The sequence below is a fragment of the Miscanthus floridulus genome, chromosome 11, assembly GCF_019320115.1.
Source record: "Miscanthus floridulus cultivar M001 chromosome 11, ASM1932011v1, whole genome shotgun sequence".
Taxonomy (NCBI): domain Eukaryota; kingdom Viridiplantae; phylum Streptophyta; class Magnoliopsida; order Poales; family Poaceae; genus Miscanthus; species Miscanthus floridulus.
The window spans coordinates 66,702,159-66,774,247 of record NC_089590.1 but is presented as its reverse complement, the minus strand read 5'-3'; the positions used below and the strand labels follow the sequence as shown (position 1 = coordinate 66,774,247).

Sequence of the window (72,089 nt, the reverse complement as noted above, 5' to 3'; positions counted from 1 at the left end):
TCGTGGATTTGTGAGGGAGGAAGGTGTTCGAGCCAGGCTCACGCTGAGTCTGACAAGAGTAGGGGGGGTTGCGGATGATGAGCAGGTCATCGTCCATGCCGCCTAGCTGACAAGCCAGGCGGTAATCGGCCAGCCAAAGCTCGGGGTTGGTTTCGCCGTTGTATTTCGTGAGGTTGGCCAGTTGGTGAAACTGGGCCAGAAACTGAGCGCCATGGATGGCCCTGCTAAAGACTCGAGGGCCAGGCGGTTCAGGAGAAGGACTACGGTCCTCCCCACTGTCATAGCTGCTGCCTCGGTGTGGATGGTAGCCGCAGGCGGGCCCCTCATCGTCGTGGCATCGTCGCCTACTGACCACCTCGTGGTCACCCTACGCCTCGCATCGGTTGCCGAGGCGGTCGTGCAGTAAAGGGACCCTGTTGATTATCGGTGCCTGAGCGAGCTTGGGACAAACTGAGGCCTCCCTATCCTCCTGAGGTGGTGCCATGGGAAGGTCTGAGGTGCTCCCGCGCCGTCGAGAGGCGGAACTCTTGGCCTGTTGCACCATGGCGGTCTCGAGGAGATCCTAGAGCTCGCCATGGCCCCATCGCCCCTCCATGGTAGAGGGCTTGGGCATCGTACGGACTAGCATCACTGCTGCCGCGACATTCTTGCTAGCATGATTAAATATTGGGGGTTGCTCACTCCCTTCGTCATCGTTGATGCGGTGGTGGATATCGCGGGCCCTCCGTCGGGCTCCTCCGCCATCGCCGCGACCTTGCTGCTCCTGCTCAAGAGTGTCTCAAAGCTACTGTAGAAGGAGTCGGTCTTGTTTGACCTTGGCCTAAAGCTCACAGAGCTGTTCTAGGTCCGGGTGCTGAGGTTGTGCGGGGGCAAGGTTCCCGTTCTGCGTTGACGGTGGGACAACGCGCGGAGGTGTGGCATCGCCTGCTCCCTAGTGAAGCGGGGAATGGTTGCCTACCCCCTCGTCCTCCTCACCTGCTCTCGGCATCCCGAGCCCGATGTGGAAACACTCGCGAGTGGGGTCGTAAGTGCCTTCGTCGTCGGAGTCGGAGTAGCCGAAGCAGTAGTTGCTTGTGGCCAAGAAGCGGCGCATGGCTTCAGGGTCATGGAGTCTGGAGAAATCCGCTCTGGCCCACGCCTCGTCCTCCTCCAAGGAGTCAGCGTGGGTGTGGGTCAAAGTTGTGGGGTCGAAGTCGAGGGTGAAGCGTTGGTGGCGTCCTGAGGGATCCGTGTGAGCGAAAGCATAGGCATAAGCGTAGGAGGCGGCGGCATTTCTCAACCCGAAGGGGTACGTGGATGGTGCCATCATCGGGTTTTGCTCTGCCGGAGTTGGCTCCTCAGGAGGTGGCGGGGTAGAGCTTGATGATGGGGCGTCGCCGTGCGCCACCGGCGTCTTTCCCTTGGCCAAGCTCAGGCTAGACAGGTCCCCAACCAGGCATCTTGTGCCAACAGCTAGGCATGGGACACCGACGGAGCATGGCGTGCGGCCCTGGGTTTGTGCCGTGTCGGGGTGATCCCGCCTACGTCACGCTTGGTAGGCGTGACGAGGGTGGCGGCCCTAGCTCCACCTGCACCTGGGCTGCTGGTGTGTGATGTCGCCGTCGGTCGGTGGGGCTCGGGGTGTGAGGAGTACCATGTCGTACTCAGTTCCTAGAGACATGAACTCTAGGCTCTCGAACTAGATCACCGTGTCGAGACGTAGCGATCATACGGGGTCTGCCATCCGGAACTTGTTGGGATGACGAAGCTGACACATAGACTTCCCCTACCTAGCGCGCCAACTGTCGGTGTTTTGGACCGGCGAGCCCTCAACCAACTAGTAAATTTGTACTGCGTGTTCCCAATCCCGAATGGTGATGCAAAGAGACACAAGGTTTATACTAGTTCGGGTAATGAGTGCCCTACGTCCAGTCTGAGAGATCGATCTTGTATTCCTTGCACCGAAATGCTCGTAGTAGGGGGTTACAAGCAGGGCGAGAGAGGGAGCTAGTCCCAGGTCTCTGCGTGGAGCGGCGTGGATTGCTTGAGATGTTGATCTCAAGCAGCAAGGAAGCGTGCGCATTACAGAGTGTCCAGTGTGTGTTCGTCTATCTCCTGAGAGCGTGAGCCCGTCTCATGGGCATAGGCCTAATTGTAAACATCTGATTCTATCCCCCCCTTGAAATGGTCCTAGTCCCTCCCTTTTATAGTTGAAGGGGGGACAGGGGTGATACATGTGTTAACTACGCGGCGTCGTGCGAACAGAGGCGACATGTCTGAGCCCTGTAGCCTGTTACTGTGGCAGCGTGGTCGATGGAGTGGTCCTGTCCTTAACACACTGGCGCGATGCGCTGGTCACATCTGATCCTGTGCGACGTGGGAGCTCCAGTGAAAGCTTGAAGCAGGGCGTGGCGGTCGACGCACCGGTCACTGTGTGTTGACCACATGAGAAGCCGAGGCTCAGTTGGTGCCGAGGCCGAGCCATCGTGGGGGGCTCGGCGGGCATGAATCTTGAGGTTGCTGAGACCCTGAAGTAGATTGCCAAGGCTTGGAGGGAGTAATTGGCCCCGTACGCTGATTCCGAGGCTATTGTGACCCGGACTTGATTCCCCACATCGCGTTGTTCCTGAGGTAGGGGTTAGGTAGCACAACGTAGTGCGGGTGCTGGTTGGGGGCACAGCACTAGAGCATAGTGGCCGGTAACCCCTGTCCTGTCCTGTCTTGGACGGTATGGCGTTGACGTGACTTCCCGTCTTGTCAACCGCTCTGCTGTATCGAGCCATCGTCCGGCTGATATCGCGGGAGTGGTTGGCGCATTAATGGGACGCGACGCTCTGTCAGGGAGACCGGTCGAGGCAGAGGCGACGGGTTATTATCGAGCCGGCCTTGAGTGATATGGAGAATCGACATCTCGTCCGAGGCTTTACGCGCGGGGCTTCGGGTGAGACGGAGAATCGGTTCCCTGTCTGAGGCCTTGCGTGCGAGGCCTCGAGCGAGGGGGAGATTCGGTAGGCCTTCCGAGGTCTTTTGTGTGAGGCCTCGGGCGAGGCGAAAAGCCGGCGGCCTCGGACAAGGCCGGGGGTTAGCCAATGGTTCGCCTTTTGGCTTTGATTTTGATGGGGTCTAAGCGATTCTTTTGGTATACGCTTAGGGGACCCCATTTTATGGTACCCGACAAGAAGGGTCACTAAGAACTTGTCTTGATGCTTGCCTTGATATTATTGACTATTTTGCCGAATTCCGAATTTGGCATATTCCAAGGTATGAAAATCAAAAGGCCAACATGTTAGCTCAACAAGCATCTGGCTATGATGTCAGTGGACATAATTTCCATATTCAAGAACAGTCGATGCATGAAGATTTCAATTTTTTCTATAGGTATAGGCCAGTCGGCTAAGCCAACTACTCTTCTGTTGTGGCCAAGTTGGCTAAGCCGACTGCCCTAGTCGGCCAAGCCGATATCTCCAAATCGACTAAGCCTACTGGCCCTGTTGGCTCAGCCGACTCTCCTATGACCAGCCTGGTCAATTCACCCGAGAAGCTATCAAATCGGCCCAATATAACTTCCAGTGATGTTGGGCCGATTTAGAAGATTGGAGGACTCCCTTGTTGAGATATCTACGTGATCCAAGTGCCAAAATGGATAAAAGTTTTCAGCGGAGCGCTTTCAAATATGTATTGCATAATGATGAGCTCTATCAAAGAACCATCGAAGATTTGCTGCTTAAGTGCTTGGGATCAGATTAGGGAAGAGTGGCTATGGGATAAGTCCATGAAGGCATCTGTGGTACGCATCAATCGGCCCTGAAGATGAAGTGGTTATTGCGTAGGGTCAGTTTCTATTGGCCTACTATGATGGCCGATTGTTTTCGCTACTACAAAGGTTACGAAGAGTGCCAGAAGTTTGAAAATATTCAGCTTGTGCCTACTGCTGAGTCTAGTAATAAGACTTTGATCAAGTTCATCAAAAAGAAAATTGAGGAAAATCCAAGGAGATGGCATGAAGTTTTGTCTGAGGCTCTATGGGCACATCGCATTTCAAGGCATGGTGCTACAAAGGTTACTCCTTTTGAGTTAGTATATGGTCAAGAAGCCGTGTTGTCTGTCGAAGTGAATTTGGATGCATATAGGCTCACTAAACAAAATGATTTATTAGCTGTTGTGTATCATGATTTGATGATGGATAACATTGATGAGGTAACTGATGTGAGATTAAAGGCTCTCAAGGAAATGGAGAAAAATAAAGCTCGGGTTGCCAAAGCATATAACAAGAAAGTCAGGAGCAAATCTTTCTAAATGGGAGAATTGATGTGGAAAACCATACTACCAATTGGATCGAAGAGCAATCAGTTTGGCAAGTGGTCACCGAATTATGAAGTTCCTTACAAAGTGGTTAAAGTTATATTTGGAAATTCATATGTGCTAGAGACATTGCAAGGTGAACGTCTCTCGAGAGCATTCAACGGTAGGTACTTGAAAGGGTACTTTCCAAGTGTTTGGCAAGAAGCCTAAGTGCTCTTCAAACAATGGCCGATACATGTATCGCCCTTAGAAAAAATGGCCGATGTATACATCGCCCTTAGTCACTAAGCAGCCGATGAGATGGGTATCGTCGTTGTTTGGTTTCGAATAAGTGTTTTTAGGTTCATGCATCATTCTCTTGAAAATAGGGGGCATATGTTGAAACCAAAATGTCTATTTTGTGAAGTTGTCAAAATGTAAAATGGAGTTTACCATTGTGTTCCTCTCGTCGAGAAGGTCAAAAAACATATATGGAACGTCTAATTCGAAGTCCGGATGAAGAAGTTATGCCCTCAGAAAGATGACTCGTTGTCAGGAGTTCCGACCCAAGTCGGGACTTCCGACTGTCGGAAGTTCCGACTAGTGTTGGGACTTTCGGGAAGCCTAAGGAAATCTGCTCAAGTGTCTAGGGTTATCCCTACGTCGGAAGTTCCGACTGCCAGGAGTTTCGACTCAAGTCGGGACTTCCGACATATCTAACAGAAAATCCTATTCGGATTTGGTCTTTTGGATTTTGATCCGAACTGTTCTAAACTCATGGGAAACTTGGAAAATAAGGCTTGGAGAGGTTTTCTACTGGGATAAGACCACCCCCTCTATATATATGAGAGGATCATGACCGATTGAGTTCACATCTATCCAATCGTCAAACAAATCAATCTACTACCTCTACTCCAACCCTTTTGCCCTCTTCTCCAACCCCCATGTTGTTCATTCCTTGATCCGACGACCAAGGATGGCGCCCTAGGCTTGCCGACTGACCTAGGGCAATCCGGCGACGTCCTTTCCCTGACGGGGTCCCTCCTGGGTGAGAGCTTCGACGGTTTCTTTGCTAGTTTACCTGAAAACTAGCCGGTTCTTCGTCACATAAGCACATTGGTTATCCTTTGGTGGGTTGCTTGTAAATCTCTCCATTCTTCACCACGAAAGAGTGACATCCTCACCGCGTTCTTTGGTCCATAGCGGCCCAGACGTCCAAGGCCCTATTGGTGTTTGATTCAGATCACTTCCGACATCAACACATATCCTTTCCTTACATGATATAAGATATGTGATGTTAACTTCCATCCACTTTTTCTGCTCCATGCCATCCACGACCACGGACCGCATGCCTATACATCTCGTGCTAATCACGAGCACAGCTCCTCCTAGTTCTATCTTTACATGAGCACAATTTGTCCCAATTTTATCTTTATACAAGGATCATACTAAAAGGAAATGTCTAGTCAACAACCGGTTGTTTTAGCCCCTCCTATCAACCAAAATTTTCTCATACACTTACACTGTCTTATACCTATATTTACACTGCCTTATTACTATATTTACAATGATTTCTTCAATGTAATTTATTAGAAAGAGTAATTTTGAGAATAACACAAATATATGTCAAATGTTTTAAAAAGATTTACAAATTATTTCTATAAATTCTAGACATCAAAGAAATATATATCAAATTATTCACAAATTCTTTAGAAATTAAAAAAAACAAAATCCACACAAGAAGGTGAGAGAGGAGAGATTGTCGCAGGGTGTTCCGTGCCCGTGTTCATGTGTCACGCAGGGACACAGGCACCGGCATGATTGCTTGCTTGACGCTGAAGCCGAGCGAACACACGCACAGGGACGCATCGCATGCGCCAGCATGATCGCAGGCAGGGGAGGCCGACGCTTCCTCATCGTATGGTCCAAAAAACAGTTGATAACAACCGGCAAATCAACCGGTTGATCATTAGCCTTTCTATACTAAAAAAACATGTTTGATTAGACTTAGACGGCCACACTGGGTTGTCTACCATGCAGCAGCCCCATACCATTGATTTCGGTCGCTTGGCAGCTAGGATCGATGCCTAGAGGAGCTGCCTGCCAAGCGACCAACCAAACACACCCGGAGCACGCCACCATTAAGCTCATTTCTACATTTGATAGATATCCTAATAAGTAATAAGTGCGGCACTATAACACAAGATACTGTATTAGCTGGGTCACATATATTCTGCATTGCAATGCTTTAACTTCCAATGTCAATGTTTTTGCTCGATGCATACAGCATACAAGGATGTATTCTAATGGTTTCCTTCTGTTCATTCATCTTCTTTTCGAGCGAATACATATTTCAGTTACTTCAGTTCATCCGTCTTCTTTTCGAGCGAATTTCATCATTGCATCCGTCTTACCAGGAAGCCGAAATGGATCTGGCAAGGTAAACTACAACACAAGAACGAACACATCCGAGTGAAGAGTTTTTTTTGTCTGGAATGGCACGGTATTCATTAAGCAGAAGAAGAGTTTTATAAATTAAAGTTGGGATTGTAATTTATAATTACCGAGCCAAACACTAACAAAGATCGCACAGTTGTGATTTACAAAAGAAAATACTTAGCAACCAAGAGAAAGATCAAGCATAGGGACAAAACCCAGCAGGCCCTGAGCTCAGCGGCTAAGGAGCGTCGTGCTCGAAGCCAGTGAGGTACAGCTCCATGGCAACCGGATTGAAGTCTAGAGCGAAGAGCGCCTGAAGGGCCTCTTGTTTGGAGGGCGACAACGGCGCAGCGAAGGTCTCGATACTATACAAAGCCACAGGGTCCAAACCCTGTGGCATATCTGCGATCCCTAGCTTTTGCTTGAGCATATTTTGTGCTTGGACAGTTGGGTTGGAGGCCTTGGTCTTAGCAGCCAGTCTCCCACTCCGACGCACCGACATCACCATTGAAGGTGTCCTGGACCTTCTCAGCCTCGGCTTGCTGAGCAATGGGGCCTCGAGCTAGATGCATAGCCGCGCCTCCAATTGTGCCAATAGGGACACCTCAGCTGATGGAGGTTGAGCGTTGTGGCCTTCATCGTCAATCGATGATCCATGGCTACGCCTCAACAGCTCAAGCTCTGTAACCTCCGAATCCGGTAGAGGCATCTGTGGCCGTTTCCTGCCCTGAGCAGAGTGACACAGGCCCAAGTCAGCTGATGACGGCGAGATCTCAGCAGCGTACACCATAGAGGCCATCGGCTGGTGCACTAGCTCGGCCATCGATACGGGCGGTGCCGCATTGTCGACTCTAGGATGGCCAACCCGCGTTGGTGTAGAAGCGGTCGCCTGATCCACAACGCAGTTGAAAGCTTTAGTTTGGTTTTGGTGAATCGATGAAACCCTAAATGCTAACCTAGTTTATAAAGTGATCATGAGATATGTAGCACATTCCAAGTGATGAAGCAAATGAAGATCATGACATGAGGATGGTGATGCCATAGTGATGATCAAGTGCTTGGACTTGAAAAGAAGAAAGAGAAAAATAAAAGGCTCAAGGCAAAGGTATAAGTGGTAGGAGCCATTTAGGTTTGGTAGCCGTACTATTAAGAGGGGTGAAACTCGTATCGAAATGCGGTTATCAAAGTGCCACTGGATGCTCTAACTCATTGCATATGAATTTAGGATCTAGTGGAGTGCTAACACCCTTGAAAATGTTTGTGAAAATATGCTAACACACATGTGCACAAGGTGATACACTGGATGGTTGGCACATTTGAGCAAGGGTAAGAAGCTTCACCGGCGGAGTGTTCGACGGTGCCATCGGCGCACTGTACAGAAAAGATAGGGTTTCACAGAGCGTAACGGACGTATCCGGTGCCTAAACCCAGGTGAACGGAGGTCACTGTAACTGAACGGATGCTGGTCTCGGTAGGATCGGCACGTCCGGTCAGTGGCACCAGTGAGCGTGTGGTTTCGGTCTCAACACCAGGCTCTAGCATGAGAAATGATCGGACGCTCAGGGCCTGAGTCCGGTCAGTATGACACATGATGACATATGCAGCGCAAAGGGAAGACGTTGAGTGACCGGACGCTGGGTGAGTCCGGTCAGGCATGACTGGACGCGTCCGGTCGTGAGTTTTAGCCTCTGGAACCTTACTAGAAACGACCGAACGCTGGTGTTGGTGCGTCCGATCACTTTGAGCAGCGTGTCCAGTCACTACTTAAATGTACTAATGACCGTTGAGATCGGGCGATCAACATTTGAAGCAGGGGCCACGTGGCACGCTTCGTGCGACTGGACGCTAGGGTCCAGTGTCCGGTCGATCTGATCGGCGTGTCTGGTCGCCCCGTTTTTCGGTGGACTGAGGAGCCAACGGCTCTATTCCATGGAGGCTTCTATTTAAGCCCCATGGCCGGCTCAAGCTCACTCTTTTTTGGCCATTTGCATTGATATAGCAACCTTGTGAGCTTAACCAAAGTCCTCCCACTTATCTCCATCATCATTGTGATATTGGGAGAGAATCCAAGTGCATTGCTTGAGTGATTGCATCTAGAGGTACTTGGTATTCATGTTTTGCTGTGGGATTCACTTGTTTTTCTTGGTGGTTGCCGCCACCTAGACGGCTTGGAGCAGCGAGGATCGTCGAGCGGAGGTTGGTGATTGTCTCCGACTCTGATCGTGGTGATTGTGAGGGGTCTTGTGCCTTCCCCGGGGGAGTGCCGAAAGGTAACTCTAGTGGATTGCTCGTGTCATTGAGTTACCTCACTTGTGGGTAGGTTCTTGCGGTGTCCAATTGTGTGGACGAGATTCGTGCAACACCTCTTAGCCGCCGAACCACCAAGTGTTGGTCGACACAATGGGGACTAGCGTGCTGGTAAGCACGTGAACCTCGAGAGAAAAATTGGTTGTCTCTTGCCCTTTGGTATTCTCCCGGTCATTGATTTAGTATTCATCTTGTGATTGGTTCACTCCTCTACACGGCGGTATAATCACCCTACTCACTCATTTATATTCTTACAAACTAGTTGTAGCAAGCTCTTCAGTGTAGCTAGAATTGAGAGTTTGCTTTGTAGTTTAAGTTCATCTAGTGGAGCTCTTTAGTGTAGCAAGTGTGAGAGCTCTTAGTGAGTAGTGACATAGCAAATTGTGTGTTTAGTGATCATAGCAACTAGAATTGTTGGATAGGTGGCTTGCAACCCTTGTAGAGCTAGAGCAAGTTTGCATTTCGCTATTTGTTATACTAATCAAATTGCTCTAGTTGGTTTGTAGATTTTTAAATAGACTATTCATCCCCCCCCTCTAGCCATATTAGGACCTTTCAAGTTGTATCAGAGCCGTGGTCACCATTTCATTGAAGGCTTAACAACCTCGGTGTCAAATTATGGCTCAAGTTGTGTTCAACCCTATGGGGGGCAAACCACCGTTCTTTGATGGCACAAGCTATGATTATTGAAAAAGAAATATGAGGATGTATCTTGGTTCAATCAATGATCAAGTATGGGATGTGACTGAAAATGACTATGCTATCATTGATCCCGACAATCTCACCAACCAAGACAAGACCAACAAGCAATGCAATACAATGGCTCTCAACACCATATACAATGCCATTGATTCCAAGGTGTTTGAGCAAATCAAGGATTGTGATAGAGCTAATGAGGTGTGGAAGAGATAGGAGGAAACATATGAGGGCACACCAAAGGTGAAGAGTGCCAAGTTGTATATTCTCAAGGACAAGTTGATAAGCTTCAAGATGAAGGAAGATGAGAGCATTGTAGAGATGTTCCATCGATTGCAAGTAATTGTCAATGATTTGAAGGTATTGGGAGAGAAGATCAAGAATGATGATGTCTCTTATCGATTCTTGATGTGCTTACCTCCAAGATTTGAGATGTTGAGATTGCTTATCATAAGAGGAGGATTGAAGGAGACTACCCCTAACCAAGTACTAGGTGAGGTCATGACACAAGAAACATACCATGTGGAAAGGGAAGGGGCTGACAAGGATGACAAGAAGGAAGATGAAGATAAGAAGAAGAAGAGTGTAGTAGCATTCAAGGCTAGCTTATCATCCAAAAACAAGGGCTAGTCCAAGAAAGAATCAAGTGATGATGATGATCTTAGTGATATTGATGATGAAGCCATGGCTCTCTTTGTGCGCAAGATGGGCAAATTCATGAAGAAGAAGGGGTATGGTGCAAGAAAGATAAGAGATCACACCAAAACCAAAGAATATGTGAAAAGATGCTACAATTACAAGAGCCCCGATCATGTTGTAGCGGATTGTCCCTACAATAGTAACAATGATGAGGATGAAAAGAAGAAGCACAAGAAGGACAAGAAAGAAATGAAGGAGAAGAGGATGACCTTCCAAAAGAACAAGAAGGGTGGAGGATATGTGGTCACTTGGGATAGTGATGGCTCTTCGGATAGTGATGACTCTAGTGATGATGGCAAGAAATCTATCAAGAAAGCACTAGCAAGCATCGCCATCAACAACAAGCCCTCCATCTTCGACACTCCATTGACATACCTCATGGCAAAACCTACCAAGGTAAAATATGATGTGAGTGATGATGATGAATGTGAAAGTGATACTTGTAGGAGTGATGATGATGATGTGGAGGAGGAGTATACCAAGGAGGAGCTCTTGGATATGTGTGAGCAAGTGCACACTTGCGTTGAGTTAAAGAGAAAGGAGTGCAAAGAATTATGCAAGACAGTCAAATTTCTTGAGCAATCCTTTGATGAGCTCAATGCCACTCATGAGAGGCTAATAGAAGTCCATGAGAAGCTTGGCAAAGCTCACTCTAAGCTTGAAAAAGCTCACTCCTCTCTCATTGAGTAAGTCAAGAAGGAGGAAGCCAAGAAGGAGCAAGTGATTGTATCTTGTGATGTGGGACTAACATGTGACATTATTAATGAATCTTTTTATAAGCCCATTGTAGTTGCTCCCACTAACCCTTCTTGTAGCACTTCAACTTCACCTTTGAGTGATGGTCTCACTTGTGATGCCTCACTAATGGTGGAAAATGAGACCCTCAAGAAGGAGATGAATGAGCTCACTCGTGCCTTAGGCAATGCCTATGGTGGAGATGCCCGCTTGCTAAAGTGCTTGAGTAGCCAAAGATTTTCCCTCAACAAAGAGGGATTAGGCTATATCCCCAAGAAAGATAAGGCAGCCTTTGTCACAACCAAAGTTAGCTTTGTGAAGAGCAATGGTCGGTTTTGCAATAGATGCAAGCAAGTTGGACATATAGAGCAATATTGCAAGACTAACAAGAACAAGCAATCTATTGTATCCTCAATTAAATTTGATTCTTGTTATATGCTTTTTAAGGGTGCCAATGGTGTGAAGGCCAAGTTCATTGGTACATCAATTGTGGGCCTAAAGAAGAAGGCCATTTGGGTACCAAAAACCTTGATAACTAACCTTCAAGGACCCAAGCAAGTTTGGGTACCTAAAAAGAATTGATCTTTTTTTGTAGGTCAATTATAAAGCCAGAGAAAGGCATTGGGTGCTTGATAGTAGGTGCACACAACACATGACCAATGATCCAAGAATGTTCAATTCAATCAATGAAAACAAGAGCAATGGGATTGATAGTATCATATTTGGTGACAATGGCAAAGGCAAGGTCAAAGGGCTTGGTAAGATTGCAATATCCAATGACTTGAGCATTTCCAATGTGCTACTAGTAGAAAGCTTGAACTTCAACCTATTATCAGTAGCTTAATTGTGTGATCTTGGTTTCAAGTGCATATTTGGTGTGGATGATATAGAGATCATAAGTGTAGATAGCTCAAACTTATATTCAAAGGATTTAGATATGAGAATCTATACTTGGTTGATTTCAATGCTAGAGAAGCTCAATTATCAACATGTTTGATCACTAAGTGTAGCATGGGTTGGTTATAGCATAGAAGGCTTAGTCATGTTGGAATAAAACAATTGAACAAGTTGATCAAGCATAACTTAGTTAGAGCCTTGAAAGATGTCACATTTGAGAAGGATAAGTTATGTAGTGCATGTCAAGCCGGAAAGCAAGTTGGTAACACACATCCTAAGAAAAGCATGATGAGCACATCTAAGGCATTTAAGCTAGTGCACATGGACTTGTTTGGACCAACCACATACACTTACAGATTTGTGATTGTGGATGATTTCACTAGATACACATGGTGTTCTTTCTTGTTGACAAGAGTGATGTGTTTGCAACATTCAAATCATTTGTTAATGACATTCACAATGAGTTTGAAACAACTATCAAGAAAGTTAGAAGTGACAATGGTAGTGAATTCAAGAACACTAGAATTGATGAGTTGTATGATGAATTTGGAATTAGAAATCAATTCTCGGCTAAGTACACTCCACAATCAAATGGTCTTGTTGAGAGAAAGAATAGAACACTCATTGATATGGCAAGATGAATGTTTTATGAGTACAATATGAGTCATTCATTTTGGGCCAAAGCAATCAACATGGCTTGCTATTATAGCAACCGACTCTATTATCACCCCATGATGGAGAAGACACCTTATGAGCTATTGAATGGAAGAAAGCCCAACATAGCATACTTTTGAGTTTTTGGTTGTAAATGCTACATATTGAAGAAAGGCACTAGATTGAGCAAGTTTGAAAAGAAATGTGATGAAGATTTCTTGCTTGGTTACTCCACTACTAGCAATGCATATAGAGTTTGGAATTTGGCTAGTGGTACTCTTGAGGAGGTTCATGATGTGGAATTTGATGAAACAAATGGTTCCCAAGAGGAAGAGGAGAATCTAGATGATGTAAGAGGCACTCAATTGGTCAATGCAATGAAGAACATAGACATTGGTGATATAAGGCCTAGAGAGGTGATTGATGTTGAAGATGGCAAGAATCAAGTGCTCTCTAACTCAAATGTGCAAGCTAGTGGTTCTCATGATCAAGTTCAAGCAAGTACTAGTGATGACAAAGTGTAAGATCAACAACAAGTGGCTAGTTCATCATCTCAACCAAGTGATCAATCAAATGCAAGCAATCAAGTGCAAGTGCTTCAACCAACCAATGTTGTAAGAGATCATCCATTGGACACTATAATTGGTGATATTTTAAGAGGTGTGCAAACTAGATCAAGATTAGCTTTATTTTGTGAGCCCTTCTCATTTATGTCATCCATTGAACCTAAGAAGATAGATGAAGCTTTAAAGGATGTTGATTGGGTCAATGTTATGCATGAAGAGCTAAACAACTTCACAAAAAACTAAGTATAGGAGTTAGTTGAGAGACCTAAGGATCATAATATGATTAGAACCAAGTGGGTCTTTTGGAACAAGGAAGATCAAGATAGAATAGTAATAAGGAACAAAGCAAGATTAGTGGCTCAAGGTTATACTCAAGTTGAAGGTCTTGACTTTGGAGAAACATATGCCCCGGTTGTAAGATTGGAAGCAATTGGGATCTTGTTAGCCTATGCTTGTGCCCACAATATCAAGTTATACCAAATGGATGTGAAGAGTGCATTTCTTAATGGGTACATCAATGAGCTTGTGTATATTGAGCAACCTCTCTGTTTTGAAGATAAAAAGAAACCCAACCATGTTTACAAGTTGAGAAAGACTTTGTATGGATTGAAATAAGCACCAAGAGCATGGTATAAGAGATTGAGGGATTTCCTACTCTCTAAGAGATTCAAAATGGGAAAAGTTGACACTACTCTCTTCACCAAGAAGCTTGGAAATGACTTGTTTGTAATGTAAATCTATGTTGATGATATCATATTTGAGTCAACAAATCAAGATTTTTGTGAGCAGTTTGGCAAGATGATGGCAAATGAGTTTGAGATATCCATGATTGGAGAGCTTAGTTACTTCCTTGGTCTTCAAATCAAGTAAATGAAGAATGGCATATTTGTGAGTCAAGGCAAGTATATCAAGGACATGCTCAAGAAGTTTGGAATGGATAATGCTAAAGCTATTAATGCACCAATGGGGACAAGTGGAAGCTTGGATAGTGATGCTAGTGGCAACATGGTGGATCAAAAGATGTATTGGTCTATGATTGGAAGACTACTCTATGTGACCGCATCAAGGCTGGATGTGATGTTTAGTGTATGTATGTGTGCTAGATTTCAAGCCTCACCAAGAGAAAGTCATTTGAAGGCAATAAAAAGAATATTGAGGTACTTGAAGCATACACAAAATGTTGGATTGTGGTATCCCAAAGGAGCAAGATTTGAGTTGATTGGATATTCGGACTCTGATTATGCGGGATGCAAAGTTGAGAGAAAGAGCACATCGGGCACATGTCAACAAATAGTGTAGCACTTTCAACCGCCGAAGTAGAGTACATTTTGGCCGGTAGTTGTTGTGCTCAATTACTTTGAATGACTTTGGAATCAAATTCAAGCAAGTGCCATTGCTATGTGACAATGAGAGTGCAATCAAGTTAACCAACAATCCGGTTCAACATGCAAGAACAAAGCACATAAATGTCCACCATCATTTCATAAGAGATCACCAACAAAAAGAGAACATTTGCATTGAGAGTGTGGGCACCGAAGATTAACTTGCCGATATCTTCACCAAGCCACTTGATGAGAAGAGGTTTTGCAAGCTAAGGAATGAATTGAACATACTTGACTTCGCCAACATGTGTTGATGCACCCCCCATTATATGACATGCCTCTCCTTCAAGCAAAGCAAGGTAAAGTTGATTGACATGTCATCCATCCATTGCTAAGGACTTGTTTAGTGCATTTAGTCATTCCTATCATGTTCTAGGCTCATTCATGAAAATCAAATGAATTTGATGCTTGTATGGTACCACTATTGCTTGTATGTTTGAAATAATCTAGTGGTAGCATATGGCATGTTTGTGGGCTTGTAAACCTAGTGTTTAATCTAGAAAATGAGCTCTAAGTGTTTAACTCAACATGGTACAAGATAACCCTTATTTGAAGGTGTGAAGAAGCTTGTCCTTGGATCAAATCAAGTTAAATATCTTTGGCAAATGATCTAGATTGAACCAAATTTGGAAAAATGATCCTTACCCCATTGATTGACATTGATAATCTCAACCTATCTATATTTTGAACCTTTGTGGTCATTGATGACAAAGGGGGAGAAAAACAAAAATATAAGTGATATTAGTACTATGGGGGAGAAAAACAAATAGAAATAATGTACTAAGATAGTGAAAAGATAACAAAGGGGGAAGAAATAAAGATATAAGTGATAGTGGGAGAATTTGACATAGGGGGAGAGATATGACAAATGAAGGAGATCAATTAAAATTTTGAGCACACAAGTAGGGGGAGCAAGCTCATAAACTTTTATGGTGCATTTGAATGTGCATTTCATATGTTTGCTTGCATATCACAAGTTTTAAATTTCAATATCCATGCTTGTGTGGTGTATGCTAGTTGTAGGTTTGAATGATGAAATGAAAAACTAGCATGCATAGGTTATCTAGTGATTTCATTTCCAAGTGGTATCGAGCCAACCATGGTGCTAAGGATGGTATATTGGTGCACTCCGATTGGTGTCACGCTTCAAAGGTCCATCTTTTATACCTTAGCATCATTTGGTAGACATTGTCTCCTATATTTCCTATCTAAGCATATATGCAAGCTATAATCCAAACTCTTAGCACATATGTAGGGGGAGAAATTGCTACCATTTAGAATTCATGAAACTTGTCCATATCCTTTTACACTTGGTAAATACGCTTGGGCAAGCAACATGAATTCAATTGAATTTCAATTCATATCTTTTGTGTAAGGGTTGTCATCAATTACCAAAAAGGGCAAGATTAAAAGCTCTAGTTTGATTTTGGTGAATTAATGAAACCCTAAGTGCTAACCTAGTTTATCAAGTGATCATGAGATATGTAGCATATTCCAAGTAATGAAGCAAATGAAGATCATGATATGATGATGGTGATGCCATAGTGATGATCAAGTGCTTGGACTTGAAAAGAAGAAAGAGAAAAACAAAAGGCTCAAGGCAAAGGTATAAGTGGTAGGAGCCATTTTGTTTTGGTAATCAAGACACTTAGTGAGTATGATCACATTTAGGTTCGATAGTCATACTATTAAGAGGAGTGAAACTCGTATCGAAATGCGGTTATCAAAGTGCCACTAGATGCTCTAACTCATTGCATATGAATTTAGGATCTAGTGGAGTGCTAACACCCTTGAAAATGTTTGTGAAAATATGCTAACACATATGTGCACAAGGTGATACACTAGGTGGTTGGCACATTTGAGCAAGGGTAAGAAGCTTCACCTCTGGAACCTTACTGGAAACGACCGGACGCTGGTGTTGGTGCGTCCGGTCACTTTGAGCAGCGTGTCCGGTCACTACTTAAATGTACTGATGACCTTTGAGATCGAGCGATCAACGTTTGAAGCAGGGGCCACGTGACACGCATCGCGCGACTGGACGCTGGGGTCCAACGTCCGGTCGATCTGACCGGTGCGTCCGGTCGTCCTGTTTTTCAGTGGACTGAGGAGCCAACGGCTCTATTCCATGGGGGCTTCTATTTAAGCCCCATGGCCGGCTCAAGCTCACTCTTTTTTGGCCATTTGCATTGATATAGCAACCTTGTGAGCTTAGTCAAAGTCCTCCCACTCATCTCCATCATTGATCCATCATCATTGTGAGATTGGGAGAGAATCCAAGTGCATTGCTTGAGTGATTGCATCTAGAGGCACTTGGTATTCGGGTTTCGCTGCGGGATTTACTTGTTTTTCTTGGTGGTTGCCGCCATCTAGATGGCTTGGAGCAGCGAGGATCGTCGAGTGGAGGTTGGTGATTGTCTCCGGCTCCGATTGTGGTGATTGTGAGGGGTCTTGTGCCTTCCCCGATGGAGCGTCGAAAGGTAACTCTAGTGGATTGCTTGTGTCATTGAGTTACCTCACTTGTGGGTAGGTTCTTGAGGTATCCAATTGTGTGGATGAGGTTCATGCAACATCTCTTAGCCGCCGAACCACCAAGTGTTGATCAACACAACAGGGACTAGCATGTCGGCAAGCATGTGAACCTCAAGAGAAAAATTGGTTGTCTCTTGCCCTTTGGTATTCTCCCGGTGATTGATTTAGTATTCATCTTGTGATTGGTTCACTCCTCTACACGGCGGTATAATCACCCTACTCACTCATTTATATTCTTGCAAACTAGTTGTAGCAAGCTCTTTAGTGTAGCTAGAATTAAGAGTTTGCTTTGTAGTTTAAGTTCATCTAGTGGAGCTCTTTAGTGTAGCAAGTGTGAGAGCTCTTAGTGAGTAGTGACATAGCAAATTGTGTGTTTAGTGATCATAGCAACTAGAATTGTTGGATAGGTGGCTTGCAACCCTTGTAGAGCTAGAGCAAGTTTGCATTTTGCTATTTGTTATACTGATCAAATCGCTCTAGTTGGTTTGTAGATTTTTAAATAGGCTATTCACCCCCCTCTAGCCATATTAGGACCTTTCAGTCGTGCTGTCCCACCCGTGGTGGCGTTACTTGCGGCATCTCCAGCTTAGGCGACAACGGGGGCGAATCCGTCGTTAGGGAGGTGCCCGCCGAAGTAGTGGGGCACCAAGGTGTTGTTGGTCCCGCTGGCCGGCTTGCGACAAGCGAGGCGGTGAGCTCCTCCAGCATCGGGTCAACCCACACGGGAGGCCCCGCACCCGCGTAGGGCTCCAAGACCAGCGGGTCCGGCTCAGGAAAGCAGGAAGCAGCGGCGGCAGAGGCTTCGCTCGGTGCCGTCGGAGCAGCCCATGCTGACCTCCCGAGACGCCTTCGTCGTTGGTGTTGCTGGCCGCTGTTGGCAGGAACGACGTTGTCCAGCACGGTCTCACAAGCGCCACGCGAAGCACCGTGGTCCGCCCGCCGAGCATCGAAGTTGCTGGTGGGCTCATTGTGACCCTCCCTGGTAGCACAGTCGGCTACGGCAGTGGTTTCCGGCGCCGCAGCGGAGCTGGTGGCCTCGCCGCGGTCGGCTGCAGCATCGCCGAGGAAGTCGGTGTTGTGTAGCACCGGCTGTCTCCGGCGTCTTGTCCGTCGTCGCCTCGTTCGCCGCCTTCGACCGACAGACGTAGGAGTAGTCGACGCAGGCGCAGCTCCACCCGCCTCCACCAGACCACCATGGTCGGGTGGTCGGGGTAAGGTCCTGGGCAAGCGGTCATGGCCGACCGTATGTACCGGTAGCGCTATAGGAGGCTTCCGCCGTCGCTGACCGCCACCGTCCGCTGGCCGAGCATCAGAGTTGCTGGTATGAACCGGGCGCGGCCGTCGACCCACAACGCCGACATCACTCGAGCTCCCAGAGCCGACGTGCTGTGGCCACTTGTTGCCGTCGTTCACCGGCGAACGAGGCCGCTTGCAGTCCCTGGCCACGTGCCAGAACTCATGGCAGTGCAGGCATCTCACGCGACAGACGATAGGTGGCAACCTTGTGGGTGTATGATAGGCAGTTGAGGCACCTGTCGCGTAGCACGTCTGGGAGGCGGCGATGTCGATGTGCCCGAGGTGCTCTCATGGCGGCGACGTTCCGCTAGCCAACAAGATTACGAGATAGGACCTCCTGCCATCCGTTGGCGTCAGGTGCTGAGATCCGACGACGGACGCGAGGTGGCACACGGTGGCCAAGCCTGAGGTAGGTGGGGATGCGCTCATCGCCGGACTGAGAGCCGTTGTCGACCTGATTCCCCAACCTCAAGTGCACAGGGACGCGCTCCTGGTTAGCACGCGGTGCAGTGTTCGCCCCACGGCCGTAGCCAATAGCGCTTCGTGCCGGGTGCCAGGGTGGGAGCTAGGCCCGCCCTATTTGCGACGACCCACCTAGTCGGGGAGCCCCAGCGGACGGCGTCGAGGTAGATGGCTGCGGCACCGGAGAGGAGATGGACTTGCAGTCTGAGTCGGAGCAGTCTGATAGCTCCGTCCAACGCATGGATTTGGAGCGACCGGGGGTTCCGCCGGGGTAGAAAGGCGGGGCATCTGACGAGAGCGCGGGCCCCTTGTTTGCTGAGGCCCGGCGGGGGGCTTTGGGAGGCCGCCGGTGCCGGGCTAGGTGGCGGGGGCCGCCCTAGCGCCGATGTACGCCGCGTGCGGCTGTGTCCCAGGGCCTGCTGCAGGTGAGCCACCAGATCCGCCGCCTGCCGCCGACGGGCTGCAAGCTGAGGGCCGCGGCGACAAGCGTGGTCGGGTTCGGCCCCCGCGTAGATGCATGTGGCCTGGGACTGACGCCCACATCTGCAGTGTCCTCGATGGTGTGCAGGGGAGGGGGAGGGGAGAGGAGGGGGAGGTGGGGGTGGTGGAGGAGGAGGATGAGGTGGGGGCGCCGGCGCCTGGATGGCGGTCAGCGCCACCGGCGGGGAGTCCGTCAGAGCGTTAGGGTGGGCGGGGAGGGGTAACCAAAGATGGGCTTTGGTAGTAGCCCACATCTCACATCCGTGTGAAGAGTATCTACAGCTATCCAGCAAAGGTGTGGCTACAATTTAACAGCTAGCGTTTTTTTTAACAAACGGGCACACGAGGAGTGCGCCTTATTTCATCAATAGAGAAGAGTTTTAACAGCTAGCGTTGATCACAAACAAGCAGGGCACCGGGCTGACATCTAGTGCCAATATGCGTTTTTGGCAGTACCATTTATCAAATGCTCCAACTTTGTACCGCCCTTCAATAACTCTTCAACAGCTTTCTGAAAACAAGGAAAATGTACCGATGATGTCCACACTGTCACAGACGAAGTGAAAACTGAAAGCAGTTCAAGGCTCCAAACTTTTGCGTACCTCGACACATGTCAGTGCATATTGAACATCGCTATCTGAAATTTGGTAATGGATGACGAACCTGACACTGCATGATACGAAGTACATAGCTCAATGTGTGGGATCAAAAAAAAAAAGCTCAATGTGGATAGCTAACTTTGGATGTGCCCATCATTAAAGATACTACTGTAGTTCTTAGATTATGGTCTGACTTGCTAATTGATCATAGAGTTTCTGTAAAATATGGACAATAATCCTTCTTATTCTTTTTTAAATATAGACAGCTCTCTTGGCCATTCCTTTAAAACAAAAAAAGGAATCATAATTCGTGAGCGAGGCGCCGAGGTTATTAGTCAGAAAATGAAGATACGATAGTGAAAAGGAGACAATGCTAGGGGGTTTACATTATCACCAATAGATTTTGGATAAATGTTATATTTATTTTTTTTATCAGTGAAGCACGATATAATTAGTTTATCGCCCAAAAATATCAGTGATATGAATTGCCCGCCAACCGAGCAACACAATAACTTGGAATATTTGAAACTATGTTTGTTGTAATATTTGGGACTGTGTTTGCTACTTAACCAATGGAGTTTGATATTCACTCATTGTTTTGTGTAGTTTTTTTGTGTTAACTTGTTTGGAGAGAATCTATATGGGTTTCTGTGCAAATTGACAGTTTTTTTCCCCAAATTTTTGGTCAAAAGAAACGCTAGCACCAATAGAATTCGGATCCCATTTATCAGTCACGTCCAGTATTTTCTATAATAAAAAATAGGAGACTGAACATACAAGGCCATATACGCTTCATATGTAGAGGCAGGGATATTGTCTTTTTAATTCCATTATCTAAGAAAGGAGACTGATCATGTTACTCAGAATGGAGCTTCACCATGTAAACGGGTAAAAAGAATGGAATTTCACCTTTTTGAACTTGCTGGCATTGCAAGCACATTGCGCTGTTCCAAGACTTCGCATAGCTTGTTCGGTGAAATGCGTGGATCCACGATATCAAAGAACACCTTATACAAAGTAAAGGTATGTCATATACTGGACCTTTTCAGTTCACATTGTGGAAAATAAGAAAATATAGCGCTTCATCTTTTACACTGACCATATTTGTCTCGACCGAAGATGAATCCACTGTAAACTGTTTAATTTTCTTCAGGCCCTCTAAGAAAACGAAATAGAGTCACAAGTTCAGGAATTCAAGCGCTAACACAAGGACTTGGTTTCTTTTCTAGAAGTACCATGAAAAGAGCAGTGTTTTGTTTTCCTTGTATGTATTAGATAGGATGAAAATCCTGGGTACCAACAATAGAAGTTTTTGTGTGTGTGTGTGTGTGTTGGGTGTGTGTCAAAGCAGAGGGGCTGTTCAGGGCTTGTGAACTGTGAATAACAAAATGAAGTGAAGTTGGACTGAAAATAAAAAATATAAATAAATGAAACCTGCCAAGGCCTTGGCCTTCCTGTGATCATCCGCAAGCTTTCCCACAGTGTCACGAACAGCAACATAAGCAGCAGCACAAAGAACTCCAACCTGTCTCATTCCACCACCTAGGGTCTTCCTAAGAATTTTAGCCTGAAGGTAATGTTTCAGATTTCCACTATAACATGACATCTGCAGTTTTAACTTAAAACAGAGAAGTTGATCAAACCTTGTCAATGAAGGCCTTTGAACCAACAATAACTGATCCGATGGGTGCGCCTAACCCTTTAGATAGGCATACCTGAAATTTAAATTTCAAAGAGAAATAGAATCACCACTCATATGTAATATGTTACCTGAAGCTCATTCATATGCATATGTTGTAAATTGACCGCACAACCCAGGAAACTAATGACATACCGAAACTGAGTCAGCAGCTTTTACAAGTCTATGTACAGGAACTCCCAGTGCCTGGCACAGTAAAGCACACAGAGATAGATGCTTATTAGCATTTTTAAGTGAAACATGGAAATGTATCTCGTAATTAGGTGTATGGTTTTATTTTTTAAGATGTCAATCCTCTATTACCTATGTCTGAAAAGTGAAAACAGAACAATGCTTGGTTTATACAGCTCCCTGCGACTGCGAGTATAGTATGTTCAAGTGCTTACCACAGAGGCATTGAAAATACGAGCTCCATCAATGTGAAGCTTCAAGCCGTGATTGACGGCAATTTCGCCAACCTTGTCTGTGTATTCTACAGACAAACATTTCCCACCAGCACTGCAGAAACAGTAGTAAGAGATGTTATTGCAAAACTAATAAGTAAATATATATATATATATATGAATTTGACCAGCAAGATGAGCAGCAGCAGCAGTTAACCCGTGCGATCGACTCACTTGGCATGTGTGTTCTCCAAGCAGATCAGCCTGGTCGTCGGGTACAGCAGCGCCCCGTCCGGGTTCCTAATGGCGGCGACGATCTTATCGACGTCCATGGTGCCGTCGGGGTTGTTGGCCACGGTCCTGGGGTGCACGCCGCCAATGGTGGAGATGCCGCCGTTCTCGTAGACGTGGATGTGCGAGGTGTCCCCGAGGATGACCTCGCTGCCCCGGACGTCGCAGTGCACGAGGACGGAGATGAGGTTGGCCATGGTGCCCGAGGGCACGAACAGCGCGGCGTCCTTGCCCGTGAGTGCGGCCATCTCGGACTCGAAGCGGCGCGCGGTCGGGTCGGCGCCCAGGACGTCGTCGTCGACGTCGGCGGCCGCCATGGCGGCGCGCATGGCGTCGGAGGGCTTGGTCACCGTGTCCGACCGCAGGTCTACCACCTTGGTCACCATCCTCCTGCTCCGCGCCCGCCGCTGCAACGGCGACGGCGTACGGCGATGACTCCTCCGCTGCAGAGGAGGGAGCGAGAGAGTCTTTAGGACGGATGGATGGATGGATTGAAACGGGCGTGCGGAAGCTCACGAGCCGGGCGCTGAACTGGTGTGGGTGTTTCGTCACATCCTTGGTACTACGTACAGGACTTTCGCTACAGGTACAGCTCTGTCTGGCCTATGGCTTTCCCTCTTAAATTTTACACAGGTATAGAATATTAAATATAGAGTAATTACGAAACTAATTATATAGTTTACGACTAATTTATAAGACGAATCTGTTAAGCTTAATTAGTCCATGATTTGATAATATAGTGCTACAGTAAATACGTGCTAATGACGGATTTATTAAGATTAAAAATCGTCTCGTGGTGTGCTGACAGATTATGTAATTTATTTTTTTATTAGTATCCGAACAACCCATGCAACATTCTTCCGACACACCTCCTAAATTTTAGTCACCGGATCCAACACCACCTTATTATGATTGCTTTCTTTGAAAATTGCCTGGTTTGAAGCTACAGCCTACAGCCTACAGCCTACAGCCTACAGGCATGCTTGGCCCTCATCACTAGCCGGGAACAAAACAGGACGCTTAACTGGCAACTCAACTCCTACACGGCAGAGGTGAAAAAGGAGGTAAAGCAAGAGGGCAACATCGCCGTTCGTTCACTCGTGCAGGGCTGCAGGCGGCCGGAACAAAGAAGGGTCCGGAACCAAAGAGAGAGGAGACGACAGGGACGAGTCGACGTCCACGTTTGCGCGTGCAGGGGTGCAGGCGGCTGCACTGAAAGCGTGGATACACACGACTCTATCCGCCCAGCTACCACGGAGCCTGGCGTCATGTGGCGTGGCCCGTGTCACGCTCACGCATTTCGCCAAGAGCCCATCAAAATGGACGGAGCCACACAAAGCGACAGAGATAAACGCCCGCCCGCTGCGAGCACGCCTCCAAGAACGCGGTGGAAGGAAGTGCTGCGCACGGGAAACGACTCTACCATCAATCGCTCCCAGTCCCCAGGACTGGAGTCGCGACGCCCCCGTGAGAATCGCTCCGGCGGTCACGCGAAAGACGGGGCTCGGCTCACGGAACGCGACCGCCGACCGATCGGCGAGAGAGAAACTAGACCACGGGTCCATTCCGGCGATCCGCCCGTCGACGATATCATCGCGGCACAAAGACGGCAGGGGGTTGTAAGACAGAGAAGGGAGGGTAGGGATTGCAGGGTCGCGCACCGGGATGCGAGGATGAAACGAAGGCGGCCGCCGACCTGCCGGGACGAGCGGAGCGGGGAGGTTAATGCGCGGTCGCGGCCGAGACGCGTGGAGGCGGGTGGTGGTGGGGAGCCTTGGCCTTCGCGGACACGAGGTCCCGCCGTGTTTTATAGAGGACCACGGCGGGGACGAGAACAAGAGGCGCAGGCGGCGGCTCGTCTAGCCCAGGGACGCGAGCCGCGAGCGCAATCTAGACAGCGCACCTGTTTCCTGACCACCCGTTGTCACGTGTGCTTCTGCACCGCCGAGCTGAGGGTTGTTTGGCGTTTTGACTTTTGTTCCTCGGCCTGTTCGTTTGGCTATGGCTTGTCGTAAATGATCGTAAATTTTTAGCTAGAATAGTATTTTTTTCTCACACAAACCAGCCCGCAGTACTTCTTCATGGACCAGCAACAATACGAACCAGCCAACCGAACAGGCCGCGCCTACTCAACGCTTATTGTGCGCCATCACCCTTTCAGTAAAACGTGGAGGTGAGTTCCTTAACTTTGTTTTTGCTTTGCACAATCTCCGTCCGTAGATAAGGAAAATATCGAGGTGTGTATAATGAGTGCATTTAAGATTTTGATAACACAACATTGACGTTATTGGATTTACTCTAAAAACTACTTTTTATCGAAGTTTTTTTTATGAAACTACTTTTATTTCAGATTTTGCTACAAAAAGTTTGGTTTAAGACAAACTGGAATTGACCTATGTTGTTTGCAATGATGAGTACATTTGTGTCACCATCTCTCCATCCGAATGAATTTCGACACGTGATATGAAACAGGAGGCACGAAAACCTAAGGGAAGAAGAATGACGCAGTGTGCTCGGGAGCAGCCACGGCGGCTGTGAGTCGCCATCAGTTTGGATCCACTGTGATAAGCTAGGAATCTTGGGGCGACCAGGCGAGACCCTTTGTGGTCACTAGAACCCAATACGAAATCGTCTGCAACGGACAATTTTCGATCGCATCAAAGATTCCAAGTGCGGGGAACATTCATCCAGATCAAGGTAGCACTACGCCACGAATGCAACTTCTAATTCCGATTTCAAGGTTTCACCTATGCACAACGACGGATCCAGAAAATATTTCTGGGGAAGCTGAACAACGATCTTAAGTCTCAATCCTCCTATACTATTTTTCCTAAAAATTCATGAGAGCTCTACAGGAGTTCCACTGTTGTGAAATGGGTAGGGGGCTTGAGCCCCCGCCCCACCGCTGTGTCCGCCCCTGCCTATGCAAGTGGGAGTGGTCATGTTTAGGTGTATGCAGCAATATATGCTGGGGAAATCCTCCCCGTCTTGGGTGTTTTGTCGGTAGTTTTCAGTACAGAGCAATTCCAACAGGAGAGCTATCCATATTGCGTAATTTATATTTGAGTATTTTGGAAAGAAAATAGAGTCCAACAACTATTGCATTGACTTTGTAAAATAGCAAGCCATCTGTGGGGGTATTAACCCCTATACCCTTACGGCTAAGCTTGAGCCGGCCCGGATCAGGGTCCGGTCCACCAAAAGACGACGCGCGGCCCGACCAACCTATTCGGAGTCCCGCGCAAGGAGTCAAGACAGATTTGGCGATCAAGCAAGATCTTGGTCGGTTAGAATAGGAATTCTTATCCGGCCACCTATGGCAATTGTAACTGACTAGGATTAGTTTCCAGATCTGTAACCCTGCCCCTCGGACTATATAAGGTGGGCAGGGGACCCCTCTAAAAAACATCTCTCATTGCACATACAGCAATACAATCAGACGCAGGACGTAGGTATTACGTCTTCTTGGCGGCCGAACCTGGATAAAACTTCGTGTCTGTCTTGCGTCACCGTCTTGTTTGTGGCTTACGCATCTGTCTGTCGACAATCTACTACCTTGGGCATACCCCTAGGTAGACTGCCGACCATATTTCGTCGACAGTGGCGCGCCAGGTAGGGGTGTGCGTACTGCTCTCCAAGCAAACAAGATGGTCATCATCTCCGGCTCCGTGGCTACACCGAACGGCTTCACGTTCACCGTCGGCCAGATCACCTGGACCACTGGCTCCGACGACTTCATCGCCATGACCACGGAGGAAGCGCAGATTCAATCTGCGTCGACCACTGCTTCACCTGCATCGGCTACGGCTCCGACCACGGTGGACACGACTCCGGCCACGGTGGATACGGCTCCGACCACGGTGGATATAGCTCCGACCACAATGGATCTGGCTCCGACCATGGTACATCCGGCTCCGACCACGCCTGCATCATCTTCAGCCACGTCGACAACCCGTCGTCCGCTTCCCCGCTACAAAGGGAAGCAGATCGACAACACCGACCTGCTCGACTCCATCGATCGGGTCGGCACCAAACTCGCTGAAACCCTAGCTCTGGTAAGTACAATTCAAAGTCAACCTAACGAGCAGGTAACCGCTCCCCACAACAGATCTACCCGACCAGCTCGGGCCAGTCGTCCTGCACGACTTGGTACAGATCTCGTGGTCATATCTTGTAACGTCCAGTCCCGACATACATGGCCCAGGCCCACTCTTCCTAGGAGTGGTCCCACCCGCGTAGCAACCCGCTTGAACTTTTATCCTCGCTTCGTTCAAAATGGTTAACCGAAGGTTACTATGCATCCCTGGCCCTGGTATTTAAGTCGATTCGGCGATCTCAGAGTTTCCAGTATGGTACTAACTGGTTGCGCAGTGTTTTTTCCGCGGTGCTACAGTAACCTGTGTGAACAGTACCCCAAAAAATTGACCTTATCCCATGCACGGAGTATCAGAAACCTACGTTTGCCACCCAACAACTTAGAGGAGCAGCAAGTGCTTGGTGGACAAACTTAGTGGCTATGCAACCAGCTGGCATTCCAATAACTTGGGTTGAGTTCCGTACTGCCTTCAGAGTCCATTTTATCCCTGAAGGAGTGATGGCTATGAAGCTAGATGAATTCCTTGCTTTGAAACAAGGAGATCAAACCGTGATGCAGTATGTGGGAAGATTTAATCATCTGTCCCAATATGCATCCGAACATGTCAATACTGATGCCAAAAAGAAGAGGTGGTTTATGAGAGGCCTGAATACCAAGTTGCAGACTATGATGACCACTTGCACCAATGTCACTTACCATGAGGCAGTAAATATTGCAATTGCTTCAGAATCAAAGTATCGGCAGCATAAGGAGCTCAAAAAGAAAAAGAGTGTGCCGTCTGGATCTTTTGGGGGAAATCAGAAGAGGCAGAGGGTGATTTATCATCCAGTACATCATAATCGTCCTCCTTATCGTCCGCCGCAGTTCCAAGCCGGGCAACAGTCAAATGTCCGTCCTGCTATAACCTATCCAAACTCACAATCAACCAATGCTCCTGGTGGCAATGCTCCAACATCCCAGGGTCACAACTATCCGTGCTACAATTGTGGAAGGACTGGTCATTTCTCCAGAGAATGTCCATATCCTAGGCAGGCTAATCAAAATTATCAGAAGGCCCTTGCTAATCAACAACAGGGTCAGGCACCAAACAGGAACCCCAATCAGAATGCTCAGAAGGGCAAAGATGAGAGGAAGACAAGACGGGTGTTCTATATTCAAGCTGGAGAAATTCCAGAAGGGGAGCTAGTGATGATGGGTATGTTTCCTATTGCCAATCACCCTGTAGTTATGCTTTTTGATTCCGGCGCATCGCATTCATTCATCAATAGAACATTTGTCGTGAAGCATGAAATTTCAATTGGGGCAACAAAGGAAAGTTTCTTTATACAGTCACCTGGGGGACGTCTATGTACTAAGGAAATGGTATACCAGGTACCCGTAAACCTGGGTGGGCATATTTTTCCTACTACCATGATTATCCTTAAGGATCAGGATATAGATGTAATTTTGGGAATGAATTGGATGTATCAGCATAAGGATGTTATAGATGCTTTGAATAGGACCTTAAGAGTGAGTTTGCCTGATAGTAATTCTCAACTTCTTATCCAACTTCCAACCCTAAGAAGATCAGTGGGCAAGATTTGTGCAACTGCTGTCAAAGAGATTAGAGATATTCTGGTAGTGTGTGAATTTCCGGATGTATTTCCTGAAGATTTACCCGGTCCACCACCTGATAGGGATGTACAGTTCAATATAGAGTTACAACCTGGAACAGCTCTGATTTCTCGGAGAGCTTATAGGATGCCACCTAAGGAATTGGCCGAGTTGAAAACTCAGTTACAAGAATTGATTGAGAAAGGGTTTATCCAACCTAGTTCTTCACCTTGGGGATGTCCGGCAATTTTTGTGAAAAAGAAAGATGAGACCCTGAGGTTATGTGTTGACTATCGTCCATTGAATGAAGTGACCATCAAAAATAAGTATCCATTACCTCGGATAGATCTGCTTTTTGATCAATTGGCCGGAGCCAAAGTTTTCTCCAAGATAGATTTGAGATCAGGATATCACCAAATCAAGATAAAGCCTGAGGATATTCCCAAAACAGCATTTACCACAAGATATGGGTTATATGAATACTTGGTAATGTCTTTTGGTTTGACAAATGCTTCAGCTCATTTCATGTATCTAATGAACTCAGTATTCATGCCTGAGCTAGACAAGTTTGTAGTAGTGTTTATTGATGACATTTTAGTATATTCCAAGAATAAGAAAGAATATGCAGAATATCTCATAATTATTCTGACCCGTTTGAGAGAACATCAACTATATGCCAAGTTCAGCAAGTGTGATTTTTGGCTTAAGGAAGTGCAATTTCTTGGACATGTCTTATCAGCCGAAGGAGTGGCAGTTGATCCAAGCAAAGTAAAGGATGTGCTTGATTGGAAACCGCCAACCATAGTTCATCAAATTTGGAGTTTTCTGGGTTTGGCGGGATATTACCATCGGTTTATTCTAGATTTCTCAAAGATATCAAAGTCCATAACTGAATTGTTGAAGAACCAAGTTAAGTTTGTCTGGTCATCAGATTGTGAAGAGGCTTTCCAGACTTTGAAGAGACTATTAACCACTGCATCAGTATTAGCCCAACCTGACATCAAGAAGCCATTTGATGTTTATTGTGATGCTTCAGGTATTGGTATTGGATGTGTGTTGATGCAAGAAGGCCGAGTCATTGCTTATGCATCCCGGCAACTTAAGCAACATGAAGAACACTATCCGACTCATGACTTGGAGTTAGCAGTTGTGGTTCATGCTTTGAAGATTTGGCGGCATTACCTGCTTGGTAATACGTGTCATATGTATACAGACCACAAAAGCTTAAAGTATATCTTCACTCAGTCAGAGTTAAACATGCGACAAAGAAGATGGTTAGAATTGATTAAAGATTATGATTTGGAAGTACATTATCACCCTGGTAAAGCAAATGTAGTTGCAGATGCCCTCAGTCGTAAAAGTTATTGCAATTGTCTAACAGTGAGAACAATGGGCTTGAATTTATATCAAGAAATGGAAAAGTTGAATGTAGAAGTAATTCAACAAGGAAGTTTGACCAACATAATTGTTGAAGCCACTATTCGAGATCAAGTTATTGCTGCTCAGAAGGAAAACAAGGGTATAGCCCATATTAAGAAAAGAGTCAAGAATGGAAAAGCGGAATGCTTTAGTATTGACAATGAAGATGTGTTGTGGTTCAAGGATCGCCTAGTGGTACCAAAAGTTTCTGAGTTGCGGCAGTCAATTCTAGATGAGGCACATGCTACTAGGTTATCAATCCATCCGGAAAGTAACAAGATGTACCATGACTTGAAGCAAAGATTCTGGTGGACTAAAATGAAAATAGAGATTGCTAGATATATAGCAAAGTGTGATACTTGTCAAAAGGTAAAAGCTATACATTTGAGGTCTGCTGGTGAATTACAACCATTACCTATTCCATCTTGGAAGTGGGAGGACATAAGTATAGACTTTATTGTTGGTCTACCCAAGACATCAAAGGGATTTGACTCAGTATGGGTTATTGTATATCGACTCACTAAGTCAGCACATTTTCTTCCAGTCAAGACAATATATCCTACGATCCAATATGCCAAGATGTATTTAGCAAGAATCATGAGTCTCCATGGAGTACCCAAGACTATTGTGTCAGATAGAGGTACACAATTTGTCTCCAACTTTTAGAAACAATTGCATTGTTCATTGGGTACCAAACTTCTGTATAGTACAACTTATCATCCATAAACTGATGGATAGACTGAAAGAGTTAATCAAGTACTTGAAGACATGTTAAGGTGTTGTGTCCTTAACTATTCCAATAAGTGGGACGAATGCTTACCTTTGGCTGAGTTTTCATACAACAATAGTTATCAGGAAAGCATTAAAATGGCTCCATTTGAAGCACTCTACGGTCATAGATGTAGGACATCATTGAGTTGGTCTGAGCCTGGAGAAAGAAGATTCTTTGGAGTTGACCTTGTGAAAGAAACAGAAGACAAGGTTAGACAAATACAGAGTAATTTGAAGATAGCTCAATCCCGACAAAAGAGTTATGCGGATAGAAGACGGAGACCATTGGTATTTACCAAAGGAGATTTTGTATATCTGAAAGTATCACCAATGAAGGGAGTTACCCGTTTTGGTGTTAAAGGAAAGTTGGCACCCCGATATATTGGACCATATCAAATTTTGGAAAGGTATGGAAAAGTGGCATATCGTTTGAAGTTACCTGAACATCTTGTAGTTGTGCATGATGTGTTCCGTGTTTCTCAATTGAAGAAGTGTCTCCGAGTGCCTGAACAAAATATTGAAGTTGAAGGAGTAGAACAAGAACCGGATTTAACCTATTCCGAATATCCTGTCCGAGTGTTAGATCAGAAAGATCGTGTTACTCGAAGACGGACAATCAAGTTCTATAAAATACAATGGAATCAACATTCAGAAGAGGAAGCTACTTGGGAATCAGAAGATTACTTGTTAGAAAAGTTTCCAGAGTTTCTAGCGTCAATATAGAATAGAGTAGTGTTAGTTGTGCTCGGTTGCTACATGTTGTGTTTTGTAAAGGAACCTCAGCTATTTTATAGGCAAGTTTTGGATGTTTTTGGACTGACATATTTCCTTTTCCATTACTTACCCTATGGCTTTGAATCTCAGGGCGAGATTTCTTTTAGGGGGAAGGATTGTAACACATCGGGTGTTTAAATATTAAAATCTGACATGTCATCATATGCATTGCAAAGCATTTGGCATTTGGTGAAACTTTGAGATGCATACACTAAAATAAGTTTATATTTATGTGGTACATGTTGCATTGTATTGTTTGACTCAAGTCAATGTTTGTTTGGATTTTGAATTTTTTCAGAAAACCCCGCTTTTCAACATTTAAACCCTACCCCGAAAATCCATTTCAAAATCTAAGCATATTTTGGGGTTGGGCCCAAAAGCAAAAGTGTAGAGCTTGGCAAGTTATGCAAAGTTTGTTTTTGGAGTTTTTCAAGTTGCTTAGAAAATTTTTGAGTAATTCAAAAAGGCGTAATTCGTTAAATATCCCCTATTTGAATTTAAAAGATCATTTCAAAATCTAGATAGAATTAGGGGTTGGTTATAAAAGCAAAGTTGTAGAACTTTTGATTTTAAACAACTTTTATTTTTGGAGATTTTTGAGTTGCTATACAAATTTGGGAGTAATTTGAATTTGAAACCGGATGGGAAATCTGTAAATTCGGTGAACAGTACTCACCGCCCTAGCTACATGGCCGGCGATCTTCGGTTTGCTTCCAAGCACGGTCGTGGCCGTCTTTGACGTTGCGCTGGTGTAGTGAAGGCCACAACGCAGCTTCTTTGTGCTTCTGAGCCGCTCTACTTAGCCTTGGTCGTCGCCGTTTGCCTCCGCTCTCTTGCTCTGTTTTTCCGACGCCACGGCCATAACTTCGGCGAGCTCGTGTGGATGCCGTAGTGCTTCACCGTCACTGATAAGCTTGTCCCAGCTCCGTCTCATCCTTGCGCACCTAAATAACTAGCCCTGGTTGCTTGCCATCGTCGGGAAATGCTGTTCGGCGCTTTTCTTCCTCACGGCCGGCAGCACCACCGTGGAGTGCGCGTCGCCGTGGCTAGTGCGCTACGGTGAGCCTCTGCCCTTACTGAGTCTTGCTTTGGCTTTGCCTCAATGATGTAGTGCTTTGTGAACCTTTGATTTCTCATTTTGACCACCACAGCTACCGGAGCATTGCCGTCGTCGAAGATCACTCCGCCGTGACCGCTGTCAACGTCGACCCATGTCACCGAAGCTTATCCGGTCTCGCTCTTTGCTCCAACGTGTTCGTTGTGAGCTACTGGACCTTTCCATGCCCTCTGTTTCACCGTTTTCGGCTTCATTTCGCCGGCGTAGTGTAGCCGCGCCGTCGTGGCCGCCATGGCCAACGTAGTGCTTGGTTCAGTCCATAGTTAGTCAGGCTTGTGCTCAAAATAGATGCGCCTAGTCTCGGGGAGGGTGTAGGTATCTTGGCCGTCGCCGTTGGGCTCACCGGCGATGAGATATCGCCGGTCAGCGCCGTCATCGCCATAGTCAAAGCGCGAGGTAGCAGATGACAGGTGGGGTCACCATGTCAGTGACTCAACGTTCAAAATGAATTTTCTGTTTTTCAGATTTAAATGAATAGTGTTGTAATTTGTTATTTTTGTGTAGAATTATTTAGAGCTCCAAAAATTATAAAAATTTTTGTGTGAATTCTCTATGATGTATATTATATGACAAAAATTTGAAATATTGATTTTCAGTATTTTTGGAATATGATAAAAATTGCTCAATTAATTAATAAATGACTTTCCATGATTTTTCTAGGCTTATTTATTTATCCAAAAATTATGAAATTTATTTTGCCACTTAGTCCCCAGGTAATGAACATGTACTAAAATTTTGAGCTCAATTAGAATAAGTTGATTTATTTCATAATTTTGAATTAAATAATTAATTCATAAAAGCGAATAGTAACCTTTAATGATTTAGGTTTTTGTTTGGACTTTTGGATTGAGTGATGACCTCGGGTCATTAGTTGATAATGATCCTTGGTAATTGATGTATATGTTACGATAAAGATTTAGTTTGTTTGACTTGCAACTGTATCACGAAGGAAAGTTGTATTCAAATTGTTAATTTTTGTATCCATCATCGAGCATCATATTTAGTATTCCGCATCATGTTGAACATGGCATTGTTATTACATGTAGTGAACGAAGGTGAAAACGTGGTAGTTAATCAAGTCGTGGAAGAGGTTAATCCGTCTGTTGAGGTCGGATCGTGTACTTGTGTAACGTCGCAGGAAACAGACTTTTCCGTCAACGAAGGCAAGCCCCGGATACATACAACCCTACCTTGTGTTTTATAAATTAATTTCGCTTTTGCTTTCCATTACTGCATTAAGTGATTAGGAGTTAAGTAAAAGCCTAAATGTTGCATTACCACCCTTGTTATTCCATGTTTACCATATTACCAGTTTTTAAAACTCGTATATGCCTAGTTTTGCTTAGCTATGCGTAGAACGATGAAAGTCGGGTGACTACCTGCCGCCTGCAAGTAACAAATGGAACATTGGTTAATTATGTTAGCATGTGATATGGGAATGTGGAGTAATAAATCTAGACCGGGCGGACTCGGTGTGTGTGAACCACAAGACATGGAGGTCTTGTGAGCGGGTTATTTCCGCCTGTGTCGATTAAGGCACGTCCATTGTTGAATTGTATGAGGTGAGAATTTGTAGTACTAACCACATACTCTGGTAAGCCTGAACTTGGCAATTCTATTACGAGAATGGCTACTCGTGCACTAGGAGTGGAGAGATGGCGGGAATAGTGTGTACCCATGTGGTCATGGGCTGGAATGGTGGAGTACTGTGTTCTCGGGTGGCGCGGACCCGTTCTTGTTTTAGGGGATCCGAGGGTAGGTTGGTATATGTAGGTCGGGGACCTGCATATGTCGTGTGGTCTGGAATCCCCAGCTGGGCTTAATCGATTCAAATCGTTGTTGCTCCTCGGTTAAGGAGACTCAACTCACTGTTCATCATCGTAGAATTAATAACCGGAACTTGAATAAGGCTTGTGAAGGTGTTGGATATGAAGTTTCATGATCTCAGTACGGATCATGTCAGCTTTGTATATAATTCTTGAGAAGTTTTCTATATAAAGAATGTTGTTAAAAGAGCTTTTACGCAAAAGAACTTTGATCATTGTTAAAGCTATACCTTGAATCCCTGAGCCTGCATTACTAAGTTTATTAGTTAATATTTTGGATAAGTCTTGTTGAGTACTTTCGTACTCAGGGTTCGTTGACCCTTGTTGCAGGTGAGCCTCATGAGCAGATCTGTTTTGGATCGTGCTGTATGACTATCGTTCGTTCTGACGATGAGAAGTAAATGTGTGATCCTTGGGCAGGATGCTTATTTTGTGTGATATGTCTATATTAATTATGCCACTCCACTACTACAATGGTTTGTAATAATTATCGAACTTAGTTTGTAAGGTTTGAAACAACTGGTTTGTAAACTATGTTATCATATGACTTCCGCTGTTTTTACTTTGGTTTTGATATTTGAATAAATGTTGTAATACTGCAATGACTCTGTAACGTGATCCTGTTCGGAAATCGTGGATGATTCGGTGTTCCCCGAGGACACCCGACAGTCTTTTTAAGTTATTGGAAACATATGCATAAATGTCAAAGGTCGTCAGACAGTGACAGATGTATGTGGGCCCTATAACTTAGGAGGTTTTGCCACATATCTACTCTTGAAGGGCGCTCCGCTCGTCGTCGGCTAGCCTCCGCGACAGGTCTCTGGCTCTCCAAGTACGAAGCCTCGACGGAGAACTACTAGGCCCAGCCCTACGGCCTGCGAAACGCTGCCTCCAACGACGCGTATAATATACAACGCTGCTCGGATCTGTATTTTGTACATCGGCCTTGGCCGAGGCCAAGCAACTTTGTCAACATGATCTAGATTGAGGATTATCAAGAAGGATCCATCCACACGGTCCAAGAGGGTGACTCTAGCTCCTCGTCTAGCATCACATCTAACACCTCCGTCCACACCGAGCTCCAGCATCACGACGATGAAGGCATCGAATACGATCTGGATATCCCAGACCACGCCCCGGGGTTCCCACAATTCCCATCTTTCCCGCCAAGGCGAGGGGGTTTAATCAATGTTGTCAGCAATGACAAACCGCCAGCAGTTGGCAAAACAGAACAAGAAAGGATTGCACGCGAGGCACGCAATATTGACCGGTTTAATCGCCGACAAATCGAAGTTGAAGCAGAAGAGGAGGCACGACGCATAAGGGTCCAGCCACACGACCTCAACAATGCTTTCGATAGGGTGGGGGACAAACAGGTCTTTAGGACTCCAAGCGCCAACGTAGCCGTCGCTGTGGCGACAATGCAACGGCTACCCAACACCCCCAAAACCCAGGTAGTTCGCGATGATATACAAGCTTATCTGACGGCTGCTATGGCTCAGACTGCGGAGATGGTGAATCAAGCCCGGGCTCTATCCGTTTCAGTCGAATCAAGCCACAACCGCCAATACTCAAGTCGCTCACAGCCACTCAACCAACGTGGCTCGCGCAACAACGACCCGTCAGACAACCGTTAAGGCAGAAACGGTGGTCCTGATGGTGGTCGGGACGACAACCATCGTTAGGAGGATAATCGCCGCGACGTTCGGGATGACAACCGCCGAGATAACCACGATAATCATCGTGGCTGTAGGGTTAATCAGGATGGTAACCAGGATCGTCATGATGGCAATAACGATCTCCGCCGCTACCTCGAGGAATGCGATCTGCGCGATCGCATCAACCAGAGAGCCAACGATCGAGCATCCCATGAAAGTTATCGCCGTATGGAATATGACACTGCCCACCTTCGCCAAGTCATATGGCGTTCCCCGAGAAACTTTAGAAGTACGACGGCAAGGAAAACCCCGAATTATGGGTCATGCTCTACAAAACTATGTGCAGATCAGCCATGGCTGATGAGCACATCATGTCTAACTACTTCCCAGTCGCTGTTGGCCATGCAGGTCACCAATGGCTGGTCAGCTTGCCGGCGAACTACTTTGATTCTTGGCAAGAGCTCAAGCAAGCCTTCATCGACAACTTTATTGCTACTTGCGAACAACCCAGCAACAAATATGATCTGCAACGGATTCGAGATCGAAAAGATGAGCCACTGCGTGAGTACGTCCGACGTTTCTCGGAGATGCGCATCAAGGTCCCATCAATCTCCGACAACGAGGCAATCGAGGCTTTCATCACTGGCCTCCGCTTCCATGACGCCCTAAGGGACAAGCTCCTGCGCAAGAGGCCTGAATCGGTCACGGCGCTCTTGGCCACCGCTAAGAAATATGCGGACGCCGATGACGCTAAAAAGATAATTATCAAAGAAGCAGCAAGGGTTCCACGCTCCGACCACCCCCCATACCGCAACGACTACCATAGCAACCGTGGTTGGAACGACAATTTTGACCGCCGCAACCAGTGCAACGACTCCTGCGACCACCATGACCAACGTAATCAGCGGCGTAACTGCCATGACGATTACAGGGGCAAGCGTGCTCGGGAAGACGATGGCGAGGTCAATACCGTCAAAAAAGGGGGCGGACGTCGTAACTATGAAGACGACTACGCCAAAGCATTGAAAGGGCCCTGCCAGCTCCATCTCAAGTCAAACCATACTATGGAGAATTGTCACATTCTCAAGTCTATCTACACGCGTCAATAGGCTTCGGACACATCCGACAAGCCTAACGACGCAGGAGAACAGCACAATGAGGACAATGACGATGAAGACATAGATCCCCATCACAAGTACGTCAAGCCAACCGATCGCGTGCACACCATCATCGGAGGCAAAGTGTCCATCGAGACCAAATAAGAACGCAAGCTACTTGCCCGCGCTTGCTTGAACGTGGCCAACACCGATAATCTCCTCGCCGATCCGCGGCTCCCTCCATGGTCTCACCGTGAGATCTCCTTTAGCAGAAAGGACCAATGGACTGCAATACCTGAGCCAGGATGTTTTCCCCTGGTCCTTGATCCTTGCATCAATAAGGTTCAGTTCGATAGAGTGCTAATCGACGGCGGCAGCTCCATCGATATACTATTCAAGAACAGTCTGCCCGCCCTAAAGATAACCTAGGCGGATCTCAAGCCATACGAGGCACAGTTCTAGGGTGTTCTCCTCGGACAGAGCTCTACACCTCTCAGGCAAATCACGCTACCTGTGCAATTCAAGACCCCAGACCACTTCCGCACTGACTACATCAACTTCGTGGTCGCTGACTTCGATGGCACCTACCATGCTATTCTTGGTCGGCCGTCGCTCACCAAGTTCATGGCCATACCTCATTATAGGTATCTGGTGCTCAAGATGCCTATCGAGAAAGGAGTTCTAACCCTTAGGGGCAATGTATACGCAACTTATACTTGTGAGGACGATAGCTTCAAAATAACAGAGGCTCATGACCTCTCTATTCGCATGGCCGAGACCACGCTCGACGCTAAGAAGACCTTCGCCGACCACCTAGAGATCCTAGAGCTCAAGGCTCCACGCAAGAACATCAAGTCCAAGGAGCACAAGGTGATCCAGCTGGTCGACGGCGATCCTAGCAAAACGGCCCTTATCGGGGCCAACCTGGATCCCAAATAGGAAGACGCGCTCGTCAGGTTCTTGAGGAGCAACGTGGATGTGTTCACATGGAAACCTGCTGATATGCCCGGTGTACCTCAGAACTTGATCGAGCACTCCTTGAATATCAACGGCAAGGCCAAACCTATCAAGCAGAAGCTATGACGGTTCGCTCGCGACAAAAAGGAGGCGATTAGGGTAGAAGTTACACGGCTTTTGGCAGCCAGATTTATCAAAGAAGTGTATCACCCGGAGTGGTTAGCCAACCCAGTTCTTGTACACAAAAAGAATAATGAATGGAGAATGTGCGTTGATTACACTGATCTCAACAAACACTACCCTAAGGACTCCTTCGGTTTACCTCGCATAGATGAGGTCGTAGATTCAATCGCCGGTTATGAGTTGCTTTCCTTTCTTGATTGCTACTCTAGTTACCACCAGATCACTCTCAAAAAGGATGACCAGATCAAGACATCTTTTATTACATCTTTCGGCGCCTACTGCTACATGACCATGTCGTTTGGGCTCAAGAACTCCGGGGCTACCTACCAACGCGCTATACAGGCCTACCTCAAAGAAGAGATAAAAGATGACCTCATCGAGGCTTATGTTGATGATATAGTTGTCAAAACCAAGGAAGCACATACCCTTGTTGACAACCTGGAATGCACCTTTGCAGCCCTTAACACATTCCAGTGGAAATTAAACCCAAAAAAGTGCATCTTCGGTGTTCATTCTGGCATACTACTTGGCAACGTCGTCAGTCATGACGGCATACGCCCTAACTCAGAGAAAGTTAAAGCTGTCTTGGATATGAAGCCGTCCAAAAAGGTAAAGGATGTTTAGAAGCTTACCGGATGCATGGCCGCCCTCAGCCATTTCATATCAAGATTAGGCGAAAAAGGATTACCGTTCTTTAAACTGCTCAAAGCATTCGAAAAGTTTGAGTGGTCGGAGGAAGCAGACGCTACCTTCACATAGCTGAAACAAATACCTTACATCACCTCCGGTCCTCACTGCTCCTAGAGAAGATGAAACACTCCTGCTTTACATTGTGGCTACTAATCGAGTGGTCTCCACGGCCATGGTGATCGAGCGCAACGAGCCCGGCCATGTCTATAAGGTACAGCAGCCAATCTATTTCATCAGTGAGGTACTCAATGAGTCCAAGACTAGGTACCCATAGATTCAGAAGTTGATCTATGCCATACTGATAACATCCTAAAAGTTGAAACATTACTTCGACAGATATCGTGTGGTGGTCATGACTGAGTACCCTCTGCGAGACATCATTAGCAACAAGGATGCAAACAGGTGCATCGTTAAATGGGCAATGGAGCTATGCCTCTTCTCCTTGGAATTTGCAAGCCGTACTACAATCAAGTCTCAGGCACTCGTCGATTTCATTGTCGAGTGGACAGACTTAAGCATGCCTGCCTCTCTGGGGTCCGACGAGTATTGGACAATGTACTTTGATGGTTCTCTCAACATTGATGGTGCGGGGGCAGGAGTCCTTTTCGTGTCACCGTCTAAGGAGCAGCTCTGGTACGTCCTCAGGATTTATTTTCTAGCATCTAATAATGCCACCGAGTACGAAACATGCCTACATGGTTTATGCATTACGGTTGAGCTCGGCGTTAAACGTCTCTATGTCTACGGAGACTCTGCTCTGGTCATCAACCAACTCAACAAGGACTAGGACACGACCAACGAAAAGATGGATGCATACTGCAAATCAATCAGAAAGGTGGAAGGCAGGTTCTATGGCATCGAGTACATACACGTGGTCCGGGACAAGAATCAAGCAGCGGATGCGCTATTAAAGTTGGGATCATCCCGAGCCAAAATCCCACATAGCATATTCGTCCAAGACCTGCTCACGCCTTCCATCGAAGAGGAAGATTCCACGACAGACAAGCCTCTAGACCAGCAATTGGTGACTACGGTTCCAGCGTCGAGCACCACCAAAATGCCTCCGACCACTCATGAGCCCGACTGGAGAATACCTTTCATCAAGTACCTAACAGATGGCAGCGGTTACACTGATCAGACAGAAAACGAGCGCCTGATGCGTCGTAGTAAGCAATACCTGCTCGTCGATGGCAAGTTATGGCGCAAGAACGCAAAGGAAGAAATCTTGATGAAGTGTATAACCCAGGAGGATGGCAAACATCTCCTGGACCAAATCCACTCTAGCTCCTATGGCAACCACGTGGCCTCAAGAACGCTGGTCGGTAAGGCTTTTCGAGTAGGGTTCTATTGGCCGTCAGTAGTAGCCGACGCAGAGAAGCTAGTCCGCCACTGTGAGGGTTGTCAGTTCTTCGCCAAGAGAATCCATGTACCAGCACATGAGATCTAGACAATACCTGCCTCTTGACCCTTCGCATGCTGGGGACTGGATATGATCGGGCCCTTCAAACCAGCTCCTGGGAAATTTACATACGTATTTATGCTGATCGACAAATTTTCTAAGTGGATAGAATAGATGCCTCTGGTACAGGCATCCTCAGAAAAGGCTATCACATTCCTCGACCAGATCATCCACCATTTTGGCATACCCAACAGCATCATCACTGATCTGGGTACTCAGTTCACCGGGAACGCTTTTTGGGACTTCTACGATGAAAGGAGCATAACAGTAAAATACATCTTGGTGGCGCACTCTAGAGCTAATGGACAAGTCGAGCAGGCAAATGGCATGATCTTGGATGCATTGAAGAAGAGGATGTACAGAGAAAATGACAAAGCTCCCAAAAGATGGCTTAAAGAGTTACCAGTCGTGGTCTGGGGCCTAAGAACTCAGCGCAGTCGTAACACCGGCGTCTCACCGTACTTTATGGTTTACGACGCTGAGGCAATCCTCCCAGCAGATATAGCTTTTAGATCAGCATGGGTAGAGAACTTCGATGAAGGCAAGGTCAATGAAGTATGGGAGCTAGAAGTGAATAGCGCAGAAGAGAAGCGGCTCGATTCTTGTATACGTACGGCCAAATACCTTGCTATTTTGCGTAGGTACTACAACAAGAATGCTAAAGAGTGATTCTTCATGGTCGGGGACCTGGTCCTGAAGTGGAAGACGAACTAGACTGGTGTCCATAAACTCGCAACCCCATGGGAGGGGCCCTTCATGATCAAGGAAGTCACACGACCAACGTCTTACAAGTTAGCTCACCTGGACGGTACGGACGTACCAAACTCATGGCACATCGACAAGCTTAGATGTTTCTATGCTTAACCACTGAGATATGTACTCCTTTTGTACTTTCAATTTACTTTAATAAAGCTATTATAATTTCTCCGACCACTCTAATGTGTAACTTCGAATTTTATGGTTATTCTAACTTAGCCAGTAAAAGCCGACCACCATTCCTTCTACGGTTTTCGGAGTAGGCCCTGTCTCCGGTTCCTCCCAACGCGTGCATGGGATCCGCTCTCTACGTTACAGGTGATCGGCAGGTCCCCCTTGGTTTGACTTGTCCATGTCTATGTGTGCACAGGTCACGCACCTCACACTCCGACCACATGGCAAACTAGGGCCGCACAAACCTTTTGGGATGACGTGTCGAGCAAAATGGTACAACCAAACAGAACGTTAACATGTTCTCACTTAGTTACACCAACATAAGTTTTAAGCTTAAATATGTTTTATACAAAGCAAACAAGCTTATGATGATATACAGTTACGTTGTTACAAGCTTGCCTGAAGAGGCCCAAGTTTACAATAACACAACTATGTCCTTCTTCTCCATCTCTAAGCCTATTTCATTGGCTGGTCGGGGGGCGCGGCACCTACTGCTCGCTGCTTCCGATATCCTACTCGAGTCTCGAGGACTCTTGTGCTAGTCGAGCTAAAGAGGATGGCCCCGCCGATGCCTGGCTGGTCGAGACCGTAGGCTTCATCGGTTGGCTTGCAACTGATGGTGTTTCTAGCTAACTTATCGATGGCGTACCTTGTACAGGTGCTGTCCCACCTCCACATAGGTTAATGTCGCTAGTGATCTTTGAGGACAGGTCCAGCTAGGTCATTCGAAGCTCCTCAGCCTTGTCTGGGTCTACCTCCTTCGGGTACCTAGCCTCTAGGCGCTTGAGATCGATCAGGGGGTAGTGGGCGCGCACCATGATTAGCACATGCGCACCTGTGTACTCACTCACCTCCTTCACAAACTCTTGGAACCAACTCCATGCCTTTCGGCATCTCTCGACCAGTCTAAGCGGCAGCGTCCTTGGCGCTTCCTCTGTAAGCGCTGGATCGATAAGGTCGAGGACGGGCAAAATGCCAGTTGCCACTTCCTGGCACTGGTTCTTCCATGTGTCCCAATCCTCGGTGGTCTCTAGGCATCGCGCCTTCTAGCTGTCACAATCTTTCATCACAGCTTCTAGATGTTTCTTGGCATTGACTTTTAAAATTGCAAACCGTACAAGACATCAAAATGTAACGGCACGACAAGATAAGGCGGGCAACAGAATGAGAAAGGTGGTCTGGAACACTTACTTTTTAGTTCTTCCTTCATCTTGGTTGTGCGGTCCCGGAGTTGAGACTAGTCACGCGCTAGTTTCTCGTTGTCCTCCTTCAAGCGACCACACTCTACGGTCACACAGCTATTCTCCTCTTAGAGGCGGGTTACTTCAGCTTCTAAGCCTGCACTACAGCTGTCACTACCAACAATGCAACAACATGTGTCATGCACTTGCTGTGATAAAATGACAACTTACTTGTTTTTTCCTGCTCTTTGTTACTGAGCTGGACGACCAGGTTCTGATTCTGTGCCTCTTGCTCCGTCCTCTCCTGGTCGGCAGCTTCAAGTTGGCGGCGTAAGCATTCCACCTCGGCCGCCAGTTCTCTATTGTTTGCCGTGATTCCCTCAATCTGGTCGAAGCACCTCTTTTGGTACTTTGCGGTCTTCATCAAGTCCTGTATATAAACAAGCTAAGTCAGACAGTTTGACTAAATAGCAGGATCAAGTGGTCAAGCCAAATATACCTGGACTTCTGTCACCAAACATTTTGCCGCTCGTTCAACTTTTAGGGTCTCTTCGACCTCTGGGATTTCCTCATGCATAACCCACTCATCGTTCCGCCAGCGCGACACATATGCATGTTGTCATTTGTCTTGGGGACGGCCTAGGATCTCTTCTACTTCGTCCTCTTCGGCCTCTTGTTCAGGAGGTGGCACTGGTCTAGAGTTTATAGTCTCTGCGACCACTATGGCTTTCCCATGAGCCGTAGCATTGGCAAGCGTGCTCTGTGCCACCTCCAGCTACTGCTCCTCGGCTTGGTCTGGTCCCCTTGGCGCCGAAGTATCCCCCTCAATAGGGTTAGTGCTCAGAGCACTTGTACTTGGCTCAGCTCTCTTCTCGACCAGCTGCTCGGGGACTATCATCTGGCTGCTCGTCTGCTAAGGTTCCGGTGGATTTTCTTCTACAGGTTCCTCCACAGCCAGCTGCTGGGCAGTTCTTTCCACCATTGATGGCGAAGCCATGCTGCACCCGGCTAGCTGGTCAGGATTTTTGGTGGACGCTGACCTAATATATTAGATATAAGTTCAAAAGACAATAGTATTCAATACACATGGTAAGCTTACATCAAGGTTATAAATACTTACAGCTTGGAAGCACAGAATGACGTGGCGAAGGAGCATCTCTTCGACCGTGCTTGCTCCACGTGCTCGGCGGGTTCCACCAAGTCTTTTTCCACGACAAGTACCGGCGCCGGGGCCTGGCGCTCGACCCCTTTGCCGCTTGTCCTCTGTGTTGCAGTGGTCGGTGATTCGATCCCTGCTGGCACAGAGGAGCCACCCTGTTCCGTCGACTCCAGTTGTCTCCTCCTCTTTCGAGGGACGAGTCGGAAGATGTCTGCATCCTCTGTTTCATCATCTGACAGTGGGAAGATGGCCTAACGGCGTTTGTTGGCCGCCGGCCGCTTGCCAGCAGCCCTGGCCGTTGCATCCTCCCCAACCCCAAGTATGGCCCAGTCGACGTCTTTGGCCCTAGCACTAGTTTGGGAGGTTGGGCCGGCAACTTGCAGCCAATCCACACCAGGAGGTGGAGACACAAACACTGCTGCCCTGTTATGACCATTACTCTGGGAAACATAAAGGCGACAACACAGTTAATTTTTGTTACAACATAACTCTACAGGTATAAGGAAGCATAATTTACCTTTGGGGGAGGTCGGGCTAGCTTGAAGGCGTGCTCGATGTCGCTTAACCTGACATAATTGGGATCAGCTAAGTTGAATAGCTCCCCAATCCTGGCCTTGACTTCGATCTTGTCAAGCGCCTCTTTTCTGGTCCTCGTTGGATCTGCGCTCCCCTGGTATTCGTAGCCAGGATGTACCCTCCTCTGGCAGGGCTGGATCCTTCGGCTGATGAAGTTTCCGACCATGCTTGGACCATCTAGTTTCTCCCACGGGATCATCCCAAGCAGTTCTGCGATCTGCTCCAAGTGCTCGGGCTTCTCCGACCAGCTATTCTTCTTCTCCGGAATGAACCCCATGTCACATAGGGTGATCATGTTTGGCTCTTCATGGATGTAGAACCACTTCTTGTACCAGTCATCCAGTGATGTGTTCCAAGGGCAGTGTAAGTACTGGGCCTTCATCCCGTCACGTAGATTGAGGTATACGCCTCCAGCTATCTTCGATCTGCCACTCCCTTTCTTCCGTAGACAGAACAGATAGCGAAAGAGGTCGAAATGGGGCTGGAATCCACCATAGGCTTCACAAAGATGGATGAAGGTGGAGACAAGAAGAATCGAGTTGGGATGCAGATTATAAATCCCAATCTCGTAATACAAATAGAGCCCCTGAAGGAAAGGGTGCACTGGAACCCCAAAACCCTATTTGAAGAAATCCTCGAAAACCACAATCTCACCTGGTTGTGGATCAGGGTAGCTTTCTCCTTTTGGTGCGTGCGATCCCATGAGTGCCTTGTTGTGGAGCACTCCCATGGTGACGAGGTCTTCGATGGTCTGCTCGTTGCTCCTTGACTTCCACCACTCCTTCGCCATGACTCCGGTTTTCTTCTAGGTGTCTCTCTTCGCCATTAATCCGTCCTTGCTAAAGGGGTGGATGCGGTGGAGGGGGGATTAGTGATGCTTTCGGAGGTATAGGGTTCGGTAAGAGGAAGAAGAAGGCTGCGGTGGCGAATGATAGTGGGGATCGGTAAAAAGTAACTTACCAGTTCTATATTATAAATAACCAAGAGCTCTATCGTTTTGTCCGCCCAAGATTCTTGGGAGACGTGCGCACGCGCCGCAGATGGTTGTTTTCACAACCTTGAGATCTACGCCAATAAATGCGTCCCTTCGTTACCAGTGTACGCGCCTCTTCGTTGCTAGTGTGGGAGGGTCCACACTAACGCACCTCCTTACAGGTGCCAAGCGACTATTTGCTAGACAGGGCAAGAAGACAGTATGACGTGCTATACCCGTCTACTTTTTTGACCAGGCGTGTACGATTGGACTTGACAGAATAAGAAGATAAATAAATACACCAACAAATAGTACATGTGGCGTCCATTTCTTCGCTGCATGTCTTGTGCTCAAGGATGGTTCAGACCACTGTCGTGCTTGGGGACTGCCCGGACCACTGCCGTGCTCGGGGACTGCCCAGACCACTACCATGCTCGGGGACTGCCCAGACCACTACCGTGCTCGGGGGCTGCCCAGACCACTGTCATGCTCGGGGACTGCTCTGACTACTAATGTGCTCGGGGACTATCCCGACCACTGATCGGAGATCATTTTTCCTCGGCTACATGTGATTTGTACTCACATACAGTTGAGAGACATTTATTTAGACCTTGCTACAAGGCTCATACTTTGCCTTCCAGCAAGCTCGGGGACTACATCGGTACGATGCACCTGTCGATGCATCTCGTATCGCCTGTTCGACGATTGTATTCTTAACTCCAGTGGAAATTCTTTTTAGACCCTGGCACCACGTGCCTATATCACCTACTACCAGGCTCAGGGACTAAGTGGGCACACTTCACCTTACGGTGAATGTGTTTGTTTAATCGACCCCTATGCTTTGATTGATTGTAAGGATTACTATCGTGCTCGGGAACTGTCCCGACCACTGCTTGGAGATCGTTCTCCTTGGCTACATGTGATTTGTACTCATATACAGTTGAGAGACATTTATTTAGACCTTGCTACAAGGTTCATACTTCGCCTTCCAGTAAGCCCGGGGACTACATCGGTACGATGCACCTGCCGGTGCATCTCGTATCGTCTGTACGATGATTAGGTTCTCAACTTAATTGGGAATTCTTTTTAGACTCTGGCACCACGTGCCTACGTCACCTACTACCAGGCTCGAGGACTAAGTGGGCACACTTCACCTTGTGGTGAATGTGTTTGTTTTTCGACCCCTACGCCTCTGATGATCAAGGATGCTACGCTTTAAGATTCACTTACATTTCTTTTCAGAAATACAAGTGGGCACACTTCACAGGATATAAATCTTTTTCTTTTTTCTTAAGAGCACCATACATTCTTTGGACAACCTACTTCTCCGACGACAACGGTGGTCAGAGATGTCAAGGATGTCAAGGACTTAAGCCTTACTATTCGGAGAAGGTTAAAATGGCGTGTCGCAGCATAATACATAGTGCTCGAGGACTAGCTGTGGGGGTATTAACCCCTATACCCTTACGGCTAAGCTTGGGCCGGCCCGGATCAGTGGGTCCGGTCCACCAAAAGACGACGCGCGACCCGACCAACCTATTCAGAGTCCCGCACAAGGAGTCAAGACAGATTTGGCGATCAAGCAAGATCTTGGTTGGTTAGAATAGGAATTCTTATCCGGCCACCTATGGCAATTGTAACTGACTAGGATTAGTTTCCAGATCTGTAACCCTGCCCCCGGATTATATAAGGTGGGCAGGGGACCCCTCTAAAAAAACATCTCTCATTGATATATAGCAATACAATCAGACGCAGGACGTAGGTATTACGCCTTCTTGGCGGCCGAACCTGGATAAAACTTCGTGTCTGTCTTGCGTCACCGTCTTATTTGTGGCTTGCGCATCTGTCTGCCGACAATCTACTACCTTGGGCATACCCCTAGGTAGACTGCCGACCATATTTCATCGACACCATCTATCCCAGAGTTATCGCATTGTAAATATAGCTTGCATATGCCGCCAGCCATCTATCTCACCATACTAGAAATGATGTTGGAGTTTTCTGTTTTTTACGGGGGTTTCTATTTTAGAGATTTGCTAAATCATGAGTTTAGAGCATCTCCAAGAGTACCTAACATTTTCTTTCAAAAAACATGGAGTTTTGCCACTTCTAAAAAAATATTTGAATGAATAAAGAAGGTCATCTCTAAGAGTTTCTAATAATCCACTCCTAAAATATAGAAGATAATTTTATATCAGGAATCCTATTATATTTCTAAATTATCCTAACCACTTTTATATATTCTTTCTCTCTTGTACATTTGTATCAGAAACCATTTCCTACTCTTTATTATTTCAACGTCCTTTCACCTTTAGATTGGCCGACAAATACGCGCAGAGAGAGAAGATACGCACAACTTAAAAGCGCATAACTTTACACGGAACATGGTGATTTTTCCCAAGTTCTAAAAGATCAAGAGGATAGATTAGAAGTTATTGGAGAGAGATTTTTTCTCGTCTTGCTAAAAAGCAAGAATTAGGAAGGGGTTTAGAGAACTTTTGGAGATGCTCTTAGTCACGTAGTTTTGTCCACTCCGAGTTGCTCTTAAGACCTGACATAAAGTACAAATGGTTTCAATCGGCGTCATGCATGGCGTCTCCTAGAAATCCTTAAAGCGGAAGAAACGTGCAAGATCCAACGGTAGCATGAATAAGAACTCAGGTGGTGTTTTGTCCTTCTAAATTTTAGTCGTTGTCCTATCAAATATTTAGACTAATATATAGAGCATTAAATATAGATTAATTACGAAACTAATTGCATAGTTTACGACTAATTTACGAGACGAATCTTTTAAACCTAGTTAGTCCATGATTTGACAACGTGGTGCTACAGTAAACATGTGCTGATGATGGATTAATTAGGCTTAAAAAATTCATCTCGTGGAGTGCTGACGGATTATGTAATTTGTTTTTTATTAGTATCCAAATACCCCATGCAACATCCTCTTAACACACCGTCTAAATTTTAGTCATTAAATCCAAACACTATCTTATTATAGATAGAAGAAGCTAATATAATATATAATTAATTAATGTTTAGGGTGAGCATCACCATCGTCGCGCCTGGTTCTGTCCTGCAGCTGCAGCATGAGGGCAACTCAAGGCAACTTGGTTTTGACGGCCTTGAATGATTGTCACCTGCCAAGTCCAAATCCGCCAGACTATTGCGTTTTTTTTCATAATAAAATAGTATCAGACAGTTTATAAGCCATAGAAACGACCAAGTCAACATAGTGTTTTTTTTTTGAAACGTGGAAAATATAAGCGCGCCGTACCGTATGCTAATCGCTCACAGTCTGGTGTCAGGTACGTAGTACGTACAGGTGTACCATGCACCTGACCCACGGTCTACTAGCTTGGGGAACGCATGCAGGCTCTGCAGCCGACGGGATCAGGATCGACGACGCAGCGCTGCAGCTTTGCTTCGTTGGTGCTGAGTAGCTGCACGGCTGGCGGATAGGGTGGTGGACCTGACCTGCACTGCACGCGCCGTGCCGCCTTGGCCCGTCCAAGTGCGTGCGCGGCCGCGGTGACGAGGATAGCGCGCGGCGGCATAGCATGCGCTTTTTGACTCAGCAAGATTGGTCTTTGGTGGCTTGGTCCCGCGCCCTGCCTCCTGCCATGCTTCATGTGTCATCATGTGGTGCGAAATATATGCCTGGTACGTGTTGGTGTGTGCTTGTGAAATGTGATCCTGCTCCTGCCGCTGGATAAGCGCGGAGGTCCTCGTTCTCGTCCACCATACAATGAGCTCACTCTCTCGTAAAGATGGCAACGGGTCCTGGGTATTTAATCTATTAGAGGATAGGGATGGAATTATATCTTTACTCATAAACATTTAAATGGACAAGAATCCATACCCGACGGGTATAGTGGGTACGAGAACGTTCCCTGTTTACCCGTCCCCGTTACCTGTTGGAGAACCCGACTATTTGAGCTGTCATGCTAGTATTAGGCCCAAAGAAGCTCAACATAGGTATTTTAGTCCAAATCTGAACAATTATATATATAGTTTGTGTGTTCTAGGAACCCTAGTTCAATTTTTCCTCATCATCTCCGCGCAGCAGCACAAGCATGCCTGTCTCACGAGCGCTCGTGCCCCTTGCTTCCTCAGTTCGGTCTCTCTGCCACCTTTGCTCGTCCTCCTCGCAACCTCGCTCCTTCTCCTCGTCATCTCCGAGACTCCGACACTTATACCCGAGTGAAGAAGAAACGTCTCCTATTGCAAAGCTGCGACCCCAAGTGTCCTTATTTATCGGGTATGCAGTACCCGTCGAGTATCTGTTACCCGATCGATACCCAACGCGTACGGGGATGGACAAGAATCTATACCCGAGACAGTTAACGGAGACGGAGACGGGATGAATTGTCCATTGCGGGGAAGAGAACGATTCCGGCTATACTCTTGCCATCCTTACTCTCTCGTCTCTCGCTCATGCGGTAGATTCGTGGTCTTCTACCATGGACCGATCGGCACCCAGTGTGTTCTTTCAGCACGGTGGCCAAAAAGCAAAGGTCTCCTTGCTTCTCTTTTGTTGGTGGCCAAAAACTTGCCGTGCTGGACTTCAGTTCTATAATCCTCATCCTGGAAAACGTGAATTATAAGTTCTGATCGCGTTATACATAGACATCCAGGGGCCTGTACGTTATCCATCTCGCAGAGTAGGGGAGTTTGAAGTTATTTATAAGACATGTTTGGAGGGTGAGGGCTAATTGTTAGCCGACTAAAATCAGCCATAACCTATTAGTTGTAGCCATTAACTAATTAATTAATAACGAATAATTAGTCTTAACTCATCCAAAAGGTTTTGTAGTTTTGATGCCCATATAAATTAATAGAATAAATGAGGTAGGAATATGCAGGATGGCAGGGATTGTTATAGTTTACTACAGTAACACGTATAGGGCCACATTGCAAACATCAATTTCCAGTAACAGATTACAAACCCGAATCTTACTTAATCTCAAGAAAGAAAAACAAATCTTACTTGACAAATATAATGGATTCTAAAACAGTTAAGTCCAAATTTAACAAAATGGTCGCGTGGCCTAATGGATAAGGCGCTCGCCTCCGGAGCGGGAGATTGTGGGTTCGAGTCCCACCGTGATCGTTTTTGTTGCTCGCCATGTTTGCTCTTTTTTTCCCCCTTTATTACCCCTCCGAGTCCATGCATCCTCCTTTTTCTCTCTCTCTCTCTTTTTTTAGGCCTTTTACCCCTCCGAGTCCGAGATCAGGCCCGATCAGCTAAGGGCGCGTTTGGTAGCATGTATGAGGGCTGGGCCAGGCCGCTCGGATGCATGCGCTTGCGTTTGGTTGGCTGGATGGATCATTGGGACAGGCTCACACGCTACTCAAAGCATGAAAGATGCTGCATCCAGAGAAACGCCAGAATTGGAGGCTCTCGCTGTGCAAGATTAGTATAGCTAACGACGAGGCGGCCGCCGGCTTTGTGTTGAAGGACATCGTGTGTCTCGTCGGGACCGGGTTCTACCTCCTGTTCACCATGCACCTGCTCTTCAGCTCCAGCGCCGCCAGTGGGATGCAGTTCTGTGCGGTGTGCTTCGCGGCGACGTGCGGCTTGACGATGGTGATTGCTGACTGGATCGACCCGCCGGACGATGATGCCGACGAAACTGACACCACCGCCGCCACGGATGGCGACAGCCGCCCCGAGGGCGATGCCGGCGGCGAGGCAAGCCGAGACGAGGAGCTCGAAGTGCGCGAGTCGTGGCGGTTCCTCTGGGTTCTGGTCCTCATCACGCACTGCGTCGACGCGTACCTCCTCGACGTCACGCTCGGCCCGCAGCCTACAACACTCGCGATCTTGGCCCTCTGCAACTTGGAGGTGCTCAAGGTTGGAAGGCAAGTCCAGCTGACGCCGGACGACGGGGAGGGAGCGGGAGCTGTCGACAAGTGGCGCCGCGGTGCCATGGTGGTGTACGCGGCGTGCAGCGTCAAGGTCTTTGTCGTCTACCTCGTGCTCGACTGTTACCTGGCCGCGCTCGGCTTCTTCTGGCTTTTCGTCATGGCGGACCTCCTGTTGGCTGAGGAGGACAACCTGTCGGACTTCGATACCTCGGGTGAAGATGGGGAGGAGCGTGCTGGCTTCGAAGGGGACATCACCGGAGGCGATGAGGAAGGGTTGATGAGGAGACCAGGGAAGAGCATTCCGACACGAACTCATCAGAGGATGAGGAGGAAAGTTCTGCGCATTGTGATAGTTCATCGTCAGAAGATGAAGAGGAAAGTTCTGTGCATTGTGACAGTTCAGAAGAGGATGAGATTGTTGAGGAGCAGCGACACGAAGGACCGGGTTACGGCAGCGGCGGCAGCACGGACGACAGCTGGGATTTGGTAGACGTCGACGATCCGGAGATGCCGGCAAAAGCTAACTGCGGCGCCAAGCGGAGGAAGTCCAGGCTTATCCCATGGAAGCACACGCCGCGTGATATCCTGTTGACGCGTGGCTGATTTATCGTGATATGAGATTTTCTAGCTTCCGTTAGGATTCTGTATAAAACTTCCATCCGGGTAGAGAGTTCGTTAGGTAAAACTAGATCTAAAATTGAAGTCCGGAGCAAAAAGATATGAAACACTAAAGCAACAGCAAGTGGCCAACTTGTTGATGATCACCGGACATCTGTCGTGGTTTCCAATAGATCTGGTGAAGCATTTTTTGTAGAATATTTTACAGAATTTCAGAACCTTTGCAACAAGTACAAGATCACCAAAAATGAACTTCGGATCTACGAGATATGACCAAATTACCAAAAAAACAAAAAGTGAATGCGCTGAACACACCATGATCCGGAACAATTTCTGATCGTCCAATGCATTATTTTGGATGGATTCTTTTAATAACCCCATACACAAGCTTTCTAACAAGGACAACATCATAAGAAAAGACTTCAAAGCTAGAAGATATGACCAAAACACCGAGAAAATTATAGTACTACCATAGACCCAATGCTTATAGTTTTGAACTAGCAGATCATCCAGTGAAGTCCACTAATTTGGCCACAACATTCACTGGTATGACCATATATGATCCGTATTCATGGGGTCAAGAGCATCACTAATGAACGAAGCTGAACTACCCGAATCAATAAGAATCAACAATGAATGGTGAAGAACAACACCGCTGAATGGACAGTCCTAGATGCAAGCGAGGAGCCAGTAGCCGCCTTGGATATAGCCAAACACAACTGATCTTTAGAAGGAACAGGTTCAACTGCATCAGAATCACCAGCAGGGTCGACGAACGACTCCCAAACAGTCTCTATTGTCGGCAACACCTCAGGGGCACACTTGTGGTCCTCGGACCACTCCGCTGCACACTTGTAGCAGAGGCCCATCACGCGGCGGTACAATTCCAAGGCCGCGAGCTTAGCATCCGGCGTCGGTGGTGAAGTAGAGTGTCCACGGCCGAAGAGGTTGGGGAAGACTTGTCTGACCGCGGTGGAGGTGGTAAGGCCGTAAGGGCAGAGCCATCCGCGGCACCGTGGGCTGCCTGAGAGATGAAGACCAATCAGGCAATCACCAGAACGTGACGTCCACGTGGACGCCCCGGCACCTCCTCCCACAACAATGACAAAGAAGAAGCATTATCCAAATCCTTAGGCCGTTGGACAGAACAACTGGCTTAGAGCAGGACTTCTATTTTAGATTTGGGTGCTCACCTCTATTTTTATTGGCCCAACTTCTTTCACTCCAGTAGCATCTATATTTAGCTATGTGGGCTCAACTATGGGCCTGCTAGAGCTGCTCTTAATATCAGAGTGTAAGCCATCAATAAATTGCATAGTGTAAAACAATGGGTCACGAGAAGCAGACTATGCTGAAAGCTGATCAACTAGTTCAACGTAGTCCGCCATCGTAGAAGTTTGTTTGACACGAAAGAGGTTGCAAATAAGCTGCTCATGCTGGTCGCGATCATGAAGCTGGTAGCAAAAGTTAGGTCAGGCAAGCGAATGAATCTGGGACTCAATTGATTGGAAACCGTCGAGCAACAAGGCCATCACGGTGTATCTCAGCAACACTAATCCTTTACTAACAAATGTCGCATACATTGACAGTATGCATTTATTTTATTCAAATACTATTTTATAACCATCTCTACACAATAAAAAGCCGCTAACTAGATTCTTTTTTATGGAGAGAATATATTGTACGTTCTTCAGTTGTATTGTCTTTCCCAAAGTAAAATTTAGAATGAACATACCAACATCAAGAACACACACACGTGATCTGTTCTCCATCAGCAAAGATCCAATCCCGTAGACCTTGTAAGAAGAAAACAAAGAAGCATAAGCACACACATGAATATTAGCTCCAATGCCCATCCACCAATCAGGCGAATGACAGAAGAATTACCATACCCAGATGTTCCTCCTTCAGTCTCTTTAACAACCATGTTTGCAGACTTTTTGTCTTGCTTAAATTTATGATCTGGGCACGCACTTGCCCAATGTTCATCGCTCTCACAAAACAAAGCAGCCACCTTTATTCTTTTCTTCTTATAAACGTGATTGTTTGCTTAGGCTTTGAATTGTTCTCTTGCTTGTTCTTCTTATTATTATGAGATGCACTAGAGTTTTTCTTCTGCACCATATTAGCACTAGAAGACTCAGCTCCTTTTCCACGAGTGTCTTTTGCTCTTCCCTCTCCTCAACATCAAGAGACCTAATAAGCTCAGCCACGCTAAACTCTTGTCTCTTATGTTTTAGAGAGGTATCAAAATCCCTCCAAGAAAGTGACAAATTAGCGTTAATACCACCGGGCATAAACTTGTTGGGCAACACACACATGGAAATTGCTGGAGTTCCTTAGCTAGTGCCTATATCTCAGAAGCATGTTCCACTACTGAATGGTTGTCAACAATTCTATAGTCATACATGCTCCATGATGTACAACTCACTACCAGCATCAGAAACACCGAACTTTGCCCCAAGTGCATCCCATAATCCTTTGTCAGTTGTGTATGTCAAGTAAGAGTCCATATATTTTTTAGCAAGAGTGCTAATCATAGCGCCTCGAAACAAGTTATCGGCAATCTCGAACGCTTTCTCCTCACCAGGAGTAAACTGTTCGGGTTTTCCCTACGCAGTGTGATAGAAACTCATAGTTATCAACCACAGGATCATCTTAGCACGCCATCTCTTATATTTGACCCAGCAAATGCACTTGACTTCAATGCAGCAGCAAAACCACTAACAGAAAAATTGTCTAATATCAGTTTTTGGGATTGTTAGGAATTTAGGCATTTCCATGTTTAATTTAATGTAGAAAAATCGTAGCAAATTTGTGACCACAAATATATGCATGTATGATATATTACTACTAACAATAGTACCAAAAACGTACATGACAAACATGCTGACCATAGCAAAAAAAAAAATCTACTGAGACCATGTTTAGTTTCCACCAAAATCCAAACTTTAACACTATGTAAAAAATCTTTTTTTATAGTGTCAAAGTTTGAATTTTGGTGGAACTAAACACGCCTTCGGTAACCAGCGGCGGACTCTTTCTTTCTTTACCCACGCCCCACGGGTCGTGGCCATAGCCATAGCTAGGGAGGCGAGGCGAGGCGAGGACAGGACCATCTCGCTCCCTTGCGCGTTTGGGGCGGCGCGGGATCTGTCAGAATCTTCGTCAGCCCTTGCAGCGGTAAGCCCCAATTAATCCCTTCATCGTCTCATCTAGTACTAGTACCTTGTGGTCGGGCAAAGAAAATGACTTCGTTGCTGCAAGCTTATATTACCATAAGTAGTATATATTTTAGCATAGCAGCATCAGAAAGGGCCAGTGGAGGAAAGCCAATCTCCTCCGTCGGGGACAGATTCTTACCAGACTGTATAAGCCGAGCAGCCTCACTGTCTTCACATGAACAAAGAAAACAATAATAGGCGATTTGGTTTTGGTTCAGTTCCTTGGTTAATGAAGAAATTCGGTTCTTAGAAAATAAGAACCGACCGGTTCCAAAAAATTTTAGGAACCAAGCATTTCGGTTCGGTTCCAGTACTAACCGAACTAACTGATTTTTTTTCCCTAGAGGTTAAGTCAAAAAAATATAGGTTGTAAAGCAAAGTTATTTTAGATAATAATAATTGATAAAGGAACAATATTAATATAGTAACACAAATACATAGCAATTCAACATGAGACATCACACAGACTAAACAGAGTCTGACATAATTCAAGTAAGTGAAGTACAATTCATGTATTTCGATCCTTTGGGTTAATTTGGTTATCTGAAATTTTCTCGATTATTTCGGTTCCTTGCTATTTAAAACTAAGGAACCAATTTTTCAGTTCTGGTTCTTTCGGTTCAGTTTATCAGTTTCGGTTAATTATGCCCCCCCCCCCCCCCCCCCCCCCCCCCCCCCCCCCCCCACTGCCCCAAGCGATTAGTATCTCCGATTAATTGCACCGTGCTATTTTAGCAAGTGACCCCTTCAGTTTTGCCTTGCAAATTAAACAAATGGTATAATTAAGCCGCTGGCAGCAGTTGGGTGCATCTGACATCTCCAAACATCTGTCTTAATTGCTTTCCTTCATGCAAGTCCCTGCCTTGTACTCATATGTAAGATTGAGCTACAAGTTTCACGTATTCAACTCCAAATGACGGATAAAGATTGACTTCTCTAATGCTAAACTCAATGCCCATCTCTTATATTATTTGTCCAGGACAAGGCGACAAGCCAGAATGAGCCTATCCAAGGCTATTGGAGTCCTTAGTGGCATCAATGAGTTTGGTAACTTGTTCCAGTTGGTCACATCTGCTGTCTCATATATGTGTTCCAAGTGGAATGGATCACAGGAGAAACAACAACTTAAACAAGATGATCTACTGCAGTTGCAAAGTGACCTTCAACGCCTTACTGATACTCTACCGGCAATGTACAACCTCATTGATCGAGCGGAGTGGAGGATCCATGTACCCTCTGTGGCACAGCTCCTTCCAAAACTCAAGGATGCAGTATATGATGCGGAGGACCTTCTGGATGAGTTCAGATGGTATAAGCTCAAGCTGGAAACTGAGGGCAACAACGATGCATCCCAGATGTCTCCTCTCATTGACTTCTTTCTCAGTGTCACCCATGGAAGCTTCAACAAAGTGACTGATATACAGACCAGGTTAAGTCATCTTTCTGCCCAGCTTGAGAAGATGGGCATGCATGAGGCAACTCCACGGTTTGACAAATCGGTCAGGCCACCGACCACATCTTTCCGCACTGAGCCAAACATACTTGGTCGAGACAAGGAACTGGAGGAGGTGATGAGATTGCTTGGTATACCAGCACCAGACCATGGTAGCAGTAGCAGGTGCAGGTCTACTTCCAAACGGAAGAGAACTGCATCTAGTGCAGCCGATAGTACTGAACCAATAAGGATACCATCTGTTCCTGTTTTGCCAATAGTTGGAATCGGGGGTGTTGGAAAAACTACTTTGGCCCAAGAGATCACTACACTTCCAAGTGTTAAATCCCACTTTGACAATATCATTTGGATTTGTGTCTCGGATGACTTCGATGAGGAGAGGTTTACTAAAGTTCTCATAAAATCTCTATCTAGAAAAGAGGCAACAGCCGATAATTTAGACGATCTTCAACAAGTGCTTGCTGAAGAAGCTGGAAAAAAAAGGTTCTTGCTCATCCTTGATGACATTTGGCCTGCTGCCTTGAATGATGGGCAGCGTTGGAGGAAATTTTGTGCACCTCTCACAAAAGTACTTAAGGGAAGTATGTTGTTGGTGACCACTAGGTTTGCAGAGGTTGCTGATATAGTGGGCACGAATGGAGTCCTTTGTATTGGAAGGCTTGAAAGAAGATGTATTTTGGGATTTTTTCAAACTATGTGTGTTTGGGTCTGATGATTCTCACATTGATCCACAGTTAGAGCAGATTGGTAAGAGCATACTTGTAAAGCTCAAGGGTACTCCTTTAGCTGCCAAAACTATTGGAAGGCTTTTACGAAAGAGCCTTACCTCTGCACATTGGAATGATATACTAAACAACGAACTGTGGCAAATTGAACAAAAGGAAACTGACATTTTGCCAGCTCTTCGGTTGAGCTACATGTATTTACCTTTCCATTTGAAGAGATGCTTCTCATTTTGTGCTGTATACCCCAAAGATTACAATTTTAAGAAGGCTATTCTAGCTGAAATTTGGGTGGCAGAAGGATTTGTGGATCCTCAAGGTAGCATTCCACTTCAGCATATCGGTGAGCAGTACTTTGAAGACCTTGTAAATTTGTCCTTCTTCCATAAACTCCGTGGTAAATATGTAATACATGACTTGATGCATGACATGGCACTTCTAGTGTCCAAGGACGAGTGCTTCATTGTAAAGAATACAAGTGGGATCGAAAAAGTTCCTCCAAACGTTCGCCATCTGTCGATACTATCAAGCAGTGGTGTTAAGTGTTCTGACTTAATGAGCCTAGGCAAGCACACAAAGCTGCGCACCCTGCTTTGCAGCAAGTATTTCAGGAGTCAGACTTCTTTTCTGATGGATCGCTGGTTTGATGAACTTGGGTGCGTGCGTGTTTTATTTTGTGCCTTCGAAATGAAACAATTACCAGAGAGGATAGGCAATCTGAAACATCTCCGGTACCTTGGAATCTCCGGAAATTGCCATTTCAACGAAGTTCCTTCATCATTCTGGAGCCTCTGTAACTTGCAGATTTTGTATGCCAGGAGATGCACATTTGAAAGATTGCACATAGGTGCCAGTAAGCTGATCAATCTGCAAAAGTTTGAATCACGTATTCTTGAAATGAAAGTTGATGCTACAAAGTTGGTAGAGCAAATTGGGTTCATAAACAATTTTCCAGATATAAAAGATTTGGTTATATATAATCTAGGCGCGATAAGCAAGAATCATGCAGCAAAGGTGGAACTTAGGAAGAGGAAAGATCTTAATAGTTTGACTCTGAGTTGGTTTTTGTTCAGATCTTCAGAACACAATGAGATAGAAGTGCTTGAAGCCCTACGACCTCCAACTAGTGTGAAATCTGTGCACATCGAGGGTTATCCAGGTGAATATCTTCCAAGCTGGTTCCCTGGTTCTGGTTCTGATGGACTCGATGCCATGCCAGTTTCTAGTACAATTTTGTCATCATTAACAGAACTGAGGATTGAAGGGTGTCAGAACCTAAGTGATTGCAGATTCGAACAATTTCTACAACCAGCAACTTATGTACCTGCCATCAGAAAAATAGAGATTGCGCATTGCAGAAATGTAAAATCAGTACGAATTGAACAATTTCTACAACCAACTCCCCTTGAAGAACTGAAGGTGTACAATTGTCCAAGCATCACACATCTGTTGGCGCGAAAACTCAAACTGAAGTATTCTGGCAACCTCGGAGACAGCATCGATTGCAGTTCCCTCACCATCTTGCATCTATCGTGTGACGATGTGGCATCCATTGACCTACAAAAGTGGAGCCTTCCAGTGCTACAGGAGCTCAAGATCAGTAAGCTGTCCATGTCTGATATCTATTAGAGACTCTGAACAAGTGCAGGTACCCACTGACCTTTCCCTTGGCTGGACCAGACGCAGCACTGCAAAACTCCCGTTCCTCACTCACCTAACCATCCAATGCTGCTACAAGCTGGAAACTCTTGATGGTCCTCCTAACACATGAATATCTCCCTGCCATCAAGGAACTGACCATTTCGTCTTGTCCACGTCTCAACTGGCAAAGTGGAATGATGTTGCCATCCTCCATTCAAAAGCTCAAGTTATGGGATTGTGGGAATATCTCCCGCAGCTGCCTGGGGAACCTCACATCCCTACTAGAACTAAGTGGCTAACTGTTATTATCTCCGATCCATCACTCAATTGATCTAGTTTTCTTCCAAGTCAAACTAGTTATCTTATACTGTATATGTTTGATCAAGTTTATAGAACAGGAGTATTATTTACATTTACTATGACACCAAATAAGTTTGCTGAAAGTAAATTCCATAGCTACACTGTGGTTTAATATAAAAATCAAAATGAAGAGGGAGATTAATTCCCTTGTTTCTGCATAATATAATGCTAATGTAACCACCACCACCCTGCATGCATATATACTCCGTACGTATCATCGTCGTTGTTGTGTCATTCCACTGCATAGCATCTGCATCCGTGCATCTCAGATCAGATTCTCATCATACGTACCCAAGGCAGAGGCGTGCACAGACGAATTCTTTGGAGTCGTTGAAGCACGAGTCCATCCCGTACTCATACTACATGCAGATTCAAAGCACCAAGATGACAGACATCTCCATCAGTCACAGCTGAAGCAAGTGTACATACAATATATACATGCATGTTGTGAAATGGCCGGGTACGTACCAGAATCCGGAAGTATAAATGATCTGGAAGCCATTCTGCAGGGACAGAGAGCATGCATATGCACTATGCAGAGCAAGGACAGACAGACAATCTAGTTCAGTTCAGACTTGAGAGTTGAGACTGACTGAGCACATTGCAAATTGGTTGCAAAGGCGAATTAATAAAGCATGCATGCAACGGAATGGATAGACAGCACCGATCGACGGACCTGGAAGAGGGTGAAGTGGATGAGGAAGAGCACGAAGGTTGGTTTTGCGAACAAGAAGTAGGAGTCACCGACTTGCACGAGCGGGATGCGGCAGATGATGCCCTGAAAGCTTCGTCCCCACGGACAGGATGATCACCACCGGCATAATGGATATCCAGAGCATGGTGTGCCATCCTGCGTGCATGCATGCATGCACACATGACACATCGTCGTCATTCATGGATTATTATATATATTGGAGCAAGAGGAAAATGCATGGTGGATGTATATAGTGCCTAGGAATAGGATCCTAGGACTAGGTGGATATCTACAGAAGATGGATCGAGCAGCTCACCATTGACATTGAGAAAGAGGAAGACGAGAGCAGAAGCCCAAAGGGGAGGACTGATCCCCACGATCACCTTGAAGCCGTCCTCCAGTGACCGCTTGATGTACTTCTGGAGATCAAACTTGCTGCCAGGGGCAAGATGTACCTGCATACACGTACATACGTTACTGCTGATTGCCAAAGATTCAGTTAATTAATTAAATGCAGCACGACAATATACATATATAGCTGGCTGAATGAATGAATGAACAAGTTGGTGACATACTGTATGTTGACAAAGCTGTGGCGCAGCGCGCAGTAGTCTACCTGCCTCACGGATCTGAAGAACTGCCGGAAGAAGTTGATCTGCCGGAAGACAATTGTCAGTCAGTCAGTCTGTGTGTAGCAATTCATTTCGTTTCGTTTAAGAAAGGTACTGACTCTATGTATATATATGTTAATAATCATGCACGAATGCATCTTACGATATGATGTAGAAGGATGCTGGGAACTTGTTGAGCACATTCATATGCTGCCTCACGGACCTTACATAGTATCACAATATAATCCGGTGCTACCAACGGATCATCCACTGTTTAAAATGTATACCGGTGGAGCTTGGTATGGGCTATTTTCTGGATTTAGGAACAAAGAATATTCTGGCCTCCCACATCCACACATGAACGAGTATAGACGTTGATATTGGCTATTTACATCTACTTAGTCAATTTTGGGGAAAAGGTTTGTTGGATTTAGGCCTATGATTGGCCCAATCGGAAAAATTTCAAAGATGCGCAACCTTTATTCTCATATTGTTAATTCAAGGAGAGGTTGTCTTGCTTAAATATGCGAGTCTCCTCTCTATGCAAAATAGGTGCAAATGAGAGAGAAAGAGACTATTGCTACAAGCACGCGCAGCCCACGCGCATTTTTCACGTGAAAAATCGTGTGACTTGTAACGCAGGCTATTATTTGTGCATTTTCCATTTTTATGCTGAGCATAATGGCGCTTCAATGTGATTGAAACTGTCGTTTTAAACAGTAATAAGGTGTGTCAGTTTCTGCTAATTGATTGCAGCATTTTCTATCATTCAAATGGGTAGTTTCTACTGCTTGATGAGGGAAATTGATGCACTATGAAGGCCTATAAAACCAGGAGACGTCCTGGTTGAAGAGTACGCTATTACACGCTCACCTTCCCACTCGTTGTGCTGAGCTTCTCGCTGCTACGTCTCGTCGACCTTTGAGTTCGGCGTGCACCGGACTTGAAGATAGCGGGATCTTCGAAACCATTGCCGTGAGACTCCTGCACGGGGCGGCAATCAGGTTTTTGGGCAGCGTCTATACGCGACCACTTGGTGATCTGCAACATCTACTTCAACACGTTCGACTACGTTCTGCACGGGATCATTGAGTAATTTCCTTGCGCAATCCTATTCTAGTCAGTATGTTGCCTGTTTACATATTTTATATGCTTGCATCATTCTTTATCTATGAGTTTTTCCTCTAAATAAAATCTAGAATGTATTTTAGGTATATTTTTCCAACAAGGTATACATAAGCTCGTATATCTACTTCACCCATAAACTATGAAATCAAATATCGAGCACCCAAAACTTTGAAGAACCGGCTATTTAATGTCTTGTAGCGGTACAAGCTGGTTCACCTTGACATGTTGACTTTAGGCACCTAAATGTAGTCGCTTACTCCCTCTGTCTCTAAGTAACTGTCACTTTAGGTTTCCGTGCTGTAAGTTTGATTTGATTTGTAGAAAATACGTACAACATCTGCGTCTCCAAATAAATTTATTATGAAAACATATTCAACGATCTATCTAGATATTAATATATATATATATATATATATATATATATATATATATATATATATATATAGTCAAAGTTGTTTCTCACGAAACAAAAACAACAGTTATTTAGGGCACTTTTCCTATATTTCAAATGCCTGAATTTTAAAATAATTTTAGGCAACACACTTTTATAATCAACTAGTACAAGTAAATTATTACTTTTGTGATTTATTATTTGCCTTTGTATCAGTAACATATTAAATTTTTGTCCTTGTCTATAGAAACAACCTGTAAATTATTAATAGTCTTTGTGCCGATCCAGATCAAACTTTGTCGGATTCGTGGCTTTGTCTAACGGTTTTTTATTCCTGAAACAAATAATTGCAGATTATGCTTACATAAATTGCAATGAATTAGAACTGTAATTTTAATATGAAATATATGCAATAACTATCGTCTGAAAGGAAATTAAAATTCAGGCACCTGAATTTTAGCAAGTCCCTATTTAGGGATGGAGGGAGTACACTTTACTCAAACTAAACTTTAGTTCTAGGGTGATCTGAAACAAACGTTAAACTTTCGGTGATTAAACCTTAGTCTAACTAAATTTTAGATAGTCTTAAGACAAGTTTGTCCTAGAAATTTCCAAATTTAAAAGAAACACCATCGAACAAGAAATTCCCTCGTCTGTTGAAGTCTCTTCCGCTCCAGAAAGAGAAAAAAACACCTAGTAGCTATTTACACAGATGGTAGATCCAGTGAGGCTCAAAAAAAAAAGATGGTAGATCCAGTGGGAGTGTTCGACTGCATCAGTTGTGAGAACGATACAGCGTAGAATGGTTGTTGAGGAAGGTTGTAACCAGCAGGCAGCGCCGAACACTCTGTATCTATATATACCCCCTCGCTTCCTCAATAAATAGATCCTAGGAAGTTTACATATTAGTATGACAAAAAAAAACTATACAAACCTTTCATCAATTAGATTAGTTGCACAATAATCGATGACTGTTCTAACTACATACCCTTCATCGATTAGAGATGGGAGGAGGCACGGTAAATGCGAGAAGACTTTGAGAAAAATAAATGGGCCAGTGGACCGTTCAGCCTCCTGTAGATTGATTTATTTGTAGAAAATTTTTGTAACTAAAAATTTATTTATTCAGAGAGAGAGTGAGTATATACATAAATCCATAAAAAAAACTCAGTTTTACCGAAAACACACTTCCATAGTGCGAGCTGGTGCTGGACAAAATATGTGCAAAGTCCAAGGGAGGAGAAGAAAATCTCACACCCATGGCATGACAAGTAAAGACAGGCATGGGCCCGGTGCACGCTCCTTCCAAGGAGCCGATCTCAGAGAACACAGAACAGTGTCCGCATTTCAAACTGGGCTCATAAAGTTCTGTCGCCTCGCCTGTAGCCGGTAGGATAGCAGCTGGTGGAGAGGGGAGAGAGAGAGAGAGAGAGAGAGGATGGATTCTCAAGCGCCGCTTCGTCCTCTAGCTTTCGCCTGCTTCATCTTCCTTTGCTCATCCTTCTGGGCAGCAAATGGGATGCACGCTAGGGTTGGTGCGGCGGCGGCGGATGGGGAGAGCAGGAGGATGCGGCTGCACACCGATGGGAGCCGCGGCGACGAGCACGCATGGCCTGGGTACCTCTACACCCGAGCAGTTGGGAGATGCACATCCCAGTAAGCAACTCAAACCACTCCCAGCCCCATTCCTGGAATCAAATGCAGTGCCTTTCTTAGGTGGATGTTAAGAGGATTTGACTTTCAGTTGGTTATTTAGCAACTTTTGTTGGTCATTGCGTCAGTGTTCACTGTTAAGTTAGACATTGAATCTGTTCTAAAAAGAAATGAATACGAGGCTGAATCTTGGGATGTTCCTGTGTCACTGTGTGTAAATCTTTCCAGTTCTGGTCACTGAAGTGGGTGGTTTCAGGTTAACATACCTTCAGAGCACACATTGTAGGAGCTGGAGGCTTTGTAGCTTACCAAACTGACCCTTGTAAGTTCAGGATTCAGAGAATGAGGAGGCAAGAAAATGGTAGCCTTTTAGGTTGGGTGATGCAAGATGTGTCCCAAAAAAATTAATCTTTTGGGGATGGGTAGATCTCAAGTAGTTGTCGTTTCAGCCTAAAAATTCCAGGTAAAAGGGCATTTTTGCCAATTTTTTCCAAGCCAATTTTAGGGCAAGCCAAAATATGGGTACACCTTTGCGAGCCCACCAACTCAAATGTCCTTTCTTGAATACCTTGTCGTACACTCCATCCCAAGCTAAATTCTTGAGCAAACCATCCCATGGAATCGTCCTGCTAAGCTGTACAGCACTTCGCGCCATCGAGTACGTCTTGACTTTGGAACAAGAAGTTAGGGTGTTGTCTGGTCACGGTAGAGAGGTTGTTGTAACAATGTATTTACTGTGGTAATCATGTCATTCCTTATTTGGAGTATCTGTATGTGGCACATTTTTGCTTCTTCTGAGTTGGTTGTTGTGAATGCACGACCATCATAATCAGCTCCTGTCCTGGCCTGGACCATTCACATTGGTTTCATCAATTATACTGGATCTATGAACATTTCGTTGATCTCAGGCTTTGGTTGTCGTAGTTGTCCTGTTGTGGGGCGTCCTGCTATTAAGGGAAGTTGTTTTGGCCTTGTGGGGTGTTCTCTGCAATAGATGCATTGCTATCATAGCCTCTGCGTGATCCAATTCTGTGGATCACACCTTTCTACATAAGATTTTAACAGTGAAAAGTCTGCAAAATGGCTAAAACTACCTGCAGGTGCAGCTTGGTAAAAAAATCCCTTCCATGGGAAGTTTGAAAAAATAATCGTAGTTATGGTCTTATGGGTACTGACAACCAGCTAATTGCTAAACAATATGAGTCCCAGTGCCCAAAAATTGGTGTCAAGCTTCTCTGCCCCCTTTAGGGGAGAATGGAAGGACACTTTCTTTCAATTTGTTTTTTTTTCCTGGTAGGACCTTATCGGCTTACCATCTTAAATGGCCTTTTCTTGGCACAAATAAACACTTTGTGCCCCCACTTTCCTGCAAAATCTATGTCCTGCTACTCCTTCTGCATTCCATGGCTTTATACCCTTTCTACATATAGATAATAATTGATTCAGCAGGATAAACAACTCACCATTCGTTTCCTGATCAATTTTAAACCTTTGAATAAGAGTCCTTCCATGAATCTAGGGAAGGCAAAAGGACATCTGGCAATCAAATAAACTTGGGAACACATTCCTTTTCCTTATCATAGTTATTTGCTGCTGGCCTTCTGATATTCTTTCTGCATGGAACAGAAATGCCTTTGGGAAATTTTCCTCAGTAACATCTATTTATGAGTGGCTGCCAAACACTCTTAGTACCTGTTAAGGTGGCTGTTGATGCTCTTGCATCTTGACTATCAAGCAATACTAGATTTGTTTTTGCCATGTCAAAAGATCATGAGTTTCCACAGTGTTCTCCCATTTTATGCAGGAAAATGTTGCGGAAGAGGGATAAAATATGTAGTGATCTATCAACATTTTGTTTACATTACATTTTAAAGATGGAGCAGCTTGAATGAGCTGCCTAGCCAACTTTTGTCCAACTAGTTAGTAAACAGCAACGGTGAGATCCTCATATCATATTATCGTGTGCAAACACTCTGCAGATTCTGGAGCAGTGGAGCTGAGCCATGGCCCAACATCGTCCCTCAGGAAGCAGGCGGTGGCGAAGGTCTTTGGCTCTAGGTCCATGGAGCGGTACGGACCGCGCCTCACCCTGCTGGAAGCTACTATGAGGACCGACGACATCGGTGGCAGCGCCTTTGTGAAGCTCGTGAAGCAAGGAAGCGCTGCCCTCCTCAACGCCTACACGAGGAGAGGGTTTCCTTTCGATTCCTGGGAGGTGAAGGCCCTGCTGCTAGAGGCGCTGGTGTCCGAGGAGGCTGCTGTGGTCCAGGCGGAGCGATTTGAGCAGGCGAACTGAATCCTGTGTTTGATGGATGGAAATGAGACGATGGTGGCGCTCTGCTTCGGAAGCTGTATCGTCAGAAGGGGGCGTAGAGTAGCAGTGTATTCGTGTTCGTAAGTTGGTCACCACTTCTGTGACTTTGGCTTAGAGGTTTCTGAAGCCGCCTGGTGTGTAGGTTCTAATGCCAGGGTTTGTGTAATGTTGTGTGCACTGGTGTGTAGGTTCTAATGTACGGATCGTAATTTTCATGTTCCAATGTTAATGGAAGTTCTATGTTGTCACACACACCGTTGTGCTATCGTGTTCCTTCATGAAGTCCTGATGCTTGCTACCGTGACCTGATTGCACGCACAGCACCATTGCACGTCGTCGGCGTGGGCGCCGGGCGCGCCATGGGAACCTGTCTGGCACCCACGAGACTGTCCCCCAGCCCCACGCGCGCAGTTCGTCGTGTTCGCCCAAATCCCAATCCGCCACGAGGCACGGCTCCGCGACGGGCTTACCGAGCAGGTGGTGAAGGTGAACTGGAGCTGTGGGCTGTGGCGGCGTCACTTTCACGGGCGGCTGCGCTCGTCGCGGATTTTGCATCGAGGCCGATCCGGCGGCGTGGGAATTTGGGCTTGCGCGTCTCGTCGGCGTCCGAGTGGAGAAATGAGCTCCTGACTCCTGAGATGGGGTTGGGCTTTCGACCTGGGAACCTCATATTTATTTGGCCCACAAAATCCGTTGCTACACACCCTACGGTTGCAGGCAAAAGACAGAGCAAACGGGCCGCCAAAGGCACAAAAGCTGTGTTTACACGGTGCCTCTAATGCGAAAAGATCCATCTTATACCTCTCTAAATCATTGTTGTAGTCTGATTTTTCTTCTTAATTAAACTTTCAAATTCCCTCAACTTTAAAATCGTTCAAATTATCTCCTGACCTGGTTTGAAGTTGTTACGAAGGTGGTTTTGTCTCTTTTAGTTAAAAAAATGATAAATACTTGAGAAGGTTTTCAAACCATAGAAAACTAGAAGCAAACCCCGCACGTTGCTACGGGAATTGCGGATTAGTGGATTGCGTGGTATGATGACGTTGGTAACAAAATGCTTATGTCTTGCTAACGTGGACATTACAGTTGCATGTGCTAGTGGATTTTAATTATACGTGATAGTGCATTGCTTAGTTGGATAACTTGTATGTTGAGATAAATAGCTAGTGGATTTTAATTATATATGATAGTGTATTGCCTAGTTGGATAACTTGCATGTTGAGATAAATAGCTAGTGGATTTTAATTATATATGATAGTGTATTGCCTAGTTGGATAACTTGGAGTTTTGCTTTATAAGAGTATAAGATAAGATATCTAACCTTCTAAAAATTCTGAAAAAAATCTATCTCTATGATTATGATATGAAGAATCCATGTAAAATATTTAGAGCTCATGAAAATATATCTAGAAGCTTCCAAAAAAATAGATTTAGCTATAGGAAAATTGAGAAAAAATCCAAAAATCTAAAAACTTTCAGGAACATTCTAATCAATGTATAAACTGTGCTTTAATACTCTGCATTACAAAAATATGATATGAAACTAGCATGAATGCAACATATACTAATGCTGAATGCATTCATGCTATGCATTGTTGCTGGTTATGTCTTATGTCTTTAGAAAAGTTTTCAAAATACATTTTGATATGAATTAGATAGTTTTTTTTTGGAATTTTGTAGATTTTTTGAGATATTGTTTCCATTTTTGTAGAACTAAATTTATTTTTTGGAAGATTCTAAATATATTTTCATGAGATCTAAATATTTTATTTAGATTAAACATACCTAAAATCTATCTATATGAATTTTGTTAGAATTTTTAAAATGCTATTATGTGATTTAAAAACTTATCAAGTATTTAGCAAAATTTTTAACTAAAAAAAGATAAAGCCATCTTTAAAACCACCTTAACCAAAGCAGGGAGGTAATTTGAATGGTATTGAAAGTTCACGGGCTAAGATATTTGGTTTTGAAGTTTGAGGAGAAAAATCAAACTACGGTGATAGTTAAGGGAGATAAAATAAACCTTTAACCTATAATTTTGGACTCGTTTGGATCTTATTTGTAGTGAATATATAATCTGATTTTTGGGTTAAAAATGAGGGTGTGTTTAGAACTCATCTTCATAGTTATTATTGTTTTTTATAGTGAAAATCTCCAAATAGTAAGTTTTGAGTAGATAGTTGGATTCTAGAATTTCGTTCTAGAATCTAAGCATTCGGATCTCATTCTCATTTTTCCACCTCGGTCTACTATTTTTTTGTTAGAAGATCTAAAAATGACCGAGCCGCGCCCCTGTTACTGTTAGCTCCCCTGTCGTCTTCTGCTCGATCGAGCACTACACACTGCACACATCATCTTCTTCTTCATTGCACGTAGCCATCCAATGTTGATCACACATCAACTTGGTCCATCCATCCACTATCGACGCCCAGCTGGGCAACCTTTCTACAGCGCAATCAGCAGGCCCCAGACTCCCAGACCACATAACGAAAAAATCTCCCGAAAACTAACGTGTCTACTGCTAATTCTCATCTGAGAAGACATGTTTTTTTTACGGATCGGTCGTGTATTTGCGTGACATGACGTTGGCTTTATGAGCGTCATTGTTCTCTCTCTTTCAGTTCGTCGGTGAGTTGTTATACTCCACTAACGGAATCAAAGAATATATGATCACTAACAGCTGTGTGCAGCGAGCGATGCCTTCCCATGCACGCCACAGAATGGTCAGTGTCAGGTTCCGAAATCATATATAGTCTTTTCCCATATGCAATGGCAAGCAGCAGAAAATGATGTCTTAACATGCAAAACAACTTGGGGATATCAATATAAGAAGGCATGTTTTAACTCCGAAACATTGCTTCATTCTTCAGGCATCAGGACATCAAACAATGGGAAAAAGAGGTTTCAACTCCCGAAACCTGAAGATTCTGCTGGTCATTACAATTGTGATACCTCCGATCCGTGTCGTCGTCCACAAAAACAGTCTAACCTCGCCGACAATGTACATGTATCAACGAAGGGCTGCGGCGGTGTCTGTCGGCTATTGTTGTGTGTGTTTCTGCCAACCTTTTTTTTAGATAAAGGAGTGTTTCTGCCAACCTGTGCATACTTTATCAAGAACATACAAAACAGTCAGAGTTCGGCTCGTCAAACTCGTTTTTGTTTCCAGGCAGAAAAGAACCTGGACGCTAAGTTCTGGGGTCTGCTGCTTGCGCGTCTGCATCATCTGTTACAATTCTTTCTTTTCACACGAAAATATTCGTATGTCTTTTGGACTCTCTTCCTCTGCTTTAGTTTCAGGCGCGGCAGTGGACAGACAGAGGAGAGAAAGAAAGTACGGCGGATCAGGCGCCAAAAAATCCAGATATTCTACAGCACGGTAGACTTGCGATCAATGTCATCAAAGCGTCGTCCAATGTATCGATTGTCAATTGGAGGATATATAACTTCTTGCTGGTAAAAGTAGTAGCATTTCGTCGGATGCGTTGAAATGTCCAAGTCTGATCTAGCCATAGCCATACCTTGCACCGAAAAGAGCAGTAACTATGACCTGAAAGGCTGAAACTGCTCTAGTCAATCGGCCTGTTCGCTGGTTGGTTTCTGGGCTGATTTGGGCTAGCTGATGCTGGTTTATTGTGAGAGAAAAACATTGTTGACGGGCTGGTTTGGGCTGGCTGAAACCAACAAGCGAACAGGCTGAATATGGAGATCGCCATCGGACGTGACACCCTTCATTATATACAAAACCCTATATATGAAAAAGAGGACCCTATCTATCAGCATGTAATAATCATACAAGTTACAAAGGTTGAAATCAATGTTTTACGCGATCGAGCTGCTTTGCACTCCATTGCCATTATTCATCCAATCCTTTGTGTTGTTGTCGAGTGGCATGTTTGTTTGACCAAGAAGCAAGCATGCTGGAGCGAAGATAGATCAGCTGGTCTTGCACGTGTCACGACTGTATTTTGGAACCAGTATTCGCTGTAAACCTTACCAAAATTGATAATATAACGTGAGTGCCATTGGGTTGATCTTGTTCCTCGATACATACGTCCACTTCTCGCTTTCTAAAAAGTCAACCAATAGATTTTTTTGGTGGACACTCAGATTAAGTCCTCAACTTGATGTGGGCGTTCACGTTTTCCTGAATTTATTTTATTTAGGATTTAATATCAATATTTTTTCAATGATAGGCAATACGTCCGCCGATGGCAAGGTGTTTATGATAACTTCATCCATCTTAAAGCTCAGTCTTTCAAGGTGCTCAAAGGGCTAGGGGTGTGTTGTGTGTGTGTGTATATATATATATATATTCTATAGCCACCTTGATTTACGATAATGTTTGTATCAATTTACGATAACATGAATATGCATTTACGATACTCGTGTTACTACAACTCACGGTGATATTTACTATAATGTTATAGTAAATCACTTAGTAAGTAGTTACTGTAATCTCGTAAATTAGAATAGTAATTATCGTAACTCAAAGTGGCCACATAATAAGTTATTCTATGGCCAGCTGCACAACAGTAGTTTTATATATATATATATATATATATATATATATATATATATATATATATATATATATATATATATATATATATATATATATATATATATATATATATATATAGGCGGCCACATATGTAAATGTGATTTTTTTTAAAAAGTACAAAAAATAATATATCAATATTTATGTCTCTAAATAGATTTACTAATGAAATATATTTCATGATTGACCTAATGATACTTATTTGATACTATAAATATCAGTAGTTTTTTTTATCAATTTAGTAAAACTTAAATTCGTTGGCTTGTTTTTTTTTTTTGACAATAAAATTTGTTGGCTTCTTGAAATCGAGAACGTGTACCTTTTTTGTACTCGGGGAAAGATCGCGAAACATGGCTGCTATTGGATCCTGTTCCTGTGATTACATGTGTGCGTTGGCACATGTCCATCTGTCAATCATGTTCCGATCCCGACTGTTTTCTAAAGATTTTTGAACAACTTCCTAATTGTTTGCACCAAGCATGCACTTGCTTCATGTGTGCGTTGGCACATGTCCATCTGTCAATCATGTTCCGATCCCAACTGTTTTCTAAAGATTTTTGAACAACTTCCTATTGTTTGCACCAAGCATGCACTTGCTTCCAATAAGAAATGTAACAAAACTGTTGCGCAGGTTCCCTGATTAAGATCAACTACAGGATGAGTGGATGACCACTACAATTTACTTATTATTTTATTCAGGTGTCATTGCAGAATACATATATATAGTACATTTTTTCAGAAAAAGGTTAGTGTACAGCATCATGGCTTCAGCAAGCTTCGTCTTATGTAACACTAAAGCATCATGTTGGTAAAGAAAAAACTTGACAAACCGACAAACCAAGCACGCACATTTAGAAATTTATTTACAAACCAAAAGGTCTAGCTAAAGGTCCAGTAGTCTTACTATGAAAAAGCAATGGCTGCTTGCATTGGGATCACATGTTTTTGCTGGTAGGATTAGTGGTGCAATCATTATGCATACACATGTTAGATGTAGTGGTAAGTGGTGTAACCACACTATATACGTACTCTCCAGGAGAAGAGACACTGACGTTTGTGAATTGTGATGTGTGGAAAGCTTGAAGTTGACTCCAATTATCGTCGTGGCACTTTTTAGGTTTCCCTTCTCCAGCTTCCGTGCATCTTCTTCGTTCGAGTGAATGTATGATTAGGCTACTGTTGCCATCCGCCGTAAACTTCCATATTTATTAATTATAGTGCCTGCAATAAGTAACAATAATGCCAAGTCTATCTTCATCTTATCAAGTTAAATATATTCCTCCAAGAGTTTGTTGGTGGAGTGGGTCTAATCAAGGTAGAAATTCACAACTTTTGACTTCTACTTCACATTACTACTGTTTTTTTTCCTTCTCTGAATGCATTTCCAGAAATTTTGGTATATTGTACAGATGCCCTGTTCTTGACATATACAAATATACTCCCTCCGGTTTCGAAATGATAAGCACATTTTAATAATAAAAAGCATACAAAAAATAAACCCCTAATTTGTCCTTTAATATGCTGTCATTTGCTAAAGAATAAATATTATCTAAGAAGCATTTTCAATACAATTTTTTCGAGGAAACATTTTCAATACAAATTTATTGATGCAAGTTTAAGTCGTAACTCATATATTAAATTATTGGTTAAAGTTCATTAAATTTGACTTTTCTGGCATGGAGGAAGAAATGCGCAAGTGAGTGTAAGAGCACATGTTCACATGTCTGACGAAAGATAGACTTTTGTTCGTGCCTTTTTGATCTGCTACTGCAATTAGGAACAATATAGTACGAACTAATACACATGAAAGGATACGTACAAACCTTTAGTATCCTTGATCGCTTGACTTATAAGCTGTACTTTTTTCAGTCAACGAATAATATTTTTCTCTCACAACAAATCAGTCAACAATACTTTCAGCCATGGCTTATCAGCCAAGCGAACAGAGGCACTATCTCCACTAGCATTTGAATATGGAATTTAACCTGAACCTATGGCTATAGCTAGTTTGAGCT

The 72,089-nt window shown here is 45.2% G+C and overlaps 1 protein-coding gene, 1 non-coding gene and 3 pseudogenes across 3 annotated transcripts; 4 read left to right on the top strand and 1 right to left on the bottom strand.

Moving 5' to 3' along the window:
• Nucleotides 1–19,683: 19,683 nt before the first annotated feature.
• On the bottom strand, nucleotides 19,684–24,193 carry LOC136493297 (low-specificity L-threonine aldolase 1-like). 2 transcript variants are annotated; one of them, XM_066489364.1, is made up of 10 exons: nucleotides 24,036–24,193; nucleotides 22,318–22,817; nucleotides 22,087–22,198; nucleotides 21,836–21,886; nucleotides 21,645–21,716; nucleotides 21,436–21,568; nucleotides 21,101–21,159; nucleotides 20,911–21,008; nucleotides 20,005–20,071; nucleotides 19,684–19,913 (listed from the first exon to the last, which is right to left on the bottom strand). In XM_066489364.1, exons 2-10 carry the CDS (start codon nucleotides 22,758–22,760, stop codon nucleotides 19,830–19,832), a joined length of 1,119 nt encoding a protein of 372 aa, XP_066345461.1. In that variant the 5' UTR covers nucleotides 22,761–22,817; nucleotides 24,036–24,193; the 3' UTR covers nucleotides 19,684–19,829. The 2 variants fall into 2 exon arrangements, with proteins under 2 accessions (XP_066345461.1, XP_066345462.1); XM_066489365.1 differs by lacking the exon at nucleotides 24,036–24,193 and having other exon boundaries at nucleotides 22,318–22,910.
• Nucleotides 24,194–49,870: 25,677 nt separating this feature from the next.
• TRNAR-CCG (transfer RNA arginine (anticodon CCG)) lies at nucleotides 49,871–49,943 on the top strand. The gene has a single exon. It is a non-coding gene; the product is annotated as a tRNA-Arg (tRNA).
• Nucleotides 49,944–50,198: 255 nt separating this feature from the next.
• Nucleotides 50,199–51,410, top strand: LOC136492104 (uncharacterized; annotated as a pseudogene).
• Nucleotides 51,411–54,382: 2,972 nt separating this feature from the next.
• Nucleotides 54,383–58,347, top strand: LOC136492103 (putative disease resistance protein RGA1; annotated as a pseudogene).
• Nucleotides 58,348–62,884: 4,537 nt separating this feature from the next.
• Nucleotides 62,885–65,754, top strand: LOC136494189 (uncharacterized; annotated as a pseudogene).
• Nucleotides 65,755–72,089: the final 6,335 nt, after the last annotated feature.

What these genes read in the sequence shown, in the direction of transcription:
- LOC136493297 (XM_066489364.1), bottom strand. Translation starts at nt 22,760, where the DNA reads ATGGTGACCAAGGTGGTAGACCTGCGGTCGGACACGGTGACCAAGCCC. An exon ending in AAGCTGCTGACTCAGTTTCG is followed by an intron (nt 21,717 to 21,835) that starts GTATGTCATTAG and finishes TTTAAATTTCAG; the next exon opens with GTATGCCTATCTAAAGGGTT. An exon ending in ATGCACTGACATGTGTCGAG is followed by an intron (nt 19,914 to 20,004) that starts GTACGCAAAAGT and finishes CCTTGTTTTCAG; the next exon opens with AAAGCTGTTGAAGAGTTATT.